This window comes from Xiphophorus couchianus, chromosome 23 (assembly GCF_001444195.1).
Source record: "Xiphophorus couchianus chromosome 23, X_couchianus-1.0, whole genome shotgun sequence".
Taxonomy (NCBI): domain Eukaryota; kingdom Metazoa; phylum Chordata; class Actinopteri; order Cyprinodontiformes; family Poeciliidae; genus Xiphophorus; species Xiphophorus couchianus.
The window spans coordinates 11769553-11841641 of NC_040250.1; the positions used below are offsets into that span (position 1 = coordinate 11769553).

The 72089-nt window shown below is 37.6% G+C and overlaps 4 protein-coding genes and 1 long non-coding RNA gene across 6 annotated transcripts; 2 read left to right on the forward strand and 3 right to left on the reverse strand.

Moving 5' to 3' along the window:
- The first annotated feature begins 798 nt into the window (after nucleotides 1–798).
- On the forward strand, nucleotides 799–1740 carry LOC114139430 (uncharacterized). The gene is made up of 3 exons (XR_003594446.1): nucleotides 799–1112; nucleotides 1201–1506; nucleotides 1589–1740. It is a non-coding gene; the product is annotated as an uncharacterized LOC114139430 (long non-coding RNA).
- Nucleotides 1741–26508: 24768 nt separating this feature from the next.
- b4galt7 (xylosylprotein beta 1,4-galactosyltransferase, polypeptide 7 (galactosyltransferase I)) lies at nucleotides 26509–32151 on the reverse strand. 2 transcript variants are annotated; one of them, XM_028008584.1, is made up of 8 exons: nucleotides 32035–32151; nucleotides 31634–31959; nucleotides 30852–30887; nucleotides 29126–29467; nucleotides 28251–28476; nucleotides 27775–27858; nucleotides 27579–27683; nucleotides 26509–27273 (listed from the first exon to the last, which is right to left on the reverse strand). In XM_028008584.1, the coding sequence occupies exons 2-8, from the start codon at nucleotides 31684–31686 to the stop codon at nucleotides 27118–27120; spliced, it is 1002 nt and encodes a 333-aa protein (XP_027864385.1). In that variant the 5' UTR covers nucleotides 31687–31959; nucleotides 32035–32151; the 3' UTR covers nucleotides 26509–27117. The 2 variants fall into 2 exon arrangements, with proteins under 2 accessions (XP_027864385.1, XP_027864386.1); XM_028008585.1 differs by lacking the exon at nucleotides 30852–30887 and having other exon boundaries at nucleotides 31634–32105.
- Nucleotides 32152–32787: 636 nt separating this feature from the next.
- Nucleotides 32788–37378, reverse strand: LOC114138997 (transmembrane emp24 domain-containing protein 9). The gene is made up of 5 exons (XM_028008586.1): nucleotides 37176–37378; nucleotides 35534–35634; nucleotides 35299–35424; nucleotides 34904–35050; nucleotides 32788–34373 (listed from the first exon to the last, which is right to left on the reverse strand). The coding sequence occupies exons 1-5, from the start codon at nucleotides 37327–37329 to the stop codon at nucleotides 34224–34226; spliced, it is 678 nt and encodes a 225-aa protein (XP_027864387.1). The 5' UTR covers nucleotides 37330–37378; the 3' UTR covers nucleotides 32788–34223.
- Nucleotides 37379–38199: 821 nt separating this feature from the next.
- On the forward strand, nucleotides 38200–41689 carry tmem216 (transmembrane protein 216). Its single transcript, XM_028008587.1, has 7 exons — nucleotides 38200–38305; nucleotides 38730–38743; nucleotides 38821–38914; nucleotides 39561–39653; nucleotides 41047–41248; nucleotides 41353–41450; nucleotides 41533–41689. Exons 1-6 carry the CDS (start codon nucleotides 38200–38202, stop codon nucleotides 41366–41368), a joined length of 525 nt encoding a protein of 174 aa, XP_027864388.1. The 3' UTR covers nucleotides 41369–41450; nucleotides 41533–41689.
- Nucleotides 40852–45225, reverse strand: LOC114138999 (transmembrane emp24 domain-containing protein 9-like; the record flags this gene model as incomplete). Its single annotated transcript, XM_028008588.1, has 6 exons — nucleotides 40852–41374; nucleotides 41482–41621; nucleotides 41707–41853; nucleotides 43225–43344; nucleotides 43437–43537; nucleotides 45003–45225. Coding segments are annotated over 5 exons (711 nt in total), but the record flags the coding sequence as incomplete, so codon positions are not given.
- Nucleotides 45226–72089: the final 26864 nt, after the last annotated feature.

Consider the following 72089-nt stretch of genomic DNA (forward strand, 5'->3'; position numbering starts at 1 on the left):
AGAGATCTTATCGGACCGAGGACCACAATTTATTTCCCGGGTGTGGAAGAATTTCTGTACTGCACTGCATGCTAAGGTTTCTCTCACTTCTGGTTTCCATCCCCAGACGAATGGCCAAACCGAGAGGCTTAATCAGGATTTAGAAACCACTCTCCGCTGCTTCACCTCCTCCAATCCGTCAGATTGGAGTCAGTACCTCCCATGGGTCGAGTACGCCCATAATAGCCTTATCTCTGCCGCAACTGGTGTATCCCCTTTTGAAGCCTCCATAGGTTATCAACCCCCGCTACTTCCGTCTGAAGAGGGTGACATCTCGGTGACCTCAGTCCGCCACCATATCCGTCGTTGCCAGACCATTTGGAAATCCACAATTCACAACCTTAACAGCACAGCCGAACAAATCAAACGACAGGCAGACCGTAAGAGGGTTCCGGCTCCCACCTACACTCCCGGCCAGAAGGTGTGGTTATCGTCCCGAGACATTCCTTTAAAGTCAATGTCCAAGAAATTGTCTCCCCGTTTTGTTGGTCCCTTTGAGGTCGAATCCGTTATTAATCCCTCCGCTGTTCGCCTCCGTCTACCAGCCTCCCTCCGAGTTCATCCCACTTTCCACGTTTCTCAGATAAAGCCCGTCCAGACCAGCACGCTCTGCCCTCCTACCGAGCCTCCTCCTCCCCCCCGAGACATAGATGGCTATCCTGCCTACTCTGTCCGCCGGATCGTTGACTCCCGTCGACGAGGTCGCGGTTGGCAATACCTCGTCGATTGGGAGGGCTACGGTCCGGAGGATTGCCTTTGGGTTCCTGGCTCCTTCATTCTAGATCCTTCCCTCATCACGGATTACCGCTCGTCGCTTCCCTCCTCTTCATCTCGGCCGCCAGGTGGCGACCGTTGAGGGGGGGGTACTGTCGTGTTCCGGGGTTCTTGGTTTCCCTTGTGGAGGTCGGCTTGCTGCTATTCACCATCTAGCCACCAGATGGCGCCAGCTTCACCTCTCTCTCTGGAGTGGGGTGTTGTCATCCGGCGCACCTGTGATCTATCTGCTCGTCAGGCAAGGTGTACAAGAGGAGCTGACTGCCAGCACTTCGACGCCTGAGTGTTAGCCAGTAACGGTACCTCTGAGCCCCCTTGAGCTAGTCTCTGTTTTTCTCCTCGGTGTCTGATCTCTTAGTGAATCTCCTTGTTGTCTCCTGTCTTCAGGTGTCTTTCCTGAGAAGTCCTGGGTTCCCCCCTCGTGACGCTGTGGAACCTACCCACTGGTTGCCCGAGTTTCCAGACTCACCTCCTCCGGCTATCGCAGTTCCCTCCTGGATGTCCCGACTGGCAGTCGTGTGGCTCCTCTGTCTCTGTCCTGCCAAAACCTACCTGTCCGTCCCCACCCCAACAACATTCCCTCGCCGCCTTCCGGATCTCAGTGGCCCAGCGCTGTTCCACCTGGATCATACGGAATCAAGAACCCCGAGTACGGCAGTTATCCCTCCAAACCTGCAAACTCCCACTCAACAAGTAAGATTGCTCCAATTCTCTGTCATCACTCCCGTCTCCTACACCCTGTGAACGCACCATCTCCTCGCTGTGTTCTTTATAGTGAGCCGACCACTCCGTGAGCCTTTTCCTTCCCCCTGGAAAGGACCCGCAATCTTCAGTACATTCTATTATTGCTGTTGTAATAAATTCACTTATTATATATATCGCTCTCCTGTGTCGTGTTCTGCATTTGGGCTGGAATTATATACTCATCATGACAGCTGTATTTGTAACCTCTTCCACAAGTCTTACAAAGAACAGGAAAACTTCTGCAAACTGCAAATCTATCTTTTGGTGTTTGTCTACAAGCTATGCACAACTGAAGACTGATTTTTCTATATTTTTTCCCATTCTTTTTCAAAAATAAACTTGAGCTCAAACTGGAAAAGAAGCATCTGTGAATGGCAGTTTTCAAGTCTTGCAACGCATTCTCACTTTTTAGATTTAGGTTTGGACTTTGACTAGGCCATTTGAACATACTGATATGCTCTGCATAGGCGTTGCAATAACTATGTGTGAAAGGGAAGCTCCCTGGTGACTGATAGGAAATCTAGTCTCCAGTCGAAAAACGTTCTGCAAAATACTCAACTATAATTGAGTATTTTGGGGTTTATTCTCCTCCCACCTCTGCTGCCCTGTGATAACTAAACAAACACACAGATCAGTGCCTGCAGATAACCCTGCCTCAGAGTCCTGCTCTGAGTCAAACTTCCACTCTAACAAACACAGGATCATTGCAGAGAAAAGCATATGCACATGCATCTGTTGAGCGACTCCGGGAGAACTGCAAACGTCTCGAGTCACTGAGGACTGATTTTTAAACCGAGTGGCCATCTGTCCGTCTCATCTCTGAGGTTTTCTTGGCACTTGAGGGCACAGCCGGAGGAGTGCGGAAGGGGCAAAGGAGAGACAAAGGATTCCCCAAAGACAGGAAAAGGACTCATCCAAGCAACCCCTCTGACACTAGGACAAACCCCTTAGAGAGCAGGATAAGAAATCTCAAAAATAAAGATGCAGTGAGACATCTTAGAGGTTAATTGCTCAAATACAAGTTTGATTCCCATTGAAAAAATATTTTAAAAAATTTAAAATAACTTTTGAAGATTTGTACATCAAGGATTCCTTCATAGGTTTTAAACCAATTTCAGACTTCTTCAAACTAAAATGTCTTTATTTTTTAGTTAATTCGCACATTATTTGTTAGCAGATTATGTTTTTAGCTTCTGCATTTCAGAGACTTCTAATGAAAGCACATATTTTTTATTCAAGCTCCATAAAATAGGAACATGTGTGAATGTTTGTTGTACTTGTTACTGTAATTAAGAATTGTAAGAATTCATATAAGAACAAAGTGGTTTTATGTGATTTTACTGATTAAGAAATTACTGATTAAGGATTTTACTGATTTTACAAGCAGTTTTCTGATCTACACATGCTTTATCATTCCTATCCTCCCAGAAATTAGTGAAGCAAAGGGGTTGGGATTCTGCAAAGTTTTATTTCTGATGGACATGTCCTCCCATTTCCATTGGACTCTCTCAGAGTCTAATCCCTCCCGCCTGTCTGGAATAGGAGACATCATAATGAGGTTAAAAAAATGGGGAGGAGCTGTGGAGGAGCAACAACTGTCGTCCGATGCCAAGCCAACGTGACATGAAACCATCATTGGAGCTTTAACTCTGACGCCAACCCTCTCCTCCGATAACCTCCGGGAGCGTCCGCTCACCTCTGCACAGGAAGTGATCAGCACAAGCCTTTCCTGCTAATTGAGGAGAAAATAAAGGGTTGCTCGCCCCCGGCTGCGGCCCTACGAATAACAGAGGCATTTAGAGAATAAGAGGAGGACTGGGCCTGACAGCGGGAGCCCCATTGTGTCGGTACAACACGAAGGAGATCAGCAACTGGGTTGGGGGAAGGAGGAGGAGCTTTCTCAAGTAATCCAAAAGGAACAAAGTGGGATTATCAGGTTCCCAGCGGCATGGGGCTATTCCTCCCATAACGTCATTAGACAGCATTAAAGCTCGCTGCTTTTCTGTTCCTTCCTATGAGTGAAAAGCTGAGCAGGCCTGCTGGAGATTAGCTGACTACAAGGTCTAATTGACAAACCAGGACTGTAGGTTGTCAATGAAGTGATGTTATCCCTGCCGGCACTTTGAGAGCCGAACAAGGGAGGCACAAAAAGGATTAGTAACGCTGATAGGTGCAGGGACAGAGAGGGGACTTTAACTTCCTCCTCAGGAGGTTCCTTTATTACAAATTAAGATGTTGAGGAATGCATGGCAGCACGAAACTCTGCAGGTAACCTCAACAAAATCCCATCTGTTAATCTGACTTCACTCTGTTTTGCTATGTATATATTCAAGTGCTGATAACTCAGCTCTAAATAAAAGTGATGAAGTCATCTTAAAGCCCCATTAACACTTTATGTACGCTGCGGCAGTGAAATGTGAGTAAAAGTTAAACAATTGACTTTTAAGCACATTTCAAAACTATAAGGAAACTGTACTGGTAAAACAATAAAAGCCACAGCCACAGTGGCTTGATGGATATTAGGCCACAAGTCTCTGGGCTTGATGGATATTATCACAGAGATTACATCTGGACAAACCCAGATAACTTAGGATACTACTTCAGAGTCAAATGTGAGACTATTTGTCTGGCAGCTGAGGTTTGACAGGAACTTAGTCAACAACAGGGTGAGGATCTTGAACACAAAAATAAATCTACAAATATAAAATATAAAAGTCCAAATGTTGTTTGGATTGAAAAGCCATTTGAAAGAGGACTGTGCAGACAATAGTGTCTGCAAACTACAATGAACTGAACTAATGTTGGGAAAAATAATGGGCCAAGACTCCTCAACTTCAGTGAGACACTGATAAAGGAAGGCAAAGAACATCAACAGAAAGTTATTTGTACCTTTTACAAGGTATTGGACATTTGGTTTGAGTAACTTTTGAATTGAGCAAATATATATTTTAACATTTTCTAGCAAAATAGCTGAAAGAGCTGAAAATAATCACTAAAAGTCCTGTTTAAGATGACACATCTGCACACAGATAACATTATTTCTTGTTTCATATCTTAATATTAAGGGACAGTTTAAATTAGAACAAAAACTTTATCTACATTCCATTTGCATGTAATAATACTGTTTGTTCAAAGCTGAGCATTTTAAAATGTGAAATCAGCTTCTTAGAAATTACCATAGATCCTGCTGAGGTTAGAAGGCTGAGAGTCCACTGATTTGTTCCTGTGTCCACTACAAACTCTGCAGAGAAAGCAAACCTACCTAATGTCCCACTCGAGCCTCCATAATCATAGTCTGTAATTAAAGAATGATTAAGAGGCTGGAGCTTGATGAATGGGAGCCTAAATAGTCTAAATACCCCATGCTGCTCTGCTGTTGGACTCGGTGTGGAGGACTTAATTGATTCAGGCTAATCAGCGGTCAGAATTAAAACTGTCACAGTTGTCTGGGAGAGGCGAGAGAGGGGGGATGAAAGTGAGAGGAAATGAGGGAGGAGGAGGAGAACAGAAGGTTGAAGTACGAGGAGGAGGAGGAGGAGGAGGAGGTAAGATGTGTGTTATTGTGGAGGGATGAAGCAGCTCGGCAGAAGGCGCCTCAAATCATCCTGCATAAATTAAGGAAAGACACACACACTTCCCAAACACATTGGCGGATATTAAAGGAACAGTTTGTCGGACAATTAGGTGATATGAGGACTCATTAGTGCCGAACGTGACGGCCAACGACATGTCCGACTTTGGCTCTGATTTTGGACTCCCAACTCAAAATCTTAGCAGCACTTAAAGGAACATAAAGGGTTTTTATTTTGGGCCTAAACTGTAGACACAAGTTCAGCTCAAGCATTTTACTATGAAAATGTCCAGTGTAGACCTACTAGGAACGGAAAACACTGAGCCTCAAACAAAGCATGGTAGAAAAAAAAAAGCTAATTATAGAAGCTTAGACAGAAATTTGTAGAAAGTAGAGCTCTCTAAGATCAACTTTTCTTATAATCAGTAAACACATACAGCTGCTGCTTTTATTCCAGTTCAGTGCATGTATGGACATCTTCCTTACATAGATAATAATGTTTCTTAGACAGTTTGACTCCCAATTTTGATGTCTTGCTGAGGACTAAAAAGCTATTTTGAATATGGTCATCTGCGATAACATCCAAAACATTTAAAAAAATATGTTTTTTGCATATTTGTTAAAATGTTTACTTATTTTCACTTTTTTTGAATGGGTGACAATTCATAAGACACCTTAGCTTTACACAAGAAGAAATTTATCCAAATTTAGACACTTCAAAGAAATATGACATACATTGCAAATTGCAGTGCAATGAATGGTAAAGAATTCCTATAATAGTATTGTGACAATCACTGTGAAGTTGCAGTGAGCAGCAATGGTCTCAATCATAATTTAATGTAATCATCCGTTTCTGAATATAAAACAATGACAGTTTATGTATATCCCTTTTGAAACAGGGTGCACTAAAATAACCTAACCTACACAAAATAAAATATCGTACTAGATTTTTTCTGGTGGCAGTGATTCCGGGATGCCTAAATACTTGCTCACACGAAGAACCGCCTACCCAAAGCTCCCTCTTGCTGGCCTTCCGCCTCACAGAGCACTCATAAATATTCAGAAAAATGTATTCTACTTGAAACAAACTTATGAATTTGGGTTTGTTCTGCTTCCTCTGCTGCTCAGTTGTGGACCGTTTTTATCTCTCTGTGTATCACTTCTGACTCGCTTGCAGTTTTGTCACTCTGACAGAAGTGGAGGCGTCGACTTCGCTTCTTCTCTAGCAAGGCCCAAACATGTTGCTGTGACATATTTCACAGCGCTGTCGCACCAAGCACACACCAAGAAAGCAGCCATTGTTCTCTACGCAGCTTTTTGCTTCTACAACAGCCATGACGTAGTTAGGGACATCATGCAGAACGGCAGTTCTTCACACGCCTCCGTTTTAACTTTACAGCATGGAACATGGCATATGCTTCATGTGTTTGAGAGTCTGAATTGTTTACCAAGGTCACAGACTTGAGCAATTGTCTTACATTCCAGTTAAAGGCCTTCATTTGGACAGGTTTACAAAAATGATCACTGCACACATTAAACCCCAATACTACAGAAGATTTTGACTTAAGTTTTTGGTTGTAGTGCTGAAAAGATTTGGTTTGTTGGCATTTCAGTGTCCACTCAGATCTCTGATGATAACAGAAGTCCAAATTTAAGTAAAATATCTCAAGACTCATTCAGGTATGAATTGAGCAGCTTCTCATATTACCCAATTGTAATACAATTGTGTGTATTTGTGTTTAGTAAAGCAGCTGCTGCCGTTTGGTCCCTGCTGTCTTCTTTGTGGTTTGGTTAATGATACAAGCCAAGCTGCAGGTACAGATGGCGGACAGGAGACAGTTGCCAGCATGCTGAAAGTACACCTCAAACACATTCTGGCTACTTACTTGAGAGTAAACCCAATACTGTCGATTTATCAACTTCATATGATAACATGATGAAAATCTACATGAAATTAAATGGATTTTATCTCCCCTTTTAACAGTTATGGGTGATAATGAATAATTAACTACCAGGTTAACAACTAAAATCTAACCCTCCGAAGCAGACCTGAACAAGATTTACAACTGCACAACAAGTTGACATGAACAAAGAAATAAGTGCATTTGTGTTTTATTGCCGAAATACTGCATACATTTCAAGTAGGAATCAAAACATATGCAGCAGGTCATCTCTACAGCTAAATGTAGCTGTAGACTGCTCAGAATATCTTTGCCAAGACCTAAAGCTCCCGTAATAAGAACTACTGTATAAAGCACAGGGGGGGAGAAAGTCTTGTCTGGTGGATTGTGTTTGTTTCTACATCATCTGGACATTCACCCATGTGTCTTTCTATTTGAGAAATATCGGGCACCAGGATGCATTATGGGAGGACTGTGATGCGATGGGAGGAGAGGGAGGCTTTGAATAAAGCTAACCTGCATTTCACATCATTACTGACAACTCCTTCATGTATGTGGTATTTGTGTGTGGCCTCTTTCAAGGACATAATGTTTTTTGGCTACAGAGCAGAAATGTTTTTAGAATTTAAGTTTTCATATCATAATGATGTTAGACTGTCAGATGGTCAACACAGTTTACATGTTTTTTAATCCCCGCACTGTTGCTGCACAAGATTTATGCTACCACACAATTGACACCTTTTGCACAAATACACATAGAAGAGTTTAACTCGGAAATTCATGTCCACACATGTAAGCTTCCTGTGTGTCACTCACATCACTATGTCCCCAAAGGTGTGTATTAACTGTGTTTAGGGTCTGCAGGGAGCTAGTTAACCTGCAGCCTGAGGGTCATCATTAGTGAGACTAAACTCCCCATTTGCTCTGAGAAAACAGAGTAAACAAAGAAACATAACTGTGACTGTTGTTACAATGAAAACTGATGGAAACATTCAGATTTTACCCTGATATCTGCAAGTTCAGGAAAACTAAGTCTCTCAAAGTTAACACATTGGAACTTGAGATGGTAGCTGACTGAATTTGTGCAAGTGAATGTATAGTGAATGTTATTTACAAATGACAAATGAGATGAATGCCAGTGGGACCAATATGTATCCCTGTGGGACGCGTTCACTTCATTCTTGAAATTTTACAAAGCTGCTGTAAATCTCTGGCTAAACCCCAACCACACAAATATTGATTTTTTTTTTCTTTAAACATGATTACAGACAGTAAACTATCCTGCTCTTTTTGTTTATACAACTGCTTCCACTAGGGCCACATATAAGGACTACATCTTTACAATTTTGTGTTGTGCAGATATAAAATATTAACATTTACAGAAAGAATTTTGCTAGTTTTCTTTTTGCTTTCTTGCTGTTATGATGCTATCTTTGGGGTTCCAAATGTGTCAAAAATATGCTTATGAATTGTTCACTTTGTCTTCTTTTTAGGTTGCAGAACCATGCTGTTGAACCTGCTGTCTTCTCATGTTGTCATGTGATGTCATAAACTACCATTTTAGCACAACGTTTGCTTTTGCTTTTATTGTTGTGTTGTGGCTTTTTGCATTTCATTGATTTGTCTGGACCACCGTAAATTGGAAATGCACATCTGACAGGGAGATAAAGATGACAACGTAATGCTGAAGATATGCAAATGTTCATATTACATCTTCAACCAGTAATTAATCAGACAGGATCATGAGAGAAACTTGGAACAACAGTAAAAGAAATGTAAATGCTGAACTCTGACTTCACCTTAGGTTGTTTAGGAGTTGAACAATAAACCTGAAGTGTTTCCGTTTCAATTTGTAGGAACATAACTTTTATGTGGTTCCTATTAAATGAAAGATAAATCAAGGAGTGGTTAGACAGATGAGAACAGATAAGTAGATAGATAATCAAGGGTAAGAGTGAAAATAAGTAAATTCAAATTCATAATAATTGTTACTACAATGTGTTTCAATACTGTCTGACATTCTGATTATGAATAAATTCCATGCACAGCAACTGCTGTGAAAGAAAATACAATGCATTCAATACAGTAAACTATATATGCCTACATTGCACATATACTGTATATATATATATTTATTTACAAACAAATGTGTACTTACTCTTAAAATGCTTGAACAGTAAAAACAAAGTTGAACCATTTCTTGATTGTGCACACACACTTGGACAAAAAAAGCAACTGCTTCTGATTCTCAGATTTTCCTGATACGCCATACTCATGAATTGCTTAATAGTGGACATCAACAGGGTTTTACTTCTTTGCTCAGTAAAGAAAATAGATATGCTCATGAAAAAATTAATATGCAAATGCCACAAACTCAGAACGAAACTCAGCTAGTACAAATCTTTGACTTTTCAAACTTTTCAAAATGACTATTTTAAAACGTATTTCTGCTGCTTGTGTTTAAATAGAGCATGCAAAAAACAAAAAAACTGCTTACCACAATCTCATTTGTGGTTTACTTACTTTTTTGCTTACTTTTTAAAATCTAATAAGATGATCTGCAAAACCAAAATTGGTAAGAGTGAATGGTTTTTACACAAATAATGTAAATTGGAGAGATTCTGTAAACTTTCTGTCTTCCTGTTTTTGTTCGGTTGTGTATCATTGAGTCTAACAGTTGTTAGCTCCGGTCTGAGTTACAGCTGGTAGGTGTGTGTGTGTTAATTGTGACCCGTGAGCTTGGTGTGAAGGCTTGGTATAATTATCTGTGTAATTGTCGTGTATTTTGTAAAGTGCCAGATCATTTAATTCAGGATTAGAGCTTCTCACCTCCAACGGCTGGGGGCGGTGCTCAGGATGAACACACGCACCTTCTGCAGCATTTGTACGAAAAGTGAATGGGTTAAACCTTTCTGTTAACATCTTACACATGCACACCTTCTCACTACCTCTCCTGCTCTGTCGTTCTTTTTGTTCTCTTCCAACTAAGAATGGTATCATATTGCCCATCCATCTGGGATTAAACCTGTTTGAAGCTGTAGGATGCACACAACCAACATGTCTGGGATTTCAGCATTTCAAAATAAGCTATTTTAATCCATGGTAAACTCTCTTAATTTAAATAAAGTCATATTATCTTTCATGTGAATCTATGAAAGAGTCCAGCTGAGAGCACCCAATCAGCATTATCACTAGACAGGCTAACCTTGTGTTAGCACTGACTATCTTCTTAGAAAAGTATGCAGTTATCACCATTTTGGATCAAAATGGGTGCTGCTAAGAATACTGCAGCTAGAACAACAAATTTCTGGTTGAAACAAGAACTTCCAATGTGAAAGGTTGAGGCACAGCAAAGGCTTAAGGGGACTGAAAAAAGTCCAACAACTCCCAGATTCTTATCTCAGCAATAAATGCTGAGCTACTACTACGTGTGGGGAATGTTAATGCAGCAAACAAATTCCATGATGATCAATACATTTTTCAGTTTGATGGCATACTCTTTCACAAAGCAAAAATCATTACAAGTGGAGTCCCGCAGGTTGAAAATTCACTTTTGAATCTGTGGTCTGTAAACAGTCTGGATTTTTACTCCACTGACAACCTGTGGTTGGATCTCAAAACAGTCGCCAACCAACTGTTCTAAACTTCCAACAATAATAAGTGAAGGATAGATTTTGCCCAGATATTGATTTCCAGCCTGTCAGAAACACAGAAGCTATGAAAGAAAAGCAACATTGGCAAATAACCATTTGGGATGGAAATTAGACATATTTGCAAATAAAATCTTTTCAACTTTCTGAAATGTTTTAATTGGGGTTTTTTCAGTAAACCATAGAAACAGAAAAATATACTAAAACTATTTAAGACAACATATGTGTCACTGAATAGCCTTTGGCTAAGACTTCATGCATAAAAATATGAAATAGTTTGCTGGTTTTCTGCCAGCAAAGTCACACAAACTCACAGATACAGTACAACAACATAACAGCATGAATATTCAGGTAACCCCCTAATTAAGCATTCTTGGTTCATGTGTAACAAAAACCCAAGGGATTATAAAATGTTGTGTGGGTGACACATTGGCTACATCACTTATTTATTAGTTAAATATAAAGTTTCCACATGCAGAGCTGTAGAGGAAGAAAATTATGGTGGTAACCTCTGGTTTTAAAATAATAATCTGGGTGCTGCACAACCGAACATATTAATTAGGTTTTTTTTAATGTTAGCGTATTAGAACATGTCCTGTAGGTCCTGTGTAATAAAGATTTGTAGAACTGCCTAGGAGTTTACAACATACGGTGTATGTAAGAAAAAGACCATTCATGAAAAAACTACAACAGATTTTATTCCCTATAATCTGTTGTTTTCCCTGACACATTTACAGTGAAAAAATCTAAAACTAAAACGTAACTATGACCAAGAAGCATTAATTTGAACTTAGAAGTAGAAAGGTCCATTATTTTCTGAAAAATAACATTTTGGACATGTCTTTGTAAAACAAGAATAATATGTTACACTTAGACTTAGACTTACTTTATGTTGCCTACAAGACCAGACTTTTTCATGGGCGTCAAAGTATTTTTAATCAAGGAGATGATAAAACAAATTTTTCACATACAGAGGCCTGGTTGAAGTCACTGATTGGGCTGTTTTTACTTCTCAGATTTTTGGGGTGGGTTGGGATGACAAATGGGACAAATGTGAGAAGGGGAGAAAAAAATCCTAAAAAAAAATTTGTTTTCAGAAAATTCTTTAATTGAAGCTCTTTAAATGTGACTGTCTTATTGTGCCATCTGCTGTTAATTTAAAAAAAATCCAATCATAAAATCTATGAATAATGTTAGTGTGTGTGAATTTTTCTCTTCTCCTTTGGTTGAAGTTTGCACCACATCTGGAAAGAAACTAAACCTATTGTATACATGACACTAATTTGTAGTAAGTCGGTGAAAAGCAGTGACGAATGACCCAAGTTTTTTTTCCCCTTCTTTCCTCACTTCAGAGCTCTTAATCCTCTAAATGTTTCCTGAAACACTCAGGTGTGTGAAACTGCGAGCTCAGGGGTGTGTGTGTGTGATGTAACACGCCCATCAAGCTGACAGCACTGTAACACTATAGCCTGCTTGATTGGCCAGTTTTCAGTCACAACCATGTTGTGACTTAACCTAACCAAAGAGTCTGTTCAGAGGAAATCATTCAGTTAAGTGTCCATCTAAGTGCACAATTGTCTCAGAAACTGAAGAAAAGGGGGAAAAAAGGAAGAAGAAATGGAGGCAGTTTGCTTTGTGCAAGAGGTTTGGGAAAAAAAACTGTATATATTTTCTTATGATCACTGTTTTTACCCCCACGCTAAATTTCATTACTATGTTTATCTTAACAGTAATGGTGTTTCTAGTCTTTTCAAGTCAATTTTCATATAAATATATTCACATCTAATTAGAAATGAACATGTGAGTATATTAGAGTTTTACATTTAACTAGGAAGCAAATAGATGAATATATTAATAAGAGCACCACACCAAATAAATGGAAGAATGAGAACAATGATCATACACTGGAGTTTCAAAACATGCTTTTGTGTCTTTAACCTCAAAGGCATCTGGTTAAAACCTTGAAACCTTAAAAAGGTTTTAGGTTCCAGGTAACCTGTGGCAACAAGGGTTGAATCTATGCTAAACCAAGAGCAACACAATAAATAAACTTTCCAATTACTGGTGGATATTTAACGGTTGCACATCATGCTTGTGCCAAATCATTTGTTGCTACACTCCGTTAGCTTTGTCAATATCTATTTCACCCTGCCCCTCCAAAAAAATAATAATAATAATAATAAATCTTGCTGGATTTCTGCAAATAGAATGCATTTGTTTTGTGAAAGTAAGTGAAGATAAAGTTTTTAGTAATCCTACAAAGTGTCTTTCCACAATGGTAACACTACAGTTACCATGTCTCCTCTGTTTTATTTACATTTTCACAATATGAAGACTTTCCCTCAAATCGACACCATCAGTTTGAGCCTGAGTTCAAGAAGAAAGGGATATTGTCAGTATTTTTTTCTGCCTGACAGTCTGAGATGTGAATGTTGTTTTGTGGAAATCACTCTACGCAGGATATGTTGCACAAAAAAATTAACCAGCAGTTGTGCAAGGACAGTGGTCTTTGAAGGTTAGAAGAAATCACAAAATCAGTTTATTTATAGTTAGGAAATCAAACAGAGTCTTCATTTTGATCCCGTGTTTTATCTGTTTCACTCTCTCATGACTTTTTCCTCATGTATTTTTCTTTGAGAACCTGACAGGTATTTTTTAGTAAATCCCCAAGCTGAAAAACAACTTTCTTCGATCTTCCGGCAACCAGCAAAGCTGAGGTCAATTTTCAAGAGTGTGCTATCCTCCTTGTCTTGCCCTAGTCCAGCAGGGGGCTCAATTCTATCACCAAGGTTTTGAAATTATATTTCACAGTGAAGATTGTGGGTTGTCTTTACAGTTGCTTTGTGATGTACTTTTTTTGTTGAAGTCAAAGCAGCAGTTGTAGAGCTGATGCATTTTGCAACTATAAAGTGTTGCATAGTTTACTTAAAGTACTGCTGGGCTATTGTGGAAATATTGAGATGAAATCTTCTGCATAGCACCTCCTGAATGTCATTATTGTATGTCCAAACTGTCCAGTTCTATAGAATTTATCTAATCAACTCGCAGTGGAAGTTTTTTCATGCTCAACAGAGTTGGGGAACTCTGAAATGCTATTATAATTAGCAAAGGAGCCCCAACACCAAAGACACATGTCTTTCAACATCTGAAAAACCCTAAAAAATTGTGGACTTAACCCGAAATGAAGGAGATGTTAAACTACCTCGTCCTGTTGGTGCTGACATCGGTGCATGGCAGCCTCTCCTTTGTCAGTTTGCTCCAGGGCAAACTGGACTACTATCCACTTTAGAGTGACTTAAAGCTAGTTGGCCACTGCAGATCAAATTTAGAAGTACAGCATGCAAACATGCTACCCAAAACTGGGACAGAAATACAACTTAGCCTGCTATTAAAATTCCACAGTTATGTGATTGACAGGTCTGTGAAGGAAAGTCACACCCTGCTTCACCGTGATCTGGTTTCACGTTTATCCTCCTGGGTCGAGTCCAGAACAAACAAGGTGTGTGCTGTCAGTGTTTACATACCACACAGGTCCATGATTGGCAGTTGGCAGGCAGTTTCCTCTGAGGAGATGATGACACATGCTGCAGCTGTAACATTACACACTGACTGCACACTTAAACATGTTTTAGGCTCTTAATAAATTCACTTAATGTCCCACAGTTCAACATCTACCATGATGTAGTCAACTTAATTCTAATAAGCTATTGCTTTAGTGACAAAGTCCATGTAAATAACTAATACAACTAGAAGATGACTGTTGTTCTGTACACATCTTGCTGTCTCATTTTTTAAAAAAGCCACACTACCCTTCAATTTGCCAGAAGCATCTATAAAAATAAACTCCTCCTTCATAAGAATAAAAAGTAAATAAATCATCCATAAGTGTCAACATATAATAAAAATACAATCCACTTTTTACTCTAGTTCCAAAGTTATTTAGATTAAGACTCAAGAGCACAGAAACACTGCATCTCCCTTTTAACATCTTTTATTAGCCTAAAAAGTTGACTTAAATGTGAAAAAAATATCTTCACCATGCAATTCTACTGTTGTGGGATAACTTTTACCCACACTATTCCTAAGTAGTCATTCTATGTATAACTTTCTAATTACCTTTCAGACATTGATGTGATGACCGAGATGTTCTGTTGCTGCAAAACAAGCCCAAATTCTCAGTTCTGCACCACAAGGGAGTGTGTTTCATTTTCTCCAAACATTGAGTTGTACATTATGGCCAAACACAGTGTTTTTTATGCTCCCATCTGCATATAAAACACTGACCTGGAGGTTCTGTGGTTCATTGAGATGCATGTTTGCAAACCTAGATCGAAGGCAGACTTACACCTTCAAACCTGCCAAGCAAACCATGCATGTTCAGTCTGTTGAGACTCAACTCTTGAGCTTTGTTCGCAGTTGCCATGATCATTTCACTGTTTGACCTGAGGGGGGATTTCATTGAAATTCCTACTCAACTTGTGTGCCTCATTACAGCAGCCTGAACAAGAAACTAGAACATGCAAAAAGTACATACATATCATTCATTTTTTGAGTCACATTTACAACTATTTCAAAAAACAAAGCAATGGGAAACATGCAGATGGAATTTATGCGTCTAACCAAGTGGTTCCCAAAGTGTGGGGCGCGCCCCCCAGGGGGGCCGCCGTGCCATTGCAGCGGGGGTGCAGGAAGCGGTATGGATGAATAAAAAATAAAAAAACAGTTACACAAAAGTGTTTCACTGTAAAGATGGTTTGCAATGTGTTTTGTTGTAACCTTAAGTGTGAAATAAACTTCAGTGGAGTTTGAAAACAATATATGTGTATAGGTTCATGTCTGGTTGAACAATGTATGTGCCCAGTTGATTTTTTTTCTTTTTTGGGGGGGAATTTTATTGTAATCCTTAGGGGGTCCAGAAAATCTTTGGGAACCACTGGTCTAACCAATGCTATTATATACATAAGTGCAATTCTGTCTAATCTAATCATCATCTTTTGAGATGTATCCTCATACTGAATTGACTGCACCTTTTTAATTCCTTTGCAAAAATGCATAATGGCAGTAAAGATTTGATTTGATCTGAATTTATCTCACTCCTAGGTGCTGGTAGTCGGACTTTCATTTCAAATAGTTTTATTTCACTTCAGCCTAATATATTTTAAAATATGTTTGTGTGTACGGTCAGAGTTAGACACAACAAATATTTTGGGAAATGTGTCTGAAAAGTCAAAAATTAAAGCCACTTGCACCAGTAGTGGAATTGCTCATGCATCTTCTATTCTGAAAAAAATATCTTGCCTTTTTATAGCCTTCTCACTGTAAATTCACATAAACCAAAAGTTTTTACGAACATGTTGTGTCATTATTGAATGTCATCTGTATTCATGTCCATTTATAAATATGGTTTATATTTGTGAATCACTCAGAGAAAGATAAAGAGCTAACATTTCGTTTTAAGTCTTAGCTTATGGAGCTAAATATCTTTACTTAATCAGTTCTAAATGATATGTTTGACACTGCAATCCACACTGGCAGCTTTACAGTACAGGTGTTTTCAGTGGTTTTGTAATCTCTTTGTCATTTAGGCTTTCTGAATCAATGACTCAAATGTTTCCCCAGATGTGTTGGGCTCGAAGAGAGCCACTTTAATCACAGCAGTTATTCATACTATCACTGTCACTCAGGCATGTTGATAGGATAAGAGACGATTTGTGTCAGATGAGTTTTAATAGGTCTTTAAAAGAGTAATTCATGACTACTTGTCACAACCAGTTTATGAAAAATAGTCCTGAAGCTCACCTACTGTTCCAATGAAGAACAAAATGCCTTCTGCCACAATCATAGACTCATCTTGCAGCTAGAATACTTGTTATTATTCCTGACAAGTATGAAGACCTACTGCCTAGTTTTTCTCTGCTCCCACATGTCAGATAATTTCCACATGTCCACCTTTTAAAAGAAGAAAGAAAAAAGAAAGAAACATGCCACCATGCTGTACTAACTTAAGGTGTGTCATCTAAGAATTTACAACTAAACCTGTTTCGGTATATCATTATTTTTCCATTTCTGTCTTGCATGGTTGTGCTTTATATTTTTAGTGACTTCAATATAAATAGTTAAATCTAGCATTCACAAGTTCAAATGGTAATTCAGGGGATTTGGAAACAGTATTTGCACATAGCTAAAAAAACCCACAAAACTCAAGAATTGTGTTTGTGGAGTTGAAAAACACATTAGTCACAACCACATTTTTAGAAAATGAGACTAACTTCCCTTGGCAGTCAAGTGACAGTCCTCATTTTCAAGTGAAGGGGACAAAATTAACTTAATTGAGAGGTACTGTCCTTTGAAAAAAAAAATCATTCATCCTACCATTCAGTGTCATGCATTTACTGCCGCTGTATCGTCGTCTATACCTAAATCACTGTCTGAAAGAAATTCCAGCAAACATGTAATTTCCTTGAGTTGCTTCTCAGTGCTGGCTATAAATCTTTGTCTGGGAGCCCCTTGTCTTCTTGGAGTCTAAGTAAAGTGGGCTGGTTGACAGAAGGAAAACTGAAGTGTGGGAGGTGAGAAAGGGGAAGTAGGGGTCCATCCTTATCTGATCTAGACCACTTTGGAAAGACACCTGTGCATCCAGGTCAATATATTACCACCTAAGTAGCAGTAAATCCCCCTTCAGGTTTAGTGTTAGAGGTGGGCAGGACTTAGACAGCTGCAGGCAGGAAGTTAGGATGACAGGTAGGGACTTATTTTATTTAATGGGCAGAGAAATTTAACAAGAGTGGGAAGCAGATAGCAAACTGGTTTAGGTTGAAAATTGGAAATTACCTGGATGTACCAAAAGTTTAATAAATCCAGATAGGAAATTATTTATTCACGTGATGTTGAAATTAGACATCTTCATAAGATACGTTATCCTTCAAAGCAATCTTGTGCATCACTTCACACAAGATATTATCCTAATATCTTCCAAAAGATACACAGACTTTTAACAAGGCTACACGAAGCTTTTATTAAAAAAAGGTTATTGTTTTGGTTAGTATTATAAGGTAGGAAAACTTTAGTCCTTTATGTTTTTATTTTTAATCAAAATGTGTTTTTTTCTTTTAGAAAAAAGAAATGAAAAAGTAATGTCTGTTCAGTATATTGTCTTCTTTTTATAAAATAAACTTATTTTTATTTGCTGTCTCTCCAAACAGACCTGTAACTCAGCTTAACAGAGGTGAATACATCTGAGTACAAAGAACCAACATGGCAGCCCTGTGGGCAAGTAAACAAACAGTAGAGAGCAGGGAGGCGTTTAGCAGCTAATTGTCTTCACTAGGGAGCTGTGATGGTCCCAGTTAAAATCTCTACCGTACCCCCACACTTGGGGGTTGGAAGCATACGCTGCAACAGGAAGAGCCCCAGGCCACAGACAAGGATTCACCTGGACGCACACATGAGACTGAACACGCACACACTGTCTGTGCTGCAAAAAATAAGAAGAAATGCTTGAAGACTCCTTAGCGACACACCTGGAGACACAGAGAGTATCTATCACCACACACACCTGAGCAGCCCCCTCCTCGTGAAACCTGTTAACACCTGAGAAGCAGAATAAACATCCTGTGAGCTTGTCCAGCAGGTAAGATCAGCATATCAAAGAGATTCACAGGACAGCTCAATGAACAATTACCATATTATTCCAACAGAATTATTAAGATAATGCTGATTACTCACCTCTGGATCAATCTATACCTTACTGAATCTATTAAATAAAGGCATTATGACACCAAACAAGGTGTTGCACATTATTTGCCACTTCCTGAAGAAGACTTTATCTTAAGATCATAACCCCGCTGTGAAAAGAAGCAGCAATAAAGCTCTCAGTATACTAATTAGGGTCCTGTCGCTCATTTTGCAGCTTAAAATAACTTTAGATTAACAGAAATAGGATGAGGACTATGGAATCTAAAGGCTAATGAACATGAGTTTACCTGTTATTCATGCTTATTAACATTCTCTTGTAGGTTTATTGACACATGCCTTTAAAACTACAATAAAGCTCCCCTGCACGAATGATGTTTTGTCAGTTTTCCCACAGAAGCATGTCGCCATAACAAATCCTTGAAGTGTTCCAACATAAATAGCTGAGGTCAGTGTCTCCACCCTGACTGCTGTTTGTCAGACGAGAAATAGCAGTCAGCATTAAAAATTGGAACTTTATCAATAATGGTGGGATACTGCTTGCCAAAGAAGAAACCAAAACAAAACATATAAAATTCTAAATCACATGCAACTAACCACCATCTGATGAGAAGTCAAATGTCGTTACGTATAAAACTGTTGAAAACTGACGTTGGCAAATACTACAAGAAGTATGTATAAAACTGAAGCCAACTTATATGGGCTGCAGGTTAATTTCCTCTGTTGCAAATTTTGACCATAATGGTAACTTAATTGAAGACTGATTCTTCTGATCAATTACAGAAATAGACTATAATAAAAAATGTACAAATCTGACCTATAAATAAATGTAGTTGCATAATATTATATACAATTGTAGCCCAGTTCATATTTATAATAAATCTGGTTCAGGTCCCTATTTGGATCTGCTGATTTATGGGAGCATAAGAAATTATAATCACATAAAGATCCATAGCTAACACTTTTGGAGTTACAGTACAGACCAAAGGTTTGGACACACCTTCTCATTGAATTCAATGAGAAAGTGTGTCCAAACCTTTGGTCTGTACTGTATGTCTAATGGAGTTTATGTCTTGGTGGGTCTGGGCTGTTTTTCCAATAAAATCAGGATCAGCTGGTGATCACGAATAATATTGTTGCTCCTGGGTGTCTAGAGGTAGAACTAAGTTTGGCTCTAACATTGTCTTAAAGAAGTCAAAAATATTGCATATTGGAACTTTAAGCTGAGCTTCATATGCTCACAACCAATTTAGATTCTGGTTTGAGTGATTTTTTATAAAGATTTTTAACTTTTGAACTTTTAGACATGCCTCTTCCAACTGAATAATATTGTAGAGTACACTGCTCTCACCGCCATGTTTAACAGCTGAAACATTGTTCTGGTGGATAGTAGTAATAAACATAGCTTATTTTTGAACATGTACTGATCTGATTAACAACCTGAAATCTGAAATAGCTGATTCTGGATTGCTATAAAGCTTTATAGTCTGTTGTAATGTGACATTCTGACACATTTACTTTGAGGTTTTTCCCTGTTTTTGGAGCGTCAGCATCTGTTTTCTCACTGCTCTTCCAGAGTTTAGCATTTGACCCACTTCTTTACACATCAGATAGTTTAGTTATTAAGTTTATGCTAAACCTTTTGATGCAGGTACAGTTCAAAGAAATCCTTGAAAGCCTAATTCCAACATGACTTTTATGTCTATGACAAGTGCATAAACTTCCGACCAGGACTGCTCCTCGGCCGCTAACAGACGTGATCAGACAGACACCTGAAAGATTTCCGAGTGAAACATAGACTCATTGGCCTGTAATTGAGCAAATTCTTGTAAATCAAAGCTGAAAGGTTTGCAGGGGACTCCCACACACCCGTAAGGGACCCCTGGGGGGTCTTCAGCCTTCAGACTGGGAACCACAGCCACCCTCACCCAAGTTGTCAGTTAGTGTTTGAGGCTGTGCAAGCCAACAGTTATCTCCTAAACGATAATTTATGTGCTGTTGTGGAGGACAAATTGCTGCAGGAGGTACACCATTAGCTAAGCTGCATTTCACAGCAACGTGTTTTTACCTGCAGCACTGCTATGCAAAAAATGTCGTAACTCCGAGCCGGACTGCCGGGGGCTTGGACTTTATAGGTAGTAGTGAGGGGGAAATACAAAATAGAGGATGTACTGTACACCCTGCCAACAGCAACTCATTAAAAAAAGCATATAAAAATTTTCAAAATACATATAAATATACAAAACAGAGGATGTACTGTACACCCTGCCAACAGCTACTCATTAAAAAAGTATATGTAAATATTCACTGATCACTTTTCTTATGTCATTAAGAAAATATTTTAAACTTTTAAAAGGGTGTGTATCACTCATTTCACTTTTTTACATTGCAGAGAGTTGTGTCTTCGGATTTAAAAATCTGAATACAAAATAAAGCAATTGTTAGAACCAATTGTTAGAAGTGAAAATAAATTAATGGTTTAATTTGGATGAAATGGAGTCTAGATGCAGACAGATATGAAGATGTTACTGATGTGATGTGCAAGGAGCCGGCATAAGAGATGCCATGATGAGCAACATGATCATATTATCAGGTTGCTGCCAAAGCATCAAAAAGTCAGTCAAAACAGTATCAGTCCATAACTAGGAATAGAATGTTGAACATACTCTTTCAGACACAAAGAGAGTCAAGAGCCACTGGAATGCTGTGCAGACGGTTTCGATCTACTGGCATAAACAGCCATGTACGTGGAATATGCAGTGAATGATAGTCACGTGGATAAAAATGCCTTGTAGATGTTAGAGGCTAGAGGAGAATAGATTGGTAAAAGATGACAGAATAGCAACAGTTTCTCAAATAATCACTTGTTACAATCTCTGAATCTACAACATGTCGACAGACAGCAGTAGAAGACCACACCTAGTGCCTCTCCCGCCAGCTAAGAACAAGATACTAAAGGCATAGGGGCCAATTCCGTGGTTGCTTCGGGGTCGGAGCACACATGGAGATTTTAGAGCATCCACATACACCAGGAAGTCTACACTTCTCATTGATTTGCTAATGGCCACAGCAACAAGTCCTGCAAGTACGGAGAATACCATCAATATATATTGCTTGATTGGACAGGACATATTAGCTATAGTTACGCGCAGCTGTAGGCACCGTTGTGCTATGTATTGATTGCGACAAAACCATACTGACTGATGCATAATGCGCACGACTACAAAAATGGCTGTAGCTCCTTTATTTCTTAACCAATTTTTATAAAATACAGTTTGAATTAAAGCAAAGAAAATTGCAGATGTTTTAATAGTACTCCTGCTGATCATGCCTAAGCCTTTTTTTTCTTTTTACCACAGCTGTGATAGTTACACATGACAGATGAACACACCATGTCATAAATCATCTGGAACAACCTCTGCAGTCAGGGAATCTCAATTTAAAAGGAAACCTTTGGATGTGGAGGAATTGTAGATTGTCATTACAGGTTTGTAGTCAACAAACCTACAGTGCTGGATTCTTACAAAAGATTAGCATTGCTGAGGAATGTTTCCAACAAATTTCTGAATCAATACCAGAAAGAATAAAGACAGTTCTGATGGCAAAGATGAGTCCAACATGTTACTAGCAAGGTGAGTTTGACAAGATGGATGGTAAGAGTATATTAACTCATAACAGACAAATTGTTAAAAAAAAAAAAAAACATTTATTGGATAGGTGAGTAAAGTAAAAAGCAAGTTGATTGAAATGAATTCTCAGGCAGACTTCTAGAAAGGATGGATTTTTTGTTCTTGTTTATTAATTAGATCAGAACAGAGGGCTCACCATTTATTCGGTCTGCAATGCTCTTTGCAGGATTTTGAGATAATTAAAATAATCTTGTCATTTCTTTCTTCTCTCTTAGATTTTAAAATACTACCCGAAATGTCAAGCCCTTTTTATTCTTATTCAGATTTTTTAAATTGTTAAATAAAGATAAAATGTTTGTAAAAAAATGAATTAGGATGTGTCGTAGTCACGAAAACTATAATCACAATCAGAACTTTTGACGAGAGAAAGAGGGAATCTGTAACGGTGATTAAAATCCTGATTAGTGCCTCTCAGTTCAAAACTGCATGAATCAAGAGCAGGAACAGGAAAACAACTCTCCGATTGGATTTAGTCTTTGGTTTTCACCACTTCACAAATTATTTGTCACTGCAAATATTCCAAATGCATAAACTAACCAAATAAAGGATGTGGACGTAAAATCTCCTTTCCCTGTTGCTGAAATCCCATTTTTCCTGATTCAACATAGAAATTGGAACAAATTGTGTCTGTTACTGCCTGCTGCTTACACAGAGCCTAAAGACCCAATTAAAAATGTTTTATTTGCCAAGTTGACTGTTAGGTCTGGATACAGCACAACTCCATCTCATGAGCTAAATGCTTGCATTAGCTTTTGAATATAAAAAACCTTCGAATGAAAGTTTTAAAGAAATCATCTTTGAGAATTCCTAGGTACTTAGCAGAGTGTTTATCAGTAGTGATCCTTCTTTGTAACCATAGTATTGGAATAAGTGAATTATGTGGTGGAGTCTTATCTTTTTTTAACTCTACCAGCAGTGACACAACAGCTCTTAAGAAACAGCATGGCGCCCTCCAGTGGTCACACAAAGACCAACAATATATTTCTCTGCCTGCGCAAATACAATGTTGCAACAAAACAACACAGCGTTAATATATTATTTAGAAAAACTTATGTATTAACCTGACCTGTATCTCCAACATGATGAAGGCCAGGAGGAAACGGAGGGAAAGTTCATATAGTTGTCAGGCAAGAAGATTTGTTCTCACCTTTCCCTCTTCTGCTGGTTCATGAATAATAACATCTCTTCGGTAAAACTTTGTAGTCTGACAACATAAAAATTCAACTTTTTGATCACAAAGAATAAAGGTATGTTTGGCGGTATGAAGGTGAGCTTTTCAAATCTAAGAACACTGTACCAACTGTTAAACATAGTGGAGGTAACATCATGCTGTGGGCTGTTTTGATGGCAATGGTGGTACTGAACAGTACAGAATTTGGATATAGAACTACATCCAGATTCAGTATTCAAGTACAATGACTCCAAGCACATATCCAAACTTGTTTTGAAATGAATTAAGGAAGCTAATAATAAGCTTCCCAAAGTATTGACCTCAACAGTGTTTTTGTGGAAAATGCCTTAAAGTTAGTCGGTACTAAGTAACCAACTAAGTAACCAGTGAGCCAACTAGTAAACTCTGCCAGAATGATAACAATAAATTTAACTATAAATTAGGTTTATATTTGAGCCTGGATGAATTTTAGAAAAAAAATCCAGAACCAAACTAGTGCACCGTATTATTACATATATTTGGTTTAATTGTGGCAGTTGTATAACATATATTTCATTAACTTAGGTAAAGAAATGGTTCAACTAAATAATAGATTCCACAAAGTCAAATTCAAGAATGTTTCAAGAGGATTTTTCAAAAGATTTTTCAGCAATTAAAATGGTGATTAAATATAAACAATTCAGCAGGTGATATGTACCTGAAAATCTCTACATTTCTATGGCAAAATGTTGTAAAATGTAGCTTGAAGAAACATTGTGAAATTCTAGCATTTTGAAGTATTCCAAGTTTTCTGATTTTGCTGTACACAGATTCTGTGATGGTGTTCGCCGACCGCATGTGTTTGTGTTGTCACGTGAAATGTCTGTCAGATTTGGAGCTTGAGCATCCAGCAGCAGCGAAGCAGCCAATCAGAGTGTGACAGACGAACGAGAGCCCGGCCATCTGTAGGTGGACTGATGCCCACACAAAACACACGCATGCACCAGGGATGACTCACAGACTGGAGGAAATAAAAGAACCAAAATGTCTAAAAATATAAAACTGTGTTTTCTTCCGTTTCATTTATTTTTTCGAGGATAAAACCAATCAAAACACAATGACAAAGCAGGAAGTTCTAAGTATTGTCATGCAGTGTTCACTGCAGCCAGGTTGCCACACAAAGATGGAACTTCACCTTTCTGTGATTACTCTGCCTCATTTGGCCTGAGGTATAAACAAACACTGCATCTGTTTAGCGGCCCCCGCTGTGCTGAGGGAACTGAATTTCATATGAGCCACATTTATAAACCAGTTGCATAAATATTAAATACATGTTTTATAGCTTAAAGAGCATATTTTGATGCATATGCAGTATTTTATGGAATTTTTGTCTGAGCCAGAGTCACAAGCACATCATGTTTTTACATAGAGAAAGAGGTAGTCTGTTTTTTGTTGATTTTTTTTTATGAATAAAACAATAAGCTTTGATGCTGTTTTAAACACATTGTTTCTTAAAATTTAATTCTGCAGTTTGACTGGAAAAGGTTGTTGGAATCCAGCTGAGAATCATGTTTCATCCAGATGTTGGAGAACTTCAGCATGTACAGAAAATATGAACTTTTGCCATTTCCTCAGACAAGCATGTTTCTCCAAAGAACACCTGAATGATGTGAGGAAAACAATTTCCTAACAGGGACAAACCTACACTTTAATACTACAAATCTGAAGGAATCTTCTCAACACAAAACCTGCTGATATTAGGAGAGTTCACAATGGAGAGAAACATGGTGTCCACTGGTTATTTTGTTTTGCTAAAACAAAAAAGTAAAATGTTCCGTGATAATCTGTTTCCTGGTGCTTTTTCTCAGCATGGCCCCTGTGGGTTTTATTAGTCATGCAGCGAGCATGATTACAGGAATTCATCTTTTAAGTTTATCTTTGATGTTTTTGTTAATTGCTCCATAATCGAAGCAAAGTCCCCCACGTTCATTAACGACGGCTGAAAATTAAGTGCTGCCATCACATCTGCTCATCGTGTGCCCTCAGCATCTATAAATACGTGTGAACTCTCAGACTCGTCTCTGAACGCTTTCCATGATATGATATGAGTGTGGAGACGCAGCTTTATAATAACTGAGCGGGGAATTAAAAAAAATCAGCACGAAGCCGCAGCACAGAGTGCTGCTGGGGTCTATTTGTGGAGGAGTGGAGGTGTTTCTCTTCCCTCACTTTCAACAAAAGGTGAAAATTGCACCCAGAGGGGAAAAGCTTCGCAGCAGGGGGAAGGTGTAGATCCACCCCGTCCAACTCTTTGTCTCTGTCTGAAGCTTTGGCTCGTTTCTCTGCTCTAAAAACCGCAGCTGCATCGTCTGAGCGGGTTTACGTCCTCAGGGACCCCGATAAGGAACTTCAGGGAGCAGCAAGCTGCTGATATCCAGCAGCTGAGCTAGGCTGAGCTCATCAACACGTGTTAAAGCAAACTGTTACACCAGCTCAATCACAAGCTTCTCAGCAGGACAACGTCCCAGAGTAAACATCTGAGGTGGTGTGTGCCATAACATGGGCCGGCCTCAGCAATTTCTCAGGCAACACATTCATTAAAACAGATCAGAAAGACACTAGTTTCACTAGAACCAATCAGCGTCAAGATTTATTACTAATTGAAATTTTTCCTCATGTAGGAGACCATGTACTCGAAGACCAGAAACCATCGTCAACAAGAAGCACAACAAGCCTGATTTTATTCAAATGGAAGCATTTTAAGGCAAGTCAAACACTTGAGATCATAAAAAAATCTAGAAATCACAAATAAATTAGCCGAGATATCAGGAACTGTTTAGCTCCATGAAACATTTAATCTTTAGGTATTTTGAGAAGCCTGACGGTGCTACATTAATCTGTCAACTACGTCCAAGTACAAACACAATAAAACCAAAAGGGTGGCATTATTTCAGGAAAATATGCAATTGCAATTTTTTTAATGAAAAGTGTAATAATAATGTTTTCAATTGAAAAAACATTATGATTTTCTTCCTTCTTTAGCATTACATAATGGCCTTTAGTATTATGCATGTTAACTGAAATATTATATGTAGTCGCACCAGCAATTAATTAACGACAGATCTAGTAAAAAATGTAAATAAGAAAAACCAACATGCCTGCAGTTTTCAACATTTTTCTGTCTAGCAATTCATGTCTCCCCTCACGGAAGAAAACATGCAAAATAAAAAGTTTGTTTCCCAGTTGAAATGTTTAAGTTGAGATTCAGCTACATTCATCAAAAAACACAAACTCAACAAACTCTTTAATTGTTTATTTTTTTTAAATAATTGGAAATCAAGTCATAAAAATGGGACACATGAGTCATATTTATAAAGACATTTTTAACTTACTCTGGCTTTTCATAAAAAGAATAAAGTAAAAAACATAATCCTAGCTTTCCAATCAGATATTAAGAGTTTCACTCCAGATTTCCAAACTTATTCTCTTCCTTGTAACAGCGTCAGCAGGAAAAATTACGCAATTCAGTGAAGAACTTGTTCTGATCCACCAGACATTTGATCATTATTTCAAATAAGGTAAAAGGCTAAAAAAATCCTCCTCATTTGGAACTACAGTACAATGCTCATGCATGCAGGGCCCTGGGTCCAAACTCAAAACTAAAACCAGATTTGGAGCCTGAAAGTACCGGAGAAAGAAAAAAACCCACCTGCTAGCAGCATGGGTTAGGATCTCCTGATCCTAACGCGTCTCTGCCCAAAGACAGTCTTAAGGTAACATGATGCAGAAGAGCCATTTGCATCTGGCGCTCGGATCATGTACCTGGACATGGTAACACTACTGGTTTGTTTGTTTCCACTTCAGTTTGTAGATATTCGCTACAGTGATTCTGAAGCCACCAAGTCCGCTAACTCAGGAGACACCACGGCGTCTGGCTTTGATCGCACTCCAGTTTGGTGTTGATGATGGTGCAGGGAGCGCCGCTGATGGTCAGCTCCTGCCGGGAATCCACCTGGTACTGGAGGTTCGTCAGCCCACCGTCGGGGTCCACCTTAAACTGCTCCTGAAGAAAAGAGGAGGAGGTGGAGTTATGACTCATTGCCAAGCTAGAAAGGTGACATCAAATTAGCGATGCCCCAATCAGATTTTTCAAGATCAATCATAATTGTTGGTTTTGAATGAAGTGTGCAACAGATAAAAAAAGGAAAACTGTGAAGGATCTCCATCAACAGTAAGGTATTACAAGATTATTTTCCTACATGTGTCCCCAATCTTTATCTGAATTTTATAAAAGTGCATTTCTAATTTCAAGATCCTTTATTAAACTTGTTGTTTTGTTGTCCCTCATTTTCAGTAATTCTCTCTTACCTGTTTCTGAGCGGCGACCCTTTTCTGGTCCCTCTTTCTCCAGGCTGAGTCGTGGATATGAAGAAAGGTTTTATATCCCGTTGTGATGCCACTTGGGCGGAACAGCTGCCCAAAAAATTAAAAATGAAACCAACCAGAAAAGATCTTCAGAGATTATTCTAATGAAACGTCTTGTTTCTCTGTCAGTGATTTGTACCTGTAACTCTGCTTTTCTGAGCCTTCTGTAGAACTCGTCATCCTCTCTGCCCCAACCCCAGAACCGGTTCGACATCCCATTACACTGCACACACAGAAGATGATGAGCAGCTTGAAAAAAGCAAGCTTTGTTGGGTTAGTTTATCACTATTCCATTTCTGCAGCACCGCAATATTAATTAAAGTTAAAATGACATACTGTTATGCTTTCTTGATCTGAGCCAAACATGCAGCACAGTCTTTTCTTTGTTTTGGTTTGTTAAACAACCTTCTTCAATGTGGAACAGCACCATCTGGTGGGCATATTATGTCCAACCAGATAAAAAAACATGATGATGAGGATTTAAATTTGTGAAGTTGAGGAGAACATTGTGGGGGAGACATTCTCACAGTGAAACAAATACTGCTAAACCTTCCCTCCTAATGTAGCTTGTCTTGAACCTCAGCTCGCCTTTAACAATAAGCAGCAGCTCCGTACCATATGATAGTGCCTCTTTGTGAGCAGCAGGATTCCTCCCACGTAGGTTTTGTAATGGTAGAGCGGATGCAGCTCCGGCGAGGCAACATGGAAGGGTCCCTCTCTAGGGAAGCCATAGTCCAGGGCCTCGTTGAGGGGCAGCAGGTCCACGTCATGCATGGCCAGGTAGTCTGTGTCATTCCCGCTCTCCATGTAGCCCACGTTGATCAGAGACGCTCGGTTGAATCTGGAACGAGAAAAAAAAAAGAAAAAAGAAAAGCATTCAACATAGACAGGTGAAACTGAGACCAAATACAACATTAGGACTCACATATTTAAGATTCAGTTTTGATTCACCATCTTCTTCTCGCCTAATCCTTTTCACTTGATTTTTATCTAATAACTCAATGAGAAACTTAGTCAATATTTGATGTTCTTTAAAGTTCCTCTCTCTACTCCCTTGTTCAGGATGAAGAATTGCTGCCAAGTCAACAACTTTTTGACTTGGCAGATACCTTTTACCAAGATACCTTTTACCAATTTGTAATGCATGATTGCTTAATTTGACTATGCTGTTTGAAGGACGTTTTAAATAATAATCTGACATAGCTCGAGGTTGTTATCTGATGCTTTTATTGGTGCCACTGAATTCAAAAACTGTACATAAGTGCATGAAAACACTTCCTGAGGAATTTAAGGAAAGTTGTAGATTGTTTTGTATGTTGAATCAGAGATTAAATAAATCTTACAGCAGTCTGCTTCTGACTCATACAGGTTAAGGTTGTTTAGACTTTAAAAAAAGCAAATAAAAATTTACTAAAAATAAAAACTAAAAGGAAAGCTCAGAGACTGAAGGTTGTTAACGTTCATCGTATGAATGGCAGCTGAGCCCTCACCTGTAGTGATCCACCTGGTTGATAATCAGGATCTTATGGCGGATCTTCTTCTTGTTGAGAAATTTGTGCATGAATGGAACGAACACCAGCAGCTCTTCGAAGCGTTCTCTGAAGGGGACCACGAGTGCCAGCTTGTGAGGACCCCAGCTGGGGTCGTCCGCTGCGGATGCCTGTCTCTCAGTGGGACAGGGTGGAGGCGGCGGCTGGGGATCGCGCCGGTCTTGATGCATTACTGAGGACATGTCACCCGAACAGCTGAGCTGCAGCCACAGCAGAGAGATGAGCACCAGCACCATGCAGAGGCCAAACAGCTTGTAGATGGTGCATTTCCCCGACAGAAACCTGGAAAAAGCCGAACAAGAGGCCATAATAGCTTCCTCTGGGTTTGTTTAACACATGAAGCAAAGTAATATTAAAAAAGGTCAAATTTACTCAAAATTCAAAATCAAATCTGCATTTAGTGTTCCTTGGTACGCTGAACCTCAAACAGGACATTTTGATCTAATAACATATTCAGTAGACAACAAACACTGCTTGTGTCTTCGTATAATGAGAGGAGAGAAGAAAATGTTTTGTGGTTCGACAGTGACCAAAAAGTCTATGCTAGAAAGAACATGTTGCTCAGATGTTTATTGAAAACGTAGATGTTTTCCCAGGGACCACCAAATGCAGCTGAAAAAAAGGACCAAACAACTGGGTTAGAATAGCCAAGAACAAATCCTGAGCAAACCCAAACCAAAACGCAGTTTGATTGATGCTTTAAGGGAATCTTATTAACCAACACATGCAGTCTCAATGTGAATCTCCCAGCTATATTTCATATTACAAAACAAGACTTCTTGTGGGGTTTAAGTTATGAAATTATTCCAGGCAGAGGCATGGGTAAAAGTACAAGCATTGTACAGAACATCAACCAACGGCTCCCAAACTGGGCCTCACGGGTTTAAATACATTTACAAGAGCTGCAAATGTTTGTAGCTTTTAAAGAATATTTAACAGCTATAAACATCTGGTTTGGTAGTTTACAAGCAGAAGCTGTTATAAATCTCATGAAGCAATGTCTAATTTGAATTTTCAAAATGAAGTCATTTCTTCCTGTTGTCTACAGCAATCTAACCAAAGAAAGTGAGAGCAAGAGAGAAAAGTACAACAGCAGATTATGATTATTTAGCAAATACATTTCATGTCTGCATTCCTTTTCTTGATCTATTTTAGTAATATCCATTGCATCTTGGAGCTTTGAGATGAACTACAGAATTTTTACTAAACATCCTTCCTCTATACTCCCCTTAAAATAGTAAAAAAAAAAAAATAACCAATTTATTCTGTTTAGCTACAAAAAAAACCTCATCAAACAATAACTTTAGCTGGAGGATTCGGGTTCTGAAATTGGACACACATGAAGCGAGTTGATGTGAGCAGTTAATGTTCAAATTCACTTCTTTCAGGACCAAACAGACCAGAATATGTTGACTTGTTAAACCCAAAATGTATTGTGTGACTTTTATTTTGGATTCTACCTAGAAGCCAACTTCTGTCTTCACTTTACTATTTAGCAGCTGATGTGCCATTTTGGACTTTTAAAAGGACGTTTCAACCAGACACCTAAAGTTTGGTTCATTATTCCAGACAGCAGATTTGCTTTAGCTGCTTTTGTACTTCTGGGAGTCTGAGAGCCACAGTTTGAAAACCGTTGTTGAAAAACACACAGGAAATGTTTACTCACCTCTCATCCTGCTGGGGAACTTTAGAAAGGTCACTTCTTAAACACCAAAAGATAATGTGAATAAGTGAGGCTCTTCTACATTAATGTTAGCTTAAACAGAACACACCAGGGGAAAAACAAAGCCACTAATCAGGTAGGGCTTCTATGAATCAGCATCTCCTTGCTCACCAAAGACAAATATTGACAGAAAACATTCCTGGATTCTTACATCAGGTTTGGATTGTTGCTGTATGGAAGCTGGAAGTCTGCAATCCTCCACTCTATTGGGTTTTGCAAGGACTCGGTCAGTTAGGGCTTGGCTGCTTCCAGTTTTTAAGGTACCGTTCAGTTGTGCCGCAAAATATTACGAAATCGTGCAACTACTATGTAACTGTTGAATATTGCAATGACAATCAGTTGTGAGAAATGTACATTTTCTTCCTTCTGATCCTCCATCACAATGTCTCTAAGTAACCTCTCAACCAATGCAAAGATGTAGGACCTAATAAGACTCGGACAATTTGGGCCTATTAATATAAAACCTCAAACTTTTTGCGTAGCATTCACTCAAAAAATTCTACTTAAAATAAATAAAGTTGAACTTTACTTATAAATTTGAACCTACTTATGAAAACTTTGTAAATTAATTGATAGAAAAATAAGTTTAAAATCCATCGAACTGCTTTGCATTCAGGAGTTTATACATAGAAGCATGCTGGCGTTTTAAATGCTAATAATAATACTGGTCACAGTCTGAATTACTGCATCATAAAGATTCACTTTATTACTTTTCTCTTTCTCACCTTCTTTCCTCTTTAAAGTAGAGCACAGGCTTTCTTCTGGATGAATACATCATGTTTTAATCTGTTTTCAGCCTTTGCTTACAGTCTGCTTCCCAGTTAAACGCCTTCCAGGGGAAGTCTTCATTTCTCCAGATGTATCTCATCCATCCTGGACCTTTGTGAGGGACCTCTGCTCGGTGAGTTCATGCTGAGATCCGCTTCGTGCTGGAGCCGTTAGCAAGAGGAGCTAACGGGCTGCCGCAGCCGCTGTACACGTAGCATAAAGCGGTTCACACGAACCAGAGCTCCGGTGGATCCTCGGTGAACGCTAATCTGCTAAAATATTCCTATCGAGAATATCACACAGTTTTATTGATCTAAAGAGTCTCATTTTACTAAAAATTAGCCAAGAGGTGACTTACTTAGATTAATTAAAATCTGTCTGAAATCACAGAACACCATTTGATATTCGGTCCGTCCTGGATATAAATCCGAACGCAACAACGGCAGTAAACGACAAAAGGTTCCCAGGTTCCATATTATGGAAGTCTATTTTTATTCTGTATAAACAAGAACAATAACTCTAAAATTAAAAACAGTAGAAGAAAGTAAGATTTCATTTTTTATTAATTAACAAAATCAACAACGTTGACCCAGACTTAAGTTAGGGTAGTCGGTCCCCTCAGGTACTAATCAAGTAGAAGTCTGGACTCAGACACTTCTTTCTTTTTCAGCTTTCTGTGGTATACTTCCTGAAGTGTTTCGGTATCATTAACCAGTTTAAACCAATCTACAACATTTGGGACAGATGACCTCAGATTTGACTCTGAAATATTTTGTCACAATAAGGGATTTATAGTTAACCCGATTATTAGCCCCCCAACCACAATGCTTGACGTTGTGGTTGGGAACCTACAGTGTTTTCACCGTACATGTTACTGCACAATCTGGCCAAATACATATATTTGAATTTTATGTTTAAAGAAAATTGTTCCAATATTTTTGTTGCTCATTCAAATTCAGTTTTGAAAAAAACTGATTTGTGCTGGAGTTCTGTTTAGAAAGTGTAGGCCATCGACTTCCATCCTTTTCTGGGAAACCCCTCCTATGAAAATTGAGAGATGCTTTTACCATTTTCCACTTGCATATAATCTTCCAGGAGTGATAAAACCAACTCTCTGTTGAATGGTTTTATTCATTTTTGCAGTCACATTTCTTTATCTGCTTTAAAAATGTTCTCCCTCAAAATACATTATAGGTACAGAATATAAAAACTCTAAACAGTGACTTGAGCTGTTGATGTAAAATTTACAAGGAAAAATAGAAGGTGTCAGTGAGCCAGAACATCGTTCAAACCAAAGGAGACAAAAACAATTTATTCTTAGTGCAACCTCAGATGCACTGATAAAAATAGCTCCACATCTAGCAAAAATAAAACCACCAACTGTTTGAATTTATATCCCCAGATAACTGAAACCTAACAACATACAGTAATTTTTAAAGAACAAAAAACTGTAAAAATTAAACAAAAGGATCAAAACATTTGAGGGTGTTAGAATCAACAAAGCTGAGTAATATGCAATGCAAGTTTTTGAGAAGAAAAAGGGAACTTTATGTGTTTTGTTCCTTTTTCTGTAGCTAAATACCAAATAACTCAAATTTTGTCTGACATCAAATTTCAGCAAGATAAAGAAGCATGTTGGAGTAATTTTACTGAAAGCTTGGGTTCTTTAATTAACTGCAAAGTGATCTAGATTCATGAAAACAGTGCATTCACAAAAAAATGACATTTACCATCAAAAACATAAAAAAAGCTTGCACAGTTGTCTGTAATATTATATGTACTATTTCGTAATAAAGAGGGATCCAGACCACTGCAGTTATAAACTCAGCCCTCATAACATGGCAGTCGTCCTGTTGAAATTGACAAACAACGCTGGCCTTTACAACAAAAGTGATGGCACGTTATTAAAAGATGAAAACTAAAAAAAATCTTAATGAGTGCCAGAAATTTGCCAAAATTTGGCATTTTGACAAAGAAAACATTTAAATAAAATTCATAAAAGTTTTCTAACAAGTGTGTGGCATTCATCAAGTTTTGAGGTGTAAAGTTGCTGCCAAATAATTGCACAGATATGTCTGCTAGAGACGCGCGCCAATGTTTTAATTGAGAAATCTCCAAAGCTGATGAGTAGCTATCTGATTTAATCTCAAATACTTCAATCGGGAGAAAATGGAACACAATGACTTTAGGAGGATTCAAATTGGAAAACAAAGAAAAATAGCTTAACATGATGTGTAAACCTGACTTTAGTTTATCAGCATCTTGAGTGGCCAGTAACACAAAGTGGAGAAAAAAAAGGAGACACGATAAATTACTGCAAGGGTGCAAACATCAGTCTTGCACATGACTGAAAGATTAAACTTCCAGTAGTTTGGGGGAGATGTGTCCTGGATGTTTGTTGTAGATGGGAGCAAACCCCAAAAAAAAAAAAAAAAGTTTTCAAGTTTAACCTAGGTGCAGCTGGATCTTTGCCCAACAGCAGCTGCTTTTTTTTTTACTGCATCCGTCAGCAGATACCAAAAACACACACACGCTCCTTTTGAAGAGTTACACCAGTTTTTTCGCCTCGAAGAAACTCTTGAGGTGTCTCATCTGCCAGATACCGATGGCCACCAGGATGAGGGTCTGCACTATGGACCACCAGAGGACGCGCTGGTTGGTGCTCTCGCTGGTCTGACGGAAACGCTCCTCACGGTACTGATGACACACACAGATAGTAAGGGGTGATATATTAACATTTCAGACTGATTGATATAAATGACCTCTGCTTTCACTTAGTTACATCTGAATAGCTGGAATTCCATTTAAAAAGTCTCAGCGCCTCTGTTGTTTTGTTGAATCTGGCGTCTTATCTTCCTCTTAACAATACGCCATAGATCCAATATGGAAGTTTGGATGAGGAGAGTTCACTGTACAACCATGGCATAACATTTCTGACTTAAAAATATTTTTTTTTACTTATAGTTTGAAACATTCCAATATTCTGAGAACCAGATTTGTTGGTCTTCATAAGCTGGGAGCCACACTCATCAAAGTGAACAGCAAAACTGGTGAAATATAATGCTCCTAAAACGAGAATATTACATGAGGTTTATGCTCCATAAAAATTCATTCTTGTTTGCTCTCAAGAAATAAAAATATCACCTAATAAAGACTTCTTCTCTGACACAAGTTATTAAGGAACAACTGCTGCCAAAACGGCACACAGATTGCAGAATTTGACTGACCCTCTGGTAGTTCTGCTCCTTCTGGATCTGGTCCACCTGCTCCACCAGCTGCCGCACTCTGAGCTGCAGCTCTGTCAGTTTGTCCTTGGCAGCGATTTCAGCGTAGTTGTTGGCGTGTTCGCCCACCTGGATGTCCAGATGAACACGCTGCAAAAGACAAAAAAAAAACAAAAGAGAGTTGAGCAGGACATCTTCATCCAAACATCCAGGAGTTTCCACTTACAGAATTCCTGCATGTTGAGTATAAATGTCTTTAAAGTAATTTCCCTAAAAGGTTTGCAGTAGAACAAGAGCAAGAATACACGAAAAGAGTTTCTGTCAGACAAGAAAAGCAGGTCAAAAGACATTTCAAAATGTTTAACGTAATATTTGCTCAGAGTGGGCTGCCTCCTCACCAGCATGCCTCCGGCGAACAGTGAGAACTTGGAGGAGTTGGAGTGAAGGCAGATCTGATGCTCCCCGGGTGTGTGTGACGTAAAGGTGAAGCGTCCCTCTGAGCCGTACTGCCGAGACAGAATCACCTGCAGAAAACAGAAGAGGAGGTCAGACCTGCTCAAGCTACAAACAAGCTGTCAGAACTCAATGCAGTTGCTCCAGTCATTTAAACTTGTTCCTATTTCTTGTGTTTACCTTATCATCAGGGTCTTTGACTTCCACAAACATACCCAGACCCTGTGTTGCCGGCATATATTCTTCTTTCTGCTTATCATACAGCTGAGTACGGTAGTTACCTGAACAGAGACATAAACATTAAACCTTCATGATGAATTTGAGCTGGAAATAGTCATATCCCACATCTAATGTGAAAGACACTGATGCTCATTTCCTTTAGAATAAGGTGCATGAAAATCACCTTGGATTTAAAATGTTTACATTTGTTAATACACACACAAAATGATTTAAACAAAGGTGAAGGTAGCATGTAAATGTTATTTTTAGTATTAGAATGTTTTACAACATCCTAGGGAATGTTACAGGCTCTTTACTTATGTAAACATACAAAGCCCTTGGATAAACTAAAATAACAGGGACTAGTTCTTGGAAATAATCAAGACTGTTCCAGCTGTGTTGGACTTTACCAGGGTTGACATCTGTCACAGATTTTTTGCTCAACTTTTATAGACATATTTCTCATTTCATAAGAAGGGTCAAGTCACCTGGGGTAGAGGAATCACATCCCTGTGATACTAGACACACTAGGGAGGTGTGTCTAGTATCATTTGGGGATAAATTGGGAGCCTCACCATTCATGTCACTGTTTCTTTAAATCAAAATGAGACAGTAAATGCCCACTTACATTTTTTTATTATTGTTTATTTATTTTTATATACATTTTAAGTAAGTAGAAGCCTGAGGGCAGCTCCAGGGCATGCTGAATAGATTATATTCTACAGCACATTAGGGAACAGATATAGAAAAATACCAAAGTCCAATATAACATTAACCCAATCTGCTAAGAAGGCAAACCTCCATCAATGTCAAATTTCCTATTATTTTGATGTGTGCCAAAGTGTGTTCTAGTTGTAGATAGTTTGTCTTGTACATAACAATAAGCTGATTGATTGGTTACTAAATTACAACACATGTACAGCAGCGCCATGTTCTCAGTTCTCCTCCATTGCACATAAACTCACTTTATTTGCAATACCTTTAGAAATTTAGTTCTAGTGGTATTCAAGTAGGGACAATTCTTCCTTAAGCAGAGCTTGCAATTAGACAGTTTACAGAACTGACTTCCAACTAATACTGGAATGATTTGATCCAAATTATTAGTTTGCCTATAACCACCACTTTAAGTATTTCTTTAAAAGATTAATATAAATGCAAAATCAGAAATATGTGACATTTTAACAAGAAAAAGTGTGGCAAAAATTATGTATTAAAAGGTGGCTAGGAATAAAAACATTGATAAATTCTTCTTGAATTTATGAGCATTACTTTTCTGGAGTTTATGCTCTTTACTCAGTTATATCAGCCTAAAAATAAAGCACGTAGACTGCCATCTGTTCCAATCTGACATGAAACTTCCTGAAAAACGAATTAAGATGTTTTATAACTTCTTACTAATGATCGAGCAACCACCAATATACTCTGATAATTAACGTTTATATATATAAAAAAAAAAAAAAAACATGGAGCACATATAAAAACATGTTGTGTACAAATGTTTGCTGTCTGCTAACTTTTTTGACATGACAAACAGGTTTTAGCTCAATTAGCCGTGAAGCTAACTAGCCGTTAAGCTAACTCGCTGTTAGCAACAACCGCTCACCGATAATCATGGTCTCGTCCGGGATTTCTTCTATGAAGCATTTCTTCTCAGTTTCTCCGATGTGAAAGTACAACGAAGAGACAGAGCTGTAGAAAATATTAAGGAGGAAAACTGAAAACACAATCGAAAGCTGCATCCTGACCCGATGTGACATCTTAGACCACAGATCGAACTGAGAACGAGCAACGACAGTATTGTGCCACGTAAACCCTCGTAGATCCCTGGCCAATCAGCGCGCCGCAGGAGCATGCTAGATGTTGTAGTTTTTAAGCTTCATTTAGTAGTTCTTTACGAATCACGCCTTTCACACTGCTCTACTTTAGTTTGAAGGGCGTTTCGACAAGATTAGCAGAATAAACGAGTAAAGCTTATAATGTTTAGTGTGATTACAATTCCCCACCCTACTGGAATGGAATAAAATTAGGAAATCGATCGTTTGATTATTGTTGTTATTCTTAAAGGTGCCAAAATTCACTGGATAAAATAAATCAATACAGAAATAAAAAACAATCAATCATTGAAACTATTTAATAAATAAGAAATGCAATCATTTTATTTGATTTCATTATATAGTTTCTTTTCTATCTTGCAGAGAGCAACTGGCAAATCAAAGCAACAAAAATAAAGACACAGTCTACTACCTTAATATCAGCCATCCTTTCACTCTCCTTTCTTTATTTTCTTTGTTTATTTATTTATTCGTTTATTTTTTGTCACAAAACATGATGTCGATAGATTTAATAATATAGATTTAATAATACATGATTTTCTGTGCGAGAAACAAATAAAACCTTGTAAATGTGTAAAAGATGATGAAACTGTAGAGCTTGTTCTATTGCACTGTCAGCAGCATATTAAATAACATTTGAGAAGGGGTTAATTATAGTCTTGCGGGTTCTACATAATTCCGATTTGTTTGCAAGAATATGAATAATTTAATTTAATCCAAAATTGTAGTACGTGGCCTTCCCACCGCGACTAAATGCGGACCAGAACTCTTTCTGTAACTCCTTCACTCCAGAAGATGGCAGCAGTGCAACCTCCGGATGCAGCGCTTCAAGTAGAAGAAGAGATTGAACAGTTCCCAAGCCATTCCCATAGCAACCAGGCGGATTCAAACATGGCGCACGGTGAGTTTCAAGCTTTGCTGTTCATTTCATGTCGTTATAGGCATTTTACATTAACCGAATGTTTTTGAGCAACACCTCGGACATTTGGAATACATTTTTAAATAAACGGACGATACTTGAAGTGAAAACAAAGGAAGATTGGCGGTTCCTTTATTTAGCGACAACAAATAGAAGCAGATTTCTTACGAACTGCCATAATGCTATGTAACGTTTTCATACAAGTTTATTAAAACGTCGGGCCATTTTTTGTAGTTTAGATTTTGATTAATTAACTCAATATTTTTGATGCACACATTTGCCTATGTTTTCAGCCAACACCGAAAAGAGATTACTGTAGACATTTTTTTTTTCTTTGTATTTACCAAAAACAAAATAATCGTCCTGAATAACCGTCGCATTTTCCAACTTTCCTCTTTTTCTTCAGGGAGCCAAGCAGTCGTATCCTTTGCAATAAAACTAACTCAGATCTACCGTTTTCAGTTGTCTTTTTTGGTCCTTAACCGTCCTTTTCTCAGTTATCTTCAACACCTTTGCAGGTTCTTCTCTACCTGAACAGCTGGTACTTTTCTGCCTTCTACTTGGCAGAGATCCTCATGTTCATCTACAAAGGTGAGATGAATGTTTCACATTCAGGGCAGCAGGGATAAATACAAATCCATTGGAAGCTACTCCTGCAGAAAAAAAAGAGGAGAAACAGAAAATTGGAACTTCTCTTGATTTTAAAAGCTCATACCAAGTTGTGTACACTTTGCCCCATTAATTCTTCATGACTGAGATTCAAAAGGTGTTGGAAACCTTCCTCTGAGATTTTGGTCCATATTGATGATTTGAGCTTTGTGGCATCCTGTTGGAAAGCTATAATTATACTCCTGTACCAAATTCTGATACTACCATCTGGATTCTATAGTTGCAATCAAGACACAACATCACCAAGCAAGATTTCCCCAAAGTTTAATCTAAATTTGAGCTTGGATGAATTGGACCCTCTTTTCCTTTAGCCACTCTTACCTTATTGCCATCTTACACCAGTCAGTCCATTCTTCTCTGAAATTGAAATGGCATTTTTATGCACTCACTTACGATCGGAAGTAATTCACAGTGAATGAGTCTCAATGTTTACAAAACTGTCTGTAACTGGTGTCACTCAAGATGAGAGCAAATCACTTATAAACCAAAAGGTTTGTCTTGTGGTTGTAAATACACACCAATATTGAACATGACTGTGGTTGCTATCTTATGACTTGTCTGTATTTAGGAATTTTACTGCCATACCCAGCAGATAATCTGGTCCTGGATGTGGTGCTGCTGCTGCTCTTCCTCGCTCTGGAGACTCTTCGCATTTTCTATGGTGAGAGACAAATGCACGAAACAAACTCTCAGATGTAGACATCTGAGAGTTTGTAGACTTCTTAACAAGATAAAGTGTATTTGGTCGGTAAATGGTGTTCCATCCCTGCATTGGGTGATTAAACCAGATGTTTTATATAAGAATTTAGATTACATGCCTGATAAATTGGATTGAAACTAGTTTTATTTTTATTTCAGAAATTTGGATCATCCTAGATTTTTGGTAATGACAGAAATCACCTCAATGTATAGATATATTTTCAAAACAGAAATCTATGTTCAGTATCCCTACTTTTAATACAGTGCATTTCGGGAACTGAAGCATCACATTTGTTCAGATTCTGATGTAGACAGTGAAATCTACATCACAATGGTTAACCATCTTAAATATTGATTACACACAGAAATTAAACTACAACTCAACAACTGGAAGATGAATCAGTATTTTCCTTTGATCCCTGCAACATCTGAACTTTAGAAATACTTCACATTTCATGCAATTTGTAACTGTTTTGTTCTTATTTCTTTTTCACTATGACACCGAATTTGATAAAATTTGTGCTCCTTTTCTGTTGCTTTTGCTGTCGCATCAGTTTTGGTTGTCATGGAAAATTTATTTTATGTCCAATCACTGAATTTCCACATTTGATTTCATTTTTGTTACTAAATATGTTACATCCAAATGCAACAACATTTACAGTCTACAGTCCAAACAACAGAACTGACAAATTTTCATTTGACTGATTCTAATTTGTGATGTGCAGATACTGAAATATTGAATACTTAGCTATTCATTAAATGTATAAAGACTAAAAATGTCCAGTCCTTATTCTAGAAATGCATTAGCCGACAGTATGTACTGATGCACTTGTTGAATTTTGTACTAAATCAGATAAAGGTTAGGGACATAAGCTTTGGTGGATAAATGGAGCCAATCTTAAAATTCCTACATTTCAGTTGAATTTTAAACCATCACTTGCTTTTGTGCTTCAAACAAAAAAGAAGTTAGTACAAGCAGATCAGCTCTCACAGAAATCTAGAAATTGGTATCAACCAGGAAAAGTCAGACCAGTCCATTTAAAGTCCTGTGTTGGTGGAAAAGATAAAAATATTTTCACCTTTACAGACTTCTGTTTTTGTTTTTTGTTACATTTAAATGTTTCAGATCAAACAAATGTTAATATCAGACAAAGACAATCTGAGTAACTACAAAACACTCATTTTATTGAATTATTGTTATTTGCACTTATTATAAAGTTTTACACTTATTGGAACATCTTTATATCTGTAATATTTAAACATGTTTAGTTAAACAGATGGCTTTTTCACAGCAGCAGCAGACAGGAACAAACATCAGTCTTTCCCTCTGACTGTCTGCCGTATTTTTCCTCCAGGTTGGAAGGGGAACCTCTGCGAGCGCTCTCTGTCTTCCTGTGTGTCCCTCTTCATCCTGTTTCCCTGCACAGCGCTGGCCGTTTACTACCTGCTGCTGCAGACGTTCGTGCTGCGGCTCGAGTTCATTCTCAGCGCGGTGCTGCTCTGCTTCTATGGCCTCGAGTTCCTGCTCTGTGTTATCTCCATCTCTGCTTTCTCCAGGTAAACAATGGTTTCTCCAGCACGCCACTATAGGACGTCTCAGTTGGCTTGGGGGTGAATCTTTTTTAATTTTCAGTTTGGTCTGTGTTGCGTTTCCTCTGCAGGTCCAGAGTTTACTGATGTCGCCTGGAACACAACAGGAGGTGTCAGCAGCTTTCTTCAGACAGAAAACACCGTAACTTCCTCCAGGAGGAAATTTAATGTAAATATGTTTGGGATATTTTGTCTTTTACTCTGAACAGTAGCTGTGATCTCAGCAGCTGTCTGTGATGCTTATGATGAAGGTCACCACAAAGATGCAGCGAATGATGGGCCACCAATAGATCCACATGTTGATGTTGTGGATGATGGCGAGGAAGTCTTCATCTCTGCTCTGTGAATACCAACATAAGTGTTTTTTATTTTTTTTTAAAAATGCATGTATATAAAATAACTCTGCAACCAATGGCATCACTGACCCTTTTGTAGCTCAGCTCCTTCTGGATGTGTTGAACCTGTGCAGACAGCTGTCTGACTCTCAGCTGCATCTGCGTCAGTAGTTCTCGTTTATGGATCTCTGCGTAGTTGTTGGTGCGTTCACCCGATCGGATGTCCATGTGAACCACCTGCAACGTGACACCAATGTTTAAACAGTTTGCCAGTGAATCACTTGATAAATAGTGCAACAAAGTGCAGCCGAACAAAGTGCAGCTAGAAGTACAACCAATTATTTCCCTCCAAGATTGGTTCTCAGACTTCTTTTTTTTGTCATTTCACGTGGGCATTTCTACTTGCCACTAAAAATGGCAAGTAGCAAAGACATTTTACTCTCTACTTCTATCAGAGGAAAAGCCTGCCAACTCTCACTCACAGATGAACTGTCTCATCTCCCTGCATCAAATGCCTGAATTGATTTCTATGCCAATGATATTAAGTTGCACTTCAGCGTCTTTACCTAAATAAAGTTCTCTCTGAACAGCTAAATCTTGCACTGTCCAAATATGGCTAAATTTAAGCCATTAAATCTTACTCTTCTCATCAGTAACTATAATATAAACCCTAAAGCTGGGTTATAACTACATACACTAGTATGTCCGGTTACACTTTATTTGACGGGTTGTGAATAAGACTGTCATGACACCGTCATAAACATGAGTCAGTCTTCATGAATATTTATGACTGTTGTCATAGTGTCATTCGGTAAATCATGACACTTTTTTTTTTCTCCTAAGAGTTTTTGCGGCGCTAGTGGCTCGTATTTTTACGACAGTAGGCAGACAGGAAGGAGGGTGAGGAGAGGGGGTAAGACATGCGGCAAGGGTCGTCGGGACCGGGAGTCTAACCCACGACGTCCGCGTCGAGGACTAAGGCCCCCTGCGCCACCACAGCACGCCCCAAATCATGACACTTTTAATACAAAGTTGACATTATTCAAAATGTCTTTGTTATGAATACTTCTGATTATGTCAGATCATGATTTCTTGTTTAATGTCAAGTTGTCATAACAAAGACATTTTCAATAATGTCAACATTGTATTAAAAGTGTCATGATTTACTGAATAACACTTTATGACAACAGCCATACATATTCATGAAGACTTACTCATGTTTATGACGGTTTCATGACAATCTTATTCACAACCCATCAAATAAAGTGTTACCATATGTCCTAATTTAGAAACATTTCCTTTTCTTCTGCTACCTTATATAAACACATTAAATCCTTCTTAAAACTGCATAGGCAAGTATTTGTGTTTCATAGAATTAGTGTGTTAATGCATTACTGAATCCAGAAGTATTTTCATATTTAATTAAGTAAAATTAATTACGGTAAGTAAAATTCCTCCGGTATCCCCTTAAATATACTCCCATCATATGGTGCCTATATGTAAAAAATATGCAGCTGAAATGTTTATAAAATTCCATAGCCTGGCAAGTATTTTCTATTTCCTAGTTAATTAAAAGTTAATTTAAACTCAAGTGACTTTTCCTCTCACCACTATTAAACCTGCAGTCAGCAGCTGTGATAAACTTGGCTGAAGGCAGATCTTGTGTTCTCCTGAGGTAAATGATGTGAAGTTAAACCTCCCATCGGTTTCCTTCTGAGACAGAATCAACTGTGGGATAAAAAGAGACAAGTTCTGTGAAATAAACATGAAATTAGAAACTAATAAAATAAACGCCCTGCTTTAGAATATAAAACCCAAACCTTATCAGTAGGATCTCTGGCTGCAACAGACAGGGTGAGATTCTGAATGGCCGGTAGATACTCATGCTTCTGTTCATCATAAAGCTGCGTCCAATAATCACCTGAAGAGAAACAGTAGATATTGTTTTACTAAACCTAATCATATTTTCTAACAAATATAATAAGCATTTTCTTTTGGTAAATGCTCAACATCAGTCAGTTCCTGTTTCTGTCTGCACTTTGACTGGGCCATTCTTTACACATGAACAGGCTTTGATCTGTTCCATCCCACTATGGTTTGGCTCTACGTTTATGGTTGTTGTTGTGATGAAAGGTGAACCTCTGTCGCAGTATTAGGCTTCTTCTAACAGAATTAATTTCAGGATTGTAATGGATTTAGCTCTGTACATCTTCCCATTATTCTAACCAGCTTCCCTGTTCTTGTCGATAAAAAGTCTCCTCACCGTCACCGTTTCACCCTACGTGTACTGTGGGTAAAGTGTGTTTGTCACTATACATTTTATATTTAGACCACAAATGCTCAATTTTAGTCCTATCTGACATGATCATAAGAAATTATGTTTGCTGTGCCCCCTTTTTAGCTTCTGACAAACTGCAGTGAGACTTCCTGTGGCTTCCTTTAACCAATACTGTTATTTTTATCCCTCTTACTTTAAAATAACATTTCTGGAATGCACAATAGACAGCTGATTAACAGGCTCTTGCTGAATTGCAATCATCTGAATCAGACGTCTTAAATCAGGGAAACATATAAAACACTTGATCGCTCTAAATTCTCCTTAGGTGTGAGTGTGTGCATGCATGATTGTCCAGTCTGTCTCTGTGTTGCCCTGGCTTACGTATTCCATCATGTTGGCTAAATAACTGTTCTGTTCTTCAAAACAGTAAAAAGTTGGTTTTTTTTTTAAGATGTCAATTTAGAGTCCAACCACATAGTGTAGGTAGCCATTTATTTATCTACTGACGTCACGGTGGGGAGGCGGTGCCCATCTTCTGCATTATTGCGCAAGAGGTGGCCGACGCATACACAAGAAGCCAGAGGGAGAATCTGTTTAGTTTTTTTGTTTGTTTGTTTTTGTCAGTGGTGGAGCAAATTTAAGTAATTGGCTTCATGTATATGTCAGACATCACGACTCACTGAAATCTGTAATCTTGCATTTCATAAAATAACTATTAAAGTATTAAGATGACGAACATTACTTTTATGTCCCATTTACATGATCTATAATCAATTACGTTTTTGAAACGTAACTCTTTTGCTAGTCAGCACAACTGCTGTAGATGTTGGACGAAAACATCTTCCTCTTTGTCATGACTTTGGAATGCAGCAAATGCCTCAGTTCCTCTGAAACCAAAGATTTTCACGTTTCGATCACCAGAAAAAGTCGTTTGCAAACTTCACATTCATCAATGCTTTTTTGTAGTCACCGTTTCTACTCCGCGAACAAGTGTATAGACAAAAGATAGTTGTTGATATTTTTGATGAACTGTGTAAGTTTTAGTTTTTAGCGATTTTTTTTAAGGTTTACTAATTGACCTTGCTGGACGTTTTTGTGATAAACTCACCGACAACAACCGTGTCTGCTGGGATTTCCTCGATGAAACACTTTTGCTCTCCTTCTGCCATATGAAAGTACAGAGAAGAAACCAAACCGAGACAAAAATTCACCAGAAAAACTTTCAACATAAACCGCTGAGAAGAGCCTGACTCCATGTTACTACCGATGCAATATAATCTTCTACTTCTCCTCGACGTTTTTTGGTGGTTGACATCAACGAAATTGGTGCATTACCGCCACCGACTGGTAAGGAGTGAGGACCACTATGTCGATCAAGAATTAAATTCTGTTATAACTTTGATAATTTAAGTTCACAAAATATTATCTGATATATTTTTTACTTTTCAAGCTATTTCTAAATAAATCAACAAAAGTTTAACTTTAATTCTATTTCAGTTTTGAATCAATTATTTTCTTTCTTCCACTTAATTTTAACAGTGCTGCATGTTCCATTGCCTCATCAGCTCCTCAGTATTTACACTTACTACTGTAATGTTCCCCTAAAGTAAAATAAAGAGTGTTGCCCAAATGTGAGATGAGAAATAATTGCATTTTCTCTCCTTTTCCTCCTTGTACTGCTCATTTCTCCATTTTTTTCTCTTAATCTAATTTTATAGAACCAATGTTCACAGTCTGACCAAAATTTCTAGTATCTTCCTTTTTTTCCCCATCAAGGTTTTACTGTTTCTTGGGTTGGATGAGCTAAGGTGATTACCAGATACAAGATCAGTGGTACCTGCTTGTTGTTGTTGATGTCCTTCATATGTGCGCTCGTTGGTGCTGCTACAATGTAGGAGGTCTTGCAAAGGTATGGCTACCTTCTTATAGGTAAAAGCTCATGTTGCCTACATACCCTACTATGGCCTACAGTTGATCTGCATAGCGCAACTGTGGTCTGCAGCTCCTCAGTGGTCTGCAGCTGATATCTTTGGACCTGCAGGTTTTCGTTCCTTGCTCAGATTGATTTTGTTTTTCACTTATACTGCTGAGAGGGACACTGTAGTGGTGGTGAAGAGTGGCTCTGTGAATGGGGTTGTGACGGTAAAGAATCCTCTGAAGGAGGGCAAGGAAGAACCATCCAGCCTGAGAGGAGTTAAGTTACCTAGGGGCAGCAGACTGGGGTTAATGATGGAGGGGTTTGCTGCAAAGAGGATTTGGATGGAGGAGAGATAGTTGTTTATTCAAACCATTTTTCATCTCGCCTCTCCCTGGGAGTTTGATTTGCCTTATTTTAACCTCCATGTTAAACAAATATTAGGTGTACATGTACATATGCACTGTATTTTCCATTTCCAGTCTCTAATTTCTGTATCTAAACTTTGCCAACAGAGCTGATTCTTAACTTAAGTGATGTTGCTATGTTGCACCTGATGTTGCCATCTTCTTAGTTTACCCTTTTTAACTCTCTGTGTGGGGGGGAGGGGGAAACACAAAACAGCCTGCTATCATTAAGCATTTGTTCATTTGTACTTTTATGTTTCTGTTCTGTAACATAACATTTCTGTTGATGAGATTAACTTCCAATTAACCTTTTATGTTAATTGGAAGTTTGCTATATTGTTAAACAACAGCAGATTTTCACCCTATTTTGCACAACTTTTACATGGATTTAAATACATTCTCTTTCAGAAAGAAACTTTATCAGAGCTGGAAAGTTTGCAGGGTTTTAACAAACTTCCATAACACGTATCTTTGCATATGTTCAGTCGACATAAGATTGCAAAGCTTTATCGACTTTTGAGGGAAAACTTTTCTTCCTTAAGCCGTCTCTAATCTCAGATGAGTAATTTAACAGTAAGCGAACATGCAGAATGTGTCTGTTGCAAAGAGGATAAAGAAAGCTGAATTCTTCTTCCTCCTGACCTGCACGTGTTTATGCTCGCAGGGCATTTGTTCTGCTTGTCAAAGTCTCCGTCCGTCTGATTGGGTGCAGCTCGTATTAGACAGATCAGTGTATTTGCATGTCGCCACGATGGCTGCCTCGCTCGTTTCTCTTTGTGAATATAAAGTAGACAGAACTTAAAGCTGAGAGCTTTCATTAACGGAGACATCGCAGCCTTGCACTTCAAATTAAATTGTGCCACTTTGTTGAACACCAACCTTTTATTCAGAAATGCAGCATCGTCTCTGTAACTGTCGGGAAACTTCCAGGCAAAACTCAGAACAGTTGCACATTTTTACATAATTTCGTTAAACTCAAAAGGATGAACAGCTTTTCTTTACGGTTCCAGGTCACATTCTGGTTTAAAAAAAGCTGTTACTTTAAATATAAAAATATACCAGAAAAAAAAAATTGTTGGTTTAATCCATTACTTAAAATATGGGCACTTAATGAAAACAAAAAGTCACTGAAATAGCCTCCTACATTTCTGCCAGATATTTTCATCTAAAAGTATATTTTTATTGTTGGATTTACATTATTATCTTTCAAAGAGTTGAACTTGTTTTCATCAGAAAACAGAATAAGATATAAATGATAAGCTGATAAAATAAAACATCGTATCCTAAAGAATCAAAAGAAAAAATTGTATTATGTACGGAAGGCTTAATTTTTCCAGGATGATGATGGTTATGAAAATAAACAAAAAAGGAAATCTAAAAATAAAGAAGAAATGTAAGTGTATCAAGATACAGAAATAAAGAAATAAGGTATAATAGAAATGTAAACATAAATATGATTTTTATTTACTTTTATAAATTTGGAAATGGTTGATTAGTATGATTTATATACTGTATTTGTTACATGTTTTTTTTTAAAATGAATCAATTAAATCCCACAAATATTTTATCATTTTTATCCCAACACGCTAGTACTGTTTTGTGGCTCTCTGTGTTAATTAATAATTTTCTTAATGAAACTGTGTGACATTTGTCTGGAAATTCACATTCAGGGTGTATTTTACATTTTATAATAAACCCATCATTCACCAGCTCCTGTAAATTGTATTTTTCTTGCGGTCATGTCGATGACATTTCATCCTGTGGTTGTATGATGATCCTACCATTTTATCTACGAAGCACGATTTTTAGATTCAGTCTACAGATTCAAGAGATCAGTAATATTTTAATTTCATTTACAAATTGCTGACTGAAGATCTTATTTCACTCAAACTAAATGTGCTTTTTGCTAACAATAAAACCAGGTTTGCCTTGAAATTGAGACTTCTTGCGTCAACAAAATAAATAAAGGTTATGGATGAACTGGTACAGGATGAATCTATGAACTTAAGACTAATTCAGTTACTGATTTTTTGTAATTAGTTCAACAATATGAATTTAACTAATCTAATTGCATCAAAATAGTCTTTCAATCAGAGCAGGAGGCAGCTGCAAATTTATGAGTATACTATAAAATCATGTAACACTTTGATTAAAATGTGAATAAACATTTAATTTTTTTATTGAGCTTTTAGAAGGCTGTTTTAAATCTAAGAATATAAAATCGGACAGTATGTAGAAGATATCAAAAAAATTAGAATATTTCCTCATAACAGAAGACAATAAAAAAGAGTCAACAATAATTTCAAGCTCCTCATAATCATATTTCCTGAATGTAAAATATACATTACACTGGAATCTAATGTGCTTCTTGATCCTTCAGTCTGTTTTCTATGTTCAAAATTTTATGAAATACATTGTAAACTTATGATTCTCGGATCTTATGGTATTGTGATGATACGTCAGGGAATATTTGTTGACATTTGCTGTGGTGAAACAGATTTATGTCTGCATGAATTTCAAATCGTGCAACACCAGAAACACTTTCTTATCTGCTCCAAGACATGAACACAGTCAGTCATTGTTATGAGCAGACAGTATGACAGAGCTCGTATAGATAAAGAGTGAAGTGGAATAAATAGTTCCCCAACAAATCTTAAAAACAGAAGAATATTCTTTTCTTTGCAAATATATTTTTCTGTAAAAGAAAGAAAGAAACAAACAAAAAAAAAACATTCCAATATTTAATTAAAGACCAATAAAATGACAACAAGCGATCAATACACATTTTCTACTCTAATTCAGGTTGTTATGGTTTATATATATAACAAATATATATATATATATATATATATATATATATATATATATATATATATATATATATAAGATTTGTTGAGTACTTAGTCCTGCCGCTCCGCTTTCCATTTAATTTGTAGTTCCTCCAGTTAACCAGAAGGTGTCAGTAAAGGTCCATAAAACAGAAGGTGTCAGTAAAGGTCCATAAATCACAGATCAGGACTCTCAAGTATGCGAATATATGGCCACATAGACAGAGAAAGGAAATTATATATGCGATTATTTTGTATTTTTAATGAGATATTTGCAGCTGATCCGTAGAGATTGTTGGATCACACAACCAGAAATCATGTCATGTAATTATAAGATGCTTCTGATCAGATAACGCTTGGATGTTTTCACTTTCATGGATGCAATCAGAGGAGTCACACCAGGGATTCTGAGGAACGGAGGAGAGGAAGATGAACAGCGACATATCCGTTCTGAAATATTCTGAGAGTCAAAATCTGATTGATCTTTGCAATAACACCACTGCGATCTGGTGCCATCAATCAAAATCTAATGAATTTCAAATTGAATTGATAACTACTTTAATAATTCTAAAAGGAAAATAATTTGTCGCAATCCATTATTTACCAAAGTAGAGGAAAACTATGAAATGAAAGGAACTAATAAAGCAGGGGTACCGTTTCATTCTGAAGAAAGACAATGATTAATCGATACCACTTTCTTCAGCTTAGTTTACCTCTGACTTCAACTTCCCTAAGATATAGCTTATTTTTTCCTAACTGAAGTTGTAAGGTGATTGTCAGAGTTTTGCAAATAGTTATCTCATGAATAAGTTTGTCTCTCTACTCTAAGCTGGAAACAAGGCGAGGTGGACCACGCTGTTCTTGGAGAAACCGGTTTTGGCTAGTTCAGAGAGACCCCTCTACTCCTTATCTTTAAGTTTCTGTTTTATGACCAACCCCCACCCCGCTTTCAATAAAACCAGGCAGCTGCAGGGGGACAGGTTGGGGTTATCCTGAGGCATCACTGAGACTCTCCCCCTTTGCAAAGGCTGAAGTGATACTATTCTCTGTGTGGTTCTTTATATGAACAGGTTAAAATACCCAACAGTGATCATAAAGTGATGCTGAGGCTCCTGATTGATTCAGACAAACAATTAGCTCCTATTCTCAAATAAATAATCACCATATAAGCAGGGAAACAAAATAGTTAAAAGGCCTCTTAAATGTTGGCAAAGTTTTAGGTTATGATTCTTTCATACTCAGCTAGCTGATTCCAGAGTTTGGGAAAGCATAATATTTAGTTTTGTGTTCATGCCACTGGGCATAAAACACATCCAGTTAGTTGTTTTCATCTTTCTAGCTGCCACAACGTGTAATTACGTATCCATACCTCTATAATTTTTCACATTGAAATTTCAATGTATTTTATGGACTTTTTGTTAAACACAAGACTTCTACATAATTGTGAGCTAAAAGGAAAATGATAAATGATTATGATTTTTGTTTCCTCACAAGCTAGAATAAATGTGGAGTTGAATGCATTTGTGTGCTAACAATCCCCCTGCCAACACTTTGTCGAACAATCTTTTACTGTAATTGCAGCTGCAAGTTTTCTAGGGTATAGCTTTGCATATTTAAAATCTGACATTTTTGCCCATTTTTCTTTGCAAGACAGTTCAGTTCGATTGCATGGAAAGTGTAAATGGGATTAATAATTGTCACAATAAATAATACTTATGAGAAATTTCGAAGAGGTGGTTATGTTCAGGATAATATGCAGTAGTATCTTTCTTCTCAATTAAAATCATTTGCACATAAGTCAAAAGTTTTGAAAACGGTCTCATTTTACCAGAACACTCTCTTTCACATGTTTGCCGTTTTCTCTACATGGCTTGAGGAAAACAGTAAGCAGAACTTCTTAAAGATTACTTTTAACAATGTATTTGCTTTTCTATTCAGTCTATGAAGACCAAAAATACAAAGCATACAGTAGTTACTTCAAAAGTATTTTCAAAACTTTGCTGCATCTCCTCCAGAGGCAACCCTGAGTTGCAGTTGTGTCCCATTATATTTAAATTTTCCAGTAATGGCTTCAGTTTGTACTTGAAAAGTGACAACAAAACCCCCCCCCCACTGTCAAACTTGAATAATGACGTAACAGGTTTGGGGATAGCCATCTACTAAGTGACAAATTCCTGCTCCTCTTGGAGAATCTCAAGATGTTCCAGATACAGTCTCCCCATTAAGTTCTGGATGTGTTTTCATGTCTCTTCAGTCTGATGTGCTCTTAAAACGTAAAAAGAAATGCCCCCAGAAGGCATCCTAATTGATTAAACCACCTCTAGTGATGATGCAGAGGAGCAGTCACTCTACCCAGAGCTTCTCAACTCTTTCAAACTTTGCAATATGGTGAACTACTCACCCTGTCTCCAAGGCAAAACCAGGTTCTGTAGTGGAACATCAATTCAACCACTTTTATTCCGGATCTCAAATCCATCCTGCCATGATATACCACTGGTACAGTTGCTCTGTCAGAGATGCTACTGAAATACAGCATGCTGGGTGCTCAACTTGAAAAAAGTGGATGGAAATGAAAGAACTACAGTAAAATATTTCAGAATAAGTTAACAGACCAGAAAGTTTTAGTTTCCCAGAGACAAAGAAAGTTTTTAATTAATAGTTTTGGCTTTGGTTTGACAGATGTGTTTGTCAGGCAACAGAAGCAGAGTAAGTAGGAGAACTTCATGATGTTATTATTCAAGTAAGACCGCAATGTACGGTGTAGTAAAACTTTTGGTAAATACTTTTATTTATTTTTTTCCCAAAAGGTTAATAAATGTAATTGAGTAAATGTAATTAGTTGCTACCCACCTCTGAACATTAGGGAATTATTTGTTCAGTAGAAATTGATGTGAGACAGTAGAACAATGAATGACTGAACCAGTATTAATATTTATTGAATATCCCCTCATAGGATATCAAGGAAAACTGTCCAAACAACTAACTTATTTATGTTTTCATCAGTGAATTCAGCTACCTTTTATCATTTTCCAGCTTTTTATGCCCCATTGTTTTAACCTGAACAAGCTGCTTCTGCAACTGTTTGGAAAGAAATGAGCACTGCAGTGATAATTTAGTAGCTTTTTTATCCGTTTAAAGAAAAGTTTGATAGATCGAATCGTAAATGATTTTTTAAACGCACCAAGAGAGTCATCAATTATCCATTATCCAGCAGGAGCGTCTGTAATGTTTGAGTTTTTACACTAAACGAGGTTGGGAGGTGAAGCAGCCAATCAGGAGTGGCGCAGCCCTAACGAGATGCAGTGTTGACAGAAAGCAGAAAATTATGATTTACTAGGTGAGCTTTTTTTCACGCCTTGTCCCAGATGAATAAAGATCAAATTAGAGGTTTATGAGCTTCGCTGTCTGTTCTGACGTTTATATGAGTTCTGGGCTTTGCTCGATGTGATTTATGTTTACAGCTGCGCAGGAGGAGAAAAATAAATACAAAAACAAATGAAGTAGCCTGAAATCATATTCTAATGTCCTGTCAGCAGACGCAGAGGAGCAGAGACAGATCACGAAGAGAAAAATGGAAACTAAGAAGAAGACTTTGAAACAGGAACTGCAAAAATTCATAAAAATACCTTAGGAAACACCAGCGGTGTTTCGGGGTCTTGTGTCTTTGAGGAGCACCTTTTTCCTGCAAGGTTGGACTACACTGCCCCCTTCAGGTCTTAAATTCATAGTAAGAAAAATAGAATTTTTAATGCTTCCTAAATTTGCAATAAGCACGTAGTTATTACACGAAATCCAAAGAAAGTACAAAGATAAGTTCTCAACTACCCCCTGAGAATATTGAGAATCACAAAACATGATTTTGTGATTCTCCACAGAGTCGAATTTAAATCTTTAAACTTATAAAGGTTTCATAATAATGAAAGTATGTTATGCTATAATTAGTACTCACTATTTGCTATTTTCTGTTTTCATATCATTAGCCTATTTTTCAATGAATTGATTGAAATCAAACATAAAGAGTATTCTACAATAAGTAAAATAAATCTGTATTTTCATAGAAAGGCAACAAATCTGAATGCTGTGAGTTTATTATTCTGCCCCACTGTGGATTGCTGGACTGTTCTCCTTTATGTCATCTAGTTCTGTTTAGTTCAGCAGATGGAACCCTCATCCATCCTACCATCAGTCACATTGCTCCGGTCGTGGGTAACAGGAAGCTAAGCCGTAAGGAGGAGCTTTTCATTTTTTGTTCCATCTGTTTGTAACCCTCACATACTGTGATCAGACATGGATCATGAGTCAAAGAGCAAGAAGCTAAAAAGAGCCTTGCTGTAAGGTTGCGAGGCTCTGCCTTAAACATAAATTGAAGAGCTCTATTCAGGGGGAGTTCAAATTAGAGCTGCTGCTCCATCAGCAGGATGCCTACTTTTCAAGACTTTCCACACCACATAATAAATATTACACTGGTAGGTCCAGTTGCAGAACCAAAGATCATTGAAAGGAATATCTATTTCTTGGAAGTGTCTTGGGATCTTATAGGAACGTGGTCTGCAACCATTGCAGTCCAAGTCAAGCTAATATTGTGCTTCATAACCCAGTAATGTAAAGAGATACATAAAAGATGTACAATACAATGTAGAAATTTGAACTAACTTATTCACTTACTGGAAGAGGATATTTTCCCCTTTTTCTGTCCTTTTTTGTCATATAAATAAAAATAATGAGCTGCTTGCAATTTAGGAGGAAACTGGACTACCTGGAAAAAACAGTCAAGGCTGGTATTCAAACTTATGATCTTGCTGAAAAGAAACAGTGCTGGACACTGTGCTGCCCTTATGAACTAAAGTTTTGCCATATATAATAGAAACAGGCCTTTTTCATAGAGGTCCTGCATTCACAAGTGCTGGTGAAAATTCCAGTAGATAGCCACTGCAGACAACTATGTGTTCAGCATTTGTAGATAAATTACAAAGCAGGCGTTTATATTTGTTGATAGCAAAACAAAGGTATTCATAAATACAGAAGCTGTTACTTTGTCTTTGGCAACTGATGCAGAAATAAAGCAAATACCAAAAATGTTTTAATACGTTGTACATCAAACAGGTATAGATTATATGGCTGAAATGTTCTCATACTAGCAATTAAAGTTGTTAAATTAAGCAAAACTATACAGCATCCCCAATGGCAGAATTTGCATATTGTTTTTAACAAACACCAAAGGTGACAAAGCTGGTAGCACATACAAATGTAAGTTCCAAGTTTTAATTTATCTGCTTTACTTTTAAAGACACTACCCAGTGATCTAGCAGATCTTTTTTGCAGTAATAACAACACACTGACAGTAGAAACTACATGCTTGCATCACATTGTCTTAATCCCACACAGCATTAATGTAAAACAAAGCACAGTAAAGTAGATGTTAGTGGCTGGAAGGCTGGGTATCTGGTCTGCTGACATTACGTTGTTTAAAGTTAGATTGCAACAAAGAAAGTGGCTGAATGTACAGGGGCATTTCGATTCAGGGTGCACAGAATTCCATTAAATACAGACTTTCAAAAGTACATTGAAGCAAAACAAATTCTAGTTCAATTTTATATCTATGACATTGCGAGAGATACAAAACTGAAACATGTCAGCGCATTGAATAAACAGAATACATGTCAACAAACCTTGAGAGAGAATTTTTTTAAATCTAAAATATGAATATTTGATTAAATCTGTATAAAGAAGAAAAACAATCAAAAACTGATGAACTCAAAAGAACGTTGCTCAGTTATACTTTTTTCTGACATCACCAGAGCATGAGGGAATGGCATATTGTTTAGAGGAGGGTGGATTATATCATGATTAAAACACATTTCACAACAGAATAGAAACAAAATAATACACCACAACATGTTGTTCTATAGGTGATGATCTATAAATAAAGTTGGTTTTACAGAAAAGCCTATTCTATGGCGTTAGGTTACAAGAAAAACATACCTGTTGATCTTATTTCATTGGTAAGAAAATGTGACAAGACATGATGCATTTAGATTGTATCCATAACCTGTATTAAATCAAAGCTACTGCACTAGTATGCCATATAAATGCATATGTCTATGAATCAGTGTGAATCTGTAAATCTTCACTGCTGCTGCAGAACAGCCAGTTTATGGTTGACAATAAAATGAGAGGTAGCAGAAAATGCTTTTGAAAATCCAAAAGTGTCATTGTTTAAGATATAACATTGAAACCAACTTCCTTCTATCTTGCCTTTTCACTATGTATATAAGTGTCACCCATTGAGTAATTTTACATAAATCTGACCTGAAGGTCTGATATGAAGATTAGTTACCTGCCTAAAGGTGTAGAAACAAAGAATCTGCAGCCACTTGATGGCAGCGAAGCACTGTGATTCATCTGTATGAGGAAAGGCAGCTGTATTCTTCAAAAAAGGTAGCGTAAAAGAGGAGGAGGATGACAAAGAGGCTGGGACAGCATCCATAATTCATCTGGGCAGTCTTAGTGAGACACTGGTGGAAAATGCATATTTACAGGGGTTATGATCGTAATGACAACACAGTTACTGAAACTCACATGTAAGAGAAGCTTCTTGTCCATCATTTAAATCCACAGATATAAAAACACCTGAACCTGAAGACCTTGCAGCAAGTGAAGAGGAATGTCCTCCACAGGGACACTTTTTTCTGCTCCTTCTGTTGGACAAAATAAAGCATGTGTCAGTTTAAATGCTGTTACACACATCCATGCATGACGGGATTACACAAATCATAAAAACCTTCGGAGGATATTTAGATGAACCTCATGTGTGATCACTTATATCTGACATTTACAGTACAAGTTGAGAGTATTACTCACTTTAAAACCACAAACCGCAATTCATTTTTCATTACTTTATCGGACAGACCAAGACAAAGTGGCAGATAGCTTTTATTACATTTCTATTCCAGTGTCTTCAACAGCTTAATTGCATTATTTTTAGAGGTGAATTAAAAAAAGTAATTAAAAATGTTCAGGGTCACAGGCAGTTGTCTACAAAACAGGAGGTAAATATAGTTTTTTGCTTTGCTCAAAAAGCTACAAGCAAACAAGGTGCAGAGCAGAAATCCTTTAAATGTAAAACTTTGAAACAAGAAAGCAGGAAACAAGTTTTTACATGAGGGGAAACAAGCTGTTCAAATAATATATATCTCTCAAGAAACAAAGGAAACCTGGTTGTAAAAATTTACATTTGGCTGGAAGTGGTTTAGCAAATAAACAGTTGGTGTGATTTGAGATCAGAAAGTAAAACAAATGAACACATACCAGCAAAATTCTGGGAAAAACAGCTTGTAAAAGAAAACAGGAATTCCAGACATCAGAACAAGGAAACACAGAGGACAAGTGATGGATTAAAGCACAGGTGTCAAACTGCAGTCCTCAAGGGCGGGTGACCTGCAACTGTTAGATGTGCCTCTGCTGCACCACACCTTAATAGAATAATTAGGTCATTAGCAAGGCACTGGAGAACTTATCTACACAAGGAGGAGATGATTAAGCCATTTCAATCCAGTGTTTTGTACCTGTAGTACATTTAAAAATCGCAGAACAGCGGCCCTTGAGGACTGGAGTTTGACACCCCTGGATTAAAGGATGCTTAGTCATTGAATAGCTTCCATGTCAGATTTTGAGGGTAACTAGACTCTACACAGTTTAAACAGAAAATAATATAACTTTTAAAGTATCATGGTGCAATAAAAGCATAAAGTGCCCAGTTAAATGTGTTTTGTGAGTTTTAGTTGCTTTGACGTCATTGGAGATAAATTATGCAATAATGAGACTTCACTCCTTTCATTGATTTTCAACAGTATAATGAAAAACCTTGAAATAATAGAAAACATATGCCTACACTGAAGGTCCCTTTTCTGTAATGTTTTACTATATTACCTTGCAGATTTGTGAATACAAGCTATTTATTTGCCTTGTCTGGCATGATATTATAGCATATAAAGCTTACAAAACACATCTGTTTGAATATGTTGAATTTATTTAACACTAAACAGCCTATAATGTGCATTGGCTTCCATTTGAACTGCATTATCTACTTTTCAGCCCAAAAGAGTGGCAGCTGTTTGAAGAAAGAAGAATAATGAAGTAATGTGACATGTAACAAATGTCTAAGACAAACAAAAAACATGACAGTAAAAACAAAGTGCATCACCTCAGATATTTCAACATTTGAGCTGGAGTCCATTGTCAACAAGATGGTTGGTAATATGTGGAATCAGAGTTTGTTATGGAAAAGAGATTTGTCTTTCTCAAAGCAAACATTAGGAGAACACCAATTGAAGCACTGAAATGAAATACTAATCCCAGATAAATATCATTTACACAATTGTTATGGTTTTTGATGGTGTGCAAAAGTAAACAAGCCAGAATTGGAGCGTTTATTCATATTTTAACCACATAACAGCATAAAGCCATCCAGTGTCAGATCATATGCTCATCTTGTAGCTTTCACAGCTTGGAATATTTCAGAATCTCCTCAGTGATGATGTCTGTTTTCAGCTTAGGCAATGAGCTGCAGATGATGAATGTCTGAAGGATTTCCCAGATGGCTGCCAACTTCAGGAAACCCTTATGATGCTGAATAAATCTTAACAGTAACCAAGCTGTTCTGATAAAGCATCTATGAAAAAGATTTCTTGCATATTTTGTATTCATTCAAAAACATTTCATTCTTTGTTATATTTATTATCAGTAAAAAAAAAGTTGCAGATTCTTGTTTATTAAAGCATATTAAAATTTGATCTGGGGTTTACCAGTTTCTAATTATATTTCTAATCTAACCTAATATCCACACTGTCATTTATTAAATGAAATAAGGTAAAGTGAAAGAGAAAAATGGCAGTCAGGTACTGCTAATCAAATGCAATGACTGCCTATCAGAATGTGAGCACCACTATAAAAGAAGTTTTGGTAGTCTGCTGCTGTAGAGCATGTCAGTCTACAATAACATAACACCAAGTTAGAAAGAAAACAACCATAACCTTAGAAAAACAACAATTGCTGCCCATCAAAGTTAAAAAGGCCATTTCCAAATAATTTCTAGTACAGTAGGAGAAAGATTACTAAGTGGAAAACATGAGAGATAGTTGCCAATCTTCTGATGAGTAGCTGTTCCAGTAAATTCACCCCAAGGACAGAGTCTGCTACGCTGAGAGAAACTACAAAAAAAGAGCCCTAAGAGCCCCATCTCAGACCCTGCAGGCTGCAGTTAGCTTGTTAAATATTTAGGTTGATCTTAGGACAATTACAAAATGATGGAAAGTATCTAATTTGCAATGTTTGAAGGATAAAGCCTCTTCTATGTAAAGCAAATATGCTAATATTATTTTAATTGCTGTTACACAGTTTTTTTATCTTGCCATGTACAGTGTCCTTTTTAAAAATGTTCGGTAGATGTGACTACATGGGATAACATGAAGGTATTTTGTGCGATATCAAGTCATGCCTTATAGTTGAACTACATCCTATTTGAGTTGCTACCAAGGCGGATTGTCTATGTAAGCTCGAGATCAGTCACCACTCGATACTTTGTCATGACATTATCACCTGTTTGGCTTATTAAATTTTCTTTATTTTAAAGTATCAACTGATGATCTAAGAACAAAATTTCAATGCGTAATAAATCCCCTAAGTGTCAAGATAATTATCAGCCAAATTAGTCTGACAGCAGGGGATTGCACATGTGTCACTTTAAGTTTGAACTATCCCACGTCCCCGAGTGAGTAAAGTGTCTGCAGAGTGTAATGTGAGATTAAGTGATGTTATTATTGGATCAAAGCTGTGACATTTCAGTCGAAACTGTGAGGAATTTGTAGCAGTGGTGCTTGTACTGTATTTAAGATGTGTGAGAGCTGAGGCAATCGTGGCAGGACGGTTTATGTGGTGAAGAAATTGTATATGCTACAGTGTCAAATGCATACAATTTGTCATGACACCATGCCTTCTGACAACAATAAAACAAAATGAAGAGGCTCAAAAAAATTAATAGGTTATTTAGTTCCTAAAGTAGATTCGAATTATCTGAATAAGTTTTAAGGTTTCTAGAAGGAAGTCCTAGACCAATGTGTAGATGTCCAGCCACTAAACATGGCACCATGTTTGGAAAATATTAGCATATTAGCACCTCTTTGCATCTGTAAATTGTGAAGTTAGACGACTAATTATTTAGGATTATTTTGTATACGCAAGACCTGAGCAACTTAAAGTCACTGAGTCAACCAGTGAACTGTTCTGTATTCCAAATTATTCTGTCTAAGTCTAACTGTGCGACAGCTGAAGCTCCCAAACTGATTAATACAAGCACTGAAGATCTGGTTTTAGAAACTGGTGATTGTATGGGCATGCTTTTACTTTCCACGTTAACATTTTAGCTTCATTGATATTTGGTGTGTGTTTGTTCACTTGAGGTTAGAAAGAAATCATTTTAGAACCTGGTGAATAGCAGATAATTGTATTTTTCCTGTTATGCTAAATCCAAAAATTGAATGAGGTTACACTTTCTTTTTCTCTTGGCAGTATATCAAAGATAATTTAAAGGAGAAAAGTGGACGAAAAGTGATATTTAACACGAATATTTCACCTGGGGCAGCCACCAGCGTGTCTCATTGACCATTTGAAGCTTTAATTTCCATGGGAAGGAAAGAATAACCAGACTCGGGATCAGTCCGACAGCTTTATCATTTTTTCCCCTTGTTTTCATTCTCACACCTGCCTCAGGGAATGAGATAGACGTCTGCACGTCAGCACAGAGATACTGTGCTCTTAATGCTCAGCCTTATTAGACCGGGCGGTGTTCATGACTCCCCATCCCTCACTGATGTTTAATTCATGCTCCTCTCAGTCTGACACATTCAGTTTCGTTTCAGCTCCAACAAAGAGCAGCTGCTAATGGTCTTTTTAGAGAGGATGATTAAAATAAAACATACCACCGGATGGGGACGAGGACAAACGGCAAGGAGAGGAGACGGTGTCAGAAATATATTAACCACTGTGTGTGTTAGGCTTGACCTTTCAGGCAGGAAGGTCTGTATCAGAGAAAATGGACTGAAAACACAGAGTCTGTTAATTATTCTGCAGGTTCTTTAATATTTATCTTTTCTCCACAGAGGCAACAGTTAATTCAGCAGAAAGCCCAATTAAAATTTCTATTGGACTTGAAGTGTGATTTGTTTCTGCTAAAACTCACTAACAGTTGTGTGACATTAGAAATTAGCACTGATGACTTATCAGTCATCCGGGAGACTTATTTTTACATAATCAAACATTCTTTAATGTGAATTTATACAGAGATTAAATACACACACATGGGCTTTATTTACTAATTAAGTAACCACAATTTCTTGCATTTTATTAAGGAATATCAGACTAAAAGAGGGCTTCCCATATTTTAATTAGTATGAGAATATTCACACAAGGTATCATTTTTACATCCCAATCATTTCCTTTTCATGTTTTTGGGAGTTGAATGACAAAATATAAAAACATGTTTCTGGGGTATTCATTCATACTACTTCGAGGCACTGTCTTTTAACTGGTACATTACTGGTTACAGTTCATGAGCCAGCATTTTAAAACACTTCAGACTTCTACATAAATAGCCTCTAATGAAAAGAGAGAAGAGTGCCCTCCTTATTCCTGGTGGTGCTGCAGAAGGATTGATTATGTCAACCAGCTCTTAAAATAATGGGGAAGCATTGTTGTGATGAAGTTGCAGTGTTGGAAAGAGCAGGAGATTCTTAAAGACAGAGAGACCAATTTCAATGCATTCAATTTTTAAATTAAATTTCTTTTGAGGTATGTTTTATATATACAGCATTTTCATAAAAAAAGTTAGACAGTTATTTGATTGTGCCACAAAATGGCACTAGGTGCCTGGAAAATAGATAACACCTCCCTTTAAGAGAAATGTTTAATGATCATCATCATTCAGTTGTCTTCTTTTTCACCACCTTCCCACTGCTGTTGGAAAATATGGTGAAAAAGAAACTTAAATTTCATAATGGTTTCATGAACTTAAAATTACCTACAGTTACTTTCATGTCTAGCTGAATTAAATAAAATCAAATTCTGTTTCCAGATAGGAGACAAAGGGGTAATCAACTTTTCAATGCTGCTTTGTTGCCATAGACTTGCTTTTGAGGATCACACATCTCTCACACAATCTCTACTTGTTGATTAGCCCCTGGTTTGATTTCTCGACAAGCTTCAGACTTCATGCGCCTCATTTCTCAGCAAGTAAATGTTTTCAACGAGACTGAATTCAGTAGATAAAACTGCTACAGAGGTAAAAGCAATTTTTTTGGTGGAATGAAAAAGATGTTTTGGTGTGTTTTAGTACTTTTATGCTATTTGACTAAAATGTGTTCTTGAAGGCACCAGGATGGAAACAACAGGTGAGTGAATGTCTGGTGAACCTACTGGCTCCAATGACAGGAGAAGAGAGGTGGTTTAAAAAAATGATCTGCACTGTTAATTATTCCCAGTTAGAGGAGGATCCATGTGATGGTGCTCCTTTAAAGACGCAATCAGCTTAAGTAAGGTTCACATGTGACAGGGAGCTTTTTTCACGAGAAAGTGTTTTTTTTTTTTCAAAGAACGCACTCACTCGCTTCGATCTCTGTCTATGCGCAACACCTTCCATCAAGCAGTTCCGCTTTTTTTTTTTTTATGTGAAATCATAAAATTCAGATGTGGCTCGATCAACCTCAAAGCGGCGGCTCCTTTCACTTCCTGACATTTCTGAGAGTCACCGGCTTTTTAAAGTTTAAACACAGACGTGAGCCTGCATCAGCTTGCCTGCTCAAGACTTTGAGGAGAAACTTAACATGAAGCAGATGAAGGTGAGAGGCTGCTGTCATCCAGATTAAACTGAACACATTAAAACAGAGTTAACACAGCTCATGTTTTAATGCCACCGCCAGATTCCCAGGTAGTTCATCAGCTCCCTGAGGAGCATTTACGGACTCACTCACTTGCGGTCAGAAAGTCTGGAAAGTTTTAATTGGGCCACAAGTTCTTCCGTTTTTCCTCACACAGGCAACAAGAGAGAGATGATCAAACTTTACCCAAAGACAATGAGATGAAAGTTACTCAAAGCTGCCTGCTTCAGAGAGGCTCTGTTAAGATTTTATCAGTTTGATGGGGCTTTTACTGAATGTGTGCAAAGCGACCACGCAACCATCCAGGATTATTACCTTCAACAGCACCGCTGCTGGACAGGACGGACGGTCAGACAGGTTATGTGAACATCAGATTACCTTACATCTCACTTTCTGGAGTGTTTGTGGAGAATTCAAGTAGCTCATTAGTTCTTGTGTTTCTGGAGAAAGTTATGGATGTGCTGGTCTCTTAATGATTCTTTCAGTTCCGCTGGGAGTCACCAAGTTCACATGACTCCACCGGTTGTTGACCCATCTCAATATAGCCAATCGGTCATACAGTCAAATCTTCACCAGCACTGAAGTCTGATGAATATTTAATGAAATTTTCCATTGTCATTATAAAAACATCTTTTATCTTATTTTTAATTTAGATGGATGGATGAATGAATGGATAGATGGTTGGATCATTAAATGTTTGTTAAAATCAGACAATGATATAAATACGAAATGTATTTTTTTTTAAGCTGGTAAGATAAGATGATATAAGATAAGATAAAAAAATCGATATTTTATGTCACTGCAAATGCATTTTCAATATGTTGGTGGCTTTGGGTCTTGTTTTTTTGTGTTGAGCCCATGTGTAGGCAAGAGACAACCAGTCTAGTGTTTTATTTACATGCGGCAGGAAACCTCTGAACAGATGCAGACAATATTAATTACTAAAGCCAAGACATGGTCTTGTAACCATTTCCAAATTAATAACATTAACATGATGATTTCTCATTATGTTGAAATTGGTCACTATTTAAAATCTTCTAGCCTACTTCGTGTTGTCGGATAGGTTATTTTTAAGCATATCTCTCTATTCTAAATGTCTTGGCAGTCATTAAGCCAGTTTGGGGCTTAAAGTTGTGTTGAAGCTGTCCAAAAATGCAGTTAATCAAAATAAAAACAGAATTTTATAAAGTGTAGGTCCAGAGACATGGTTGTATATGGATGATATCATTTGATATTTAAATTTGATGGGTTATATGAAAAATTTAAGTGTAACAAAATTGTCCAACCAGGATAAATCTGTAAGAAGGGAAATACCTTTTCACTGCAGTGCACAGTCTCCCTGTATAGAGTACAGTACTAAAGCTCTCACTACAAATCCTGAAAGCAAAATACGTAAGTAAAAAGACATTGAACTATTAAAACTATTTAAGCTGTCTTACCAGTTCTCTTTGGTGAATTTATGACTTGGATTTATGACTTGGATTTTTCAGAGTGTGTCAAATATATATAATATATATATTAAAAAAATATATATTTTAAATTGGGGCTGTTTGTCAACTTCATGCAAAAACTCTTACCCACTGAATAGAGATGAAATTTCTTCACAATGATAATTGCAATGAACTTTGAGTGAATCTTGGTGGTACTCTGATGGTCGGTAGAAGCTTCCACCAGTTTTGTCTGATGATTTTATATAACAAAAATCTGTTTACTTTTGCACAACATGAATGTTTTTGGTCCAGTTTTTCTTTCCTGACGTACTTCAGCATAGTGGATTTTAATGGAGACAATATTCTGTTTTTCTTTTCATGTCTCTGATAAGCAGACACCATTAAATGTGTGGGCACTGTACTTCTGTATTAATTATGCTATTAATTTTAATTCATGTATTTAATGAACATGTCATGATGCATTTAAAGACCAAATTTTATCCCCAACATCTAATAGTCAGTTTGGCCTGTTCATGTCTAAGCACACTATTAAGGTTTTATTTACATACTTTTGTTGCATACACAAGTAACCTGTAGCTGTGTAGCCACACAAAGACTGCTGCAGTTTGTTGTTTTTGTTTCAAAATATGAGTTCTTGATTGTCGTCTACATGTTGCCTCCCTTGTGAAGGTCCAGGGTCAGTATCAGAAAAAAAGGTGACTCTTCCATCACCTCCTCAGATCTCTGCAGCTCCGCTCTGCTCTCAGTCTCATGAATAATAAAGATCAGAGTTGAATTATTAATGCAGATTTTTGCACACAATCTGCAGGGGCCATTATCCAGATCTGTGATGGATCTCATTTAACTCTGACAGATTAGATGGATCCACAGTCTGGCGACCTGCCGCCTCGATTGCATAGAGATAATCTGCTGTCGTGGTCTTGATTTGGATGGGAAGGTTACTATAAAATTTTACATATGAATGAGACTAAAAGGTTTGTTTCGTTTTGATGCTGAGTGCTGGAAATGTCAGCTCCCAGGACAGGCGCATTCTCTGAGTAAAGAGTGGGGAGGGAGGGTCAAACCTGAGGCTCCTCCATCTGTGAAAGGTCATGGTTCAGACTGCAGAGCCGAAGGAGCTCTCAGATCGCCACTTAACTTCTGAAAGCCCACAAACGAGATAATCCTCTGAGTTGACACCTCAACCAGACGCTCATTACTCTCAGTACCTTGTGCAGCCGGTCGCTAGGAAATTTCCCGTCAAGGCGAGTTCCCTTCTGATTCATTTATACAAAATATGAAGCCAAGCAAAGAAGACAATTCACAGATAGCAGCAGCTGCTGGCAACAATATACACTCACATTTACATCTTTAATCTGCACAAAATACCACAGAAGTGCCCTAACACACAACTTTAATTTAATCATTTTTCTCTGTCAGAGTCAGAGTTTAGAAACAGGACATCTACCATAAAATGATAAAACTCCTTTGAACTGCAGTTATTTCTCCATGATTTATGAGATGACTGACAGAAGAGCAAACTATATTTGTCATGGCTTCCTTAGCCACTAAAATAGTTAATTTAAGTTGAACTGTTCTGATGTTACAGAGGCTAGATTTGAAATTAAGTTTCCCAAGAAAAAAAACTTTTCAAAACCATTTCAAAATTTTATATCAAATAAATTACGCTTTATGTCTTTGATTCCACTATAGAAAAAGGAACAAGTAGTGTTTTTGCTATAACCTCTCTTTAGTTAAGGTGTCTGCTCTTTGTGTTTACACAGTGTGTAAACTTAACTGAATAGGAATCAGAAAGATCCGTAGATCAAAGCTAATAAAATGTTCATCTGACAATGATGAGGAACTGAATGAAAAGCAGCCAACTCTCAAAAAGACCTTCATAAAGCCTGGGACACAGCAAAATGACCTCTTTAAATGAATACTTGAACACCAAGATCAAACTAAGGAAATAAATAAGTAGTGACTGAATCAAGACTTTTGGACAGAATTGATTTACGGTTGAGCAATGTCTTATATGGTTATTTATTACTTCATTGTTCAGTATCTTCTGAAAAAGACAGCTAGTATAAAATGCGCTTTCCTTTGTCCACAAGCCACAATGTCTGAACAGAGAACCATCCACAATGGATCAAAGAACAATTTGGAGAAAAAAAAATACAAAAAACTTTCTGCCAATTCTTGATCCTCTTTCTCATTTCTGTTTTGTGACTCTCTTGATCTGAAAAAATAAAAGTACAGATTTCTTTTTATGTTTTCCAGGAGACAGCACAGAAAATTACAGAAAATGGGCAATCGATCCATATGGGGGTCTTTTTTCCCTTCTTTTCAGAGAAGGGTGAAATGGAAGAATAACAAAAGCTCAAATTATAATTCAGATCAAAAAGGAAGAGTTTTATTTCTGTTTTGTATTCCCATAAGCACAGGCAGAATGAAAATATGCCCAGCTTTCTGACAAATCCAAAGAATGATATTTGGTTTTGATTGATCAGCTAATAACAGCCGCTCAGAATAATCGTTTCAGTGTGGGAAGCTTTGGGAATAATTTTTAAAGGCAAAACATATTAAAATAATCACCACTCAATGTTTGAGGCATCAGAGAATCAGGTGGATTAATTAAAAACATTTTAAGATCTAAGTTGTTTTGAAGTGAAGGAAAGGAAATGAACACCTCTTCACCTGGATGTCTCCTCTTCTTCATCCTCTTCTACAGATTATCTCAGAGCTGAGCCCCTTCAACCTCTTCAAGTCTTTAACAGGAAAAAGAAATGAGGCCTTGACAAATCAGCTGACACCCCACAAGCCTGATTGTTGTGTGTCTGATCACAGCTGCCGTTAAACTCCCACGGCAAATCACGGGAAAGAAGCAACTCCCCGGAGAGAGCCGAGAACAAGAAAAGGAAAAGCATCAATTAACGTGTCAGAGGAGGCACGGGAACTGTTCTTCTCCGAAAACACGACATTATCCCCTGTGGAAATAAGGACGAAAAACTGCTCAAACTCTGCTTCTCTGAAATACACAACACATGTAATTTATCATTGTGAGTGTCTGAAGACATCACGGCGGGTGTAGGACAACACAAGAAACCTCGAACAGACAAGTTTAATAAAAGTGAAGCCATTTTAGATGGAGGTGTGCACAGAGGAGGAAGAAAGGCTTCAATCAGCAGATTCAGGTCCAAAGTTTCCCGGTCATCCTGCTGGTTTCCTCTGATAGGAAACAAAGTTTGAAAGAGTTCAACATCAGCGCTTACTAACGGATCCAGTGTTTTGTATAATTTCATGTTTTATCCGAATCTATTGGTCAAACGCTGCTCCTGCTTAGATGTTTCATTTTTTACTGCCATCCATTCAACCCACTCATCTCTCCTGCTCTTCAAAAGTGATTCCAAAGTGTTTCCTAGCCAGAGGAATGTGGACTGGAAAACCTTTACAGGAAGTATCCTTGTTCTATTAACCACCACATCTGACATGTTTAAACACAGAGGTCCCATAGCTCTACTTGTGGCTCTACTGTCCTCTAGAGTTTCCCCTAGAAGACAGAATCAGAATCCGCTTCATTCGCCAAGTTTGTGCAGATACACAAGAAATTTGACTTTGGTTTCACTTTTCCCTTAGTGAAGACATTGAAGAAATATATAAAAATTAAAATCAAAATAAAAGATTTGTTTATATATAAAATATATAAAGGTTAAAGGGTAGGCTTCACTAATGTGCAGATGTTCTCCATCAACGAGTCCTGTCAGAAGATCAGTCAGAGGAGCAAAGCAAAAGTCTACTCTGTGTTATCAGAGGAAATCATCAGGCTTTAATAGTTTTTTAATGAGTTTGTAGAATGCACTCTGGTGACAGTCTAATAAAGAACAAACTGAGACTCAGGCTGAATAATGTATAGGGGCAGAGGTAGTTCTAATGAAAAGATGATGAGAGGGGTTTCTGAGAGATGGAAGGAGGAAAAGTGTCAGGGAAAGTTAAAACAGGAACCCTACTAATCATGCTTACTGAAGAAATTAGACAAAGGTGGGAAAAAGGGGCAAAGCAGAAAGTCTCAGTTAAAGAAAGAAAGCCGTGAGACACTTTTGGGCAAACAAAGACATTTCCAGACCTGCTCTAATCCTTTTCTTTTTCTTTCAGCAAAGAAAAGCAATTGTTTAATAAGGAAATTATCAGGTTTAGATGTTTTGATTGGAAAACGATCAGTAGACTGAAAGACAGGAAGGAGTAGATATGTAGGAAACTTAAGGAAGAAGGAGTTATATGAACCAAAAAGGAGGAAGAGGTACTATCAAAAGGTGAAGAAGCAGTGGCATAAGTGGCAGCCAAATGACACGTAAGGGAAATGAAACCTGGCACTGGCTTTCATTTCCCAGGGCCAGATGAAACCCAGGGCCAGGGCCAGGTGTTGCAGCTCAACAATATACTGTTACAACAATGTACAATATACAACAGTACTGTATATTGAGCAGCAGACAATATACTGTTGCTCAAATGGTTTAAGAAGTAAATGTTGGTCATGAAACAAAGGTATGAGAATTCAACAATTCATCATGTTTGTGTAAATGACATAACTCTTTGATGCAGTCATGCCTACTCTTCCCACTACTAAGGTCAGAAATGATGGGCAGATGAGAATCAGAAATGGCTGGGATTTCTGCCCAAAGCATGGCACGCCATAGATTAAAAAAATATTCAAAAATGATTTTAGGAGTACAACATTGGGTCTCAGGTGTTGATCTAGCTTTCAAACATGCTAGATCTCGATCCAACCCAGCATCTGTTGGATGTACTAAACAAACAAGGAGGACCCACCTCATAAGTTTTAGGACTTAAAGGATCTGCAGCTAACATCTTGGTGCCAGACAAACACAACACATTGCAAGGGGTTTAATAGAGTCATGCTTCAAAGGGTCAGAACTGTTTGGAGGAAAAAGGATAACAAACACACTGACAGGTAGGTGGTTATAATAATCAGATGATGAGCTGGGGAACTATTTGAAGATACAAAAAAAAAGTCAAAAAGAATGACTCAAAAAAGTAAAAAAAAAAAACAAGACAATCTAGGGAAGTAAAGATTTATCTCTGTATGTTAGATACAGTGGGTGGTAACATAATCATAATGGGATCTAAAGCACTATTTATGCAATGATGTAGGAACTGATGACTGATACTTAAAAAGCTGAAGCAGGGATATAAAATAAGGACAAGGGAAAGAAGAAAACATCAACCTAGGCCTCTGGTTACTTTTCAGAAGAATCTCTGACCAAGCTGGAATAAAGTTGCTTGTATTTTAATCTGGGAAGTTATTTTTTCTGCCTCTGGATGCAGTTAAGTATTGAACCAATTTTGGGCTTTTTGTGGGCATCTGCTAGTTATGCTGCAGTACAGCATTCTTTGGGAAACATGTTAATGGGAAATCATTGATAATGAATACAGTATATTGAAAATGCTGATGTGATCCTATGCTTTTTTCAGAATTCCTCTAGAGCAGCAGTAGAACTACTTAAAATATGAAACTTGTTTGCATTGGTAAATAACAAACCTACCAAAAGGAGTGTTCGTATGAGAGGTGGAGCAATGACTTTCATGAATTATGTTGCCTCAGAATTTGTCTTTATGTCATAACTTAAAGGTGCTTTAAACATTCACTGTGATCTCCATTGTATCAGAATAAATGCCTTTTAATGAGACCAGTTTCTAAACAACAACAACAAAAAACCCTGCAATTTGTGCCAAAAATGTGAAGAAGGTTTACCAAAACAAATCTGTTTACATGTTGTCAGACAGAATGGGAAAATCAAAAGAGATTCTTACAAGAAAAAAGAAAATGAAATGATAAAAAAGAATGAAAAAATGTTTCTCTGTCAATAAAAAATGCAACTCACAATCCTTAAAATATCTTAATGTTATACATTAATTTAGCTTTTATGGTTTGTCAGTTGCGTTTTCCACTCATTTCCACTTCCTCTGTATGTTTTTTTTCCATCTGGACAGGAAACAAGGATCCTTGTTTGATGGAAATCTTTAGGTTCATGATGCAACATACATGCAACTTCATCGTCATGTGCAATGATGCAAACATATGTGAAAAATTTGCTCTTGCCTTCATCTGAGCTGCTCTCTGATAAAGCAGAGTCAATATAGTATCAACAACAGAGACCAACAGATGTGTTTTAATGTTCGTAAGTAGATCAGAGTGGGGTGTATATTCAGGTCGAGATACAGATTTACTATTTCACTGCCAACATAAAGGTGCTCTATTTACATGGGAGTATGTTGAAAGAGTTTGAGATGATTGAAATGATCTTCCTAGAAGTAGTCATCAGAAAACGGATACTGTGTTGTGGATAAACGTGATCAGCCATCTATTCACTGAGGCATTGGAGATTAAACAAAGCTCCACTGATATTGTTGGTGGAAAGTTTACACACTATAACATTACCTTCAACAACATAATGGCCCCCACATACTTGGTCAAACGTCATTACTTGGATGTCCCCACATACTTTAAAGTGACTCCGTGTGGACTCAAAGTGAACATCTGCCAGATATACAGGTAGATTTTGGATGAACTTGTATTCAATGTCGCACAGTAAATTGTTCACTGGGAAGCGGTGTTCACATCAAACTGTTTTGTATGCAGTACTGAGCTGATAAGATTGAGAGTCGCCATGACCAGTCGCAAGGATGCGCATCAGCCAGACTGACACCATGTGCCGCACTAACAGGTGTGCAGTGAATCTTCCAATAGAGTAGAAATGGGGCTAAGTCAGGCCAACTGGCTCATCAAACCTGTTCCATTCAAAATGTGGGAAATGAAGGAATTTGTCACAACAAATGCATGCAGTCTGTACTCTCCAAATCCCAAATGTCCGCAAACAGTGTGCGCAGAGTCAGTGTCTAGTTCTTGTCAATAATTACAATCCATTTCCTCTGCAGAAAAAGCCCAGTCTTTCTTGCTGAGAGTGTTCAGAGAGCTTTTAGGTTCTGGTTGTTGTTCTTACAATATTTAGGTTATTTTTTTAAAGATCCAGGTAAACATTAAATTGTGTCACTCTTTCTTACCTCTCAAATAATATTCTTCCTTCTCAGTAACTTAAAATAGTTTGTTTTTTTCCCCAAAACCTAAGAACATCCTAGCTTTAATTCAAATCACCTGTCAAAATAGCGAAGACAAAAATCAAACCACTTATAAATAAATATGGGAAATAACATCAACTGGTATTAAAAACACAATGTCTGAGGCCTCACATGTAAATGTGTGCTTTTGCTTTAGTGTGTTCACCTCCTCTTTGAGGGCAGTGATTAAACTGTAATAAAAGTGTCGAACAGGAGGGCATCGAAAGGTCGAGAAGGGAGGATTAACGTCGAGGTTATCACGTTCACGAGGAAAGATCACTTCTCATTACCATAAATTGCCACTTACTTCAGGGCCCCTGTGTTTGGCCCCTGTTATACTAACTCATTCACCCCTCCCTAAACATTCAGGGGGCTCGGGGTGCTGGTCACAGCCAGATAAGTCGCCTTGACCTTAGAGGTGGCGCTAGTTCAGAGTTCACCATCTACTTAAATTACTGGACAGAAGGTGAAGGATGGATTGTGTCTAAATGTCTCGGGTGGTTAAATAAAGTTAATTTCCTCCTTATTAAACTTGGGGCATAAACTGTCGACATCAAGGCCGAGAATCTGCTGTAAATAAGCTACTGCTGAAGGAGAACAAGAACCCAAGGGGAGGTGTTTCAGACCCATGCCACAAGGAGGAATCCTTGGACCGGACTCAAGACTTAGAGAGATTGCATACGTACAGTCTGAGAAATGCATTTGTTTCTTTGAAATACATCTTTTCCACTTAATCGGTTCCAGTGCTAAATTTGGACCTGGACCAGAGGAAAGGACTCAAATGGAACAAGAGCCAATCAAAACACTGTGAATGCCATGTTTAAATCTCCTTTATTTACCTTTGATCTGTTTAATTTAAAATTGAAAGCCATAAAAGAAAGAAACTGGTCCTCAACAACAATAAAAAATATCTGATTAGCACCAGAAACACATTATTTTATGTCAATGACACCAAGTTTACAAATAGTTAAATACATTGCTTAGAGATGCACTTAAAACTCATTATTTTCCATCAAACACATGAAGGCCTTTTTCTGCTTAGTTCTTAAACACTTCATCTTTTAATGTCGCCAGCTGATGTTTGTAAATCTTGCTCTAAACTTTGTGTTTAACTTGTGATCAGCTGATAGTGAAGCCTTTATCAGTGCTACTTGTTTTTGAAAATAGTATCAATAAATTAAGGTGCTGATATTATGTCATCTCTTTGCAGATATGGGAAAAATATGGTCTTTCTTGTTAAACAGCATCTCACTCCTTCACAAAAACAATAAAAAAGGGGAGGGAGATAACAAATCCTTTAATAATACACCACAATTGCAACAGAAAATGATTTTTAATATTATAAAGTAAACTCGTTAACACCTGCATGTGTCTCAACCTGTAATTTTTAATTCATGCCCAAATACATCCATTAACTGGATGAAATGTTTACAGTAAAATGAAAATGCTCTGACTTGGCTCTTGGTTTGTAGAAAGGCAACCAGATTCATTTACAGAATCAATTAAGAGCTTGTTTAAACACCAGCCACTATTAATCACTGAAATTACTGAA

Excerpts from the sequence above, each read along its gene's own strand:
- tmem216 (XM_028008587.1), top strand. The coding sequence starts at position 38,200 with ATGGCAGCAGTGCAACCTCCGGATGCAGCGCTTCAAGTAGAAGAAGAG. Across the intron at positions 38,915-39,560 it reads CCTCATGTTCATCTACAAAG|GAATTTTACTGCCATACCCA; the intron begins GTGAGATGAATG and ends GTCTGTATTTAG. Across the intron at positions 39,654-41,046 it reads GACTCTTCGCATTTTCTATG|GTTGGAAGGGGAACCTCTGC; the intron begins GTGAGAGACAAA and ends TTTTTCCTCCAG.
- LOC114138997 (XM_028008586.1), bottom strand. The coding sequence starts at position 37,329 with ATGTCACATCGGGTCAGGATGCAGCTTTCGATTGTGTTTTCAGTTTTC. Across the intron at positions 35,425-35,533 it reads TCAAAGACCCTGATGATAAG|GTGATTCTGTCTCGGCAGTA; the intron begins GTAAACACAAGA and ends TGTTTTCTGCAG. Across the intron at positions 34,374-34,903 it reads AGGAGCAGAACTACCAGAGG|TACCGTGAGGAGCGTTTCCG; the intron begins GTCAGTCAAATT and ends GTGTGTCATCAG.
- b4galt7 (XM_028008584.1), bottom strand. The coding sequence starts at position 31,686 with ATGATGTATTCATCCAGAAGAAAGCCTGTGCTCTACTTTAAAGAGGAA. Across the intron at positions 28,477-29,125 it reads AACCAGGTGGATCACTACAG|ATTCAACCGAGCGTCTCTGA; the intron begins GTGAGGGCTCAG and ends TTCTCGTTCCAG. Across the intron at positions 27,274-27,578 it reads GGGTCGCCGCTCAGAAACAG|GAGCAGTTTAAGGTGGACCC; the intron begins GTAAGAGAGAAT and ends TCTTTTCTTCAG.